The 65,041-nt window shown below is 37.3% G+C and overlaps 3 protein-coding genes and 4 non-coding genes across 12 annotated transcripts; 6 read left to right on the forward strand and 1 right to left on the reverse strand.

The window, feature by feature from the left end:
• Positions 1-11,925: 11,925 nt before the first annotated feature.
• On the forward strand, positions 11,926-21,039 carry LOC126694682 (FHA domain-containing protein DDL-like). Of its 6 annotated transcripts, XR_007645844.1 has the most exons (12): positions 11,926-12,205; positions 12,793-13,689; positions 14,473-14,501; positions 16,310-16,376; positions 16,714-16,771; positions 16,925-17,017; positions 18,068-18,182; positions 18,263-18,310; positions 18,433-18,478; positions 18,621-18,691; positions 19,251-19,399; positions 20,575-20,716. XR_007645844.1 is itself a non-coding variant. In XM_050391073.1 (11 exons), exons 2-11 carry the CDS (start codon positions 12,817-12,819, stop codon positions 20,612-20,614), a joined length of 1,440 nt encoding a protein of 479 aa, XP_050247030.1. In that variant the 5' UTR covers positions 11,926-12,205; positions 12,793-12,816; the 3' UTR covers positions 20,615-20,831. The 6 variants fall into 6 exon arrangements, 3 of the variants coding, with proteins under 3 accessions (XP_050247030.1, XP_050247028.1, XP_050247029.1); XR_007645845.1 differs by lacking the exon at positions 19,251-19,399 and having other exon boundaries at positions 18,263-18,305; XM_050391073.1 differs by lacking the exon at positions 19,251-19,399 and having other exon boundaries at positions 20,575-20,831.
• Positions 21,040-25,018: 3,979 nt separating this feature from the next.
• On the forward strand, positions 25,019-29,759 carry LOC126694683 (tryptophan synthase beta chain 1). Its single transcript, XM_050391074.1, has 5 exons — positions 25,019-25,478; positions 26,514-26,870; positions 27,616-28,058; positions 28,152-28,246; positions 29,385-29,759. Exons 1-5 carry the CDS (start codon positions 25,125-25,127, stop codon positions 29,558-29,560), a joined length of 1,425 nt encoding a protein of 474 aa, XP_050247031.1. The 5' UTR covers positions 25,019-25,124; the 3' UTR covers positions 29,561-29,759.
• An 863-nt stretch (positions 29,760-30,622) lies between these two features.
• Positions 30,623-30,740, forward strand: LOC126697985 (U5 spliceosomal RNA). Its single transcript, XR_007646351.1, has one exon. It is a non-coding gene; the product is annotated as a U5 spliceosomal RNA (small nuclear RNA).
• Positions 30,741-36,845: 6,105 nt separating this feature from the next.
• On the forward strand, positions 36,846-36,961 carry LOC126697991 (U5 spliceosomal RNA). Its single transcript, XR_007646357.1, has one exon. It is a non-coding gene; the product is annotated as a U5 spliceosomal RNA (small nuclear RNA).
• A 1,628-nt stretch (positions 36,962-38,589) lies between these two features.
• LOC126697988 (U5 spliceosomal RNA) lies at positions 38,590-38,707 on the forward strand. The gene has a single exon (XR_007646354.1). It is a non-coding gene; the product is annotated as a U5 spliceosomal RNA (small nuclear RNA).
• A 12,214-nt stretch (positions 38,708-50,921) lies between these two features.
• Positions 50,922-51,039, forward strand: LOC126697983 (U5 spliceosomal RNA). Its single transcript, XR_007646349.1, has one exon. It is a non-coding gene; the product is annotated as a U5 spliceosomal RNA (small nuclear RNA).
• Positions 51,040-53,165: 2,126 nt separating this feature from the next.
• Positions 53,166-59,390, reverse strand: LOC126694684 (glucose-6-phosphate/phosphate translocator 1, chloroplastic-like). Its single transcript, XM_050391075.1, has 5 exons — positions 58,294-59,390; positions 57,330-57,555; positions 56,522-56,744; positions 55,003-55,216; positions 53,166-53,523 (listed from the first exon to the last, which is right to left on the reverse strand). Exons 1-5 carry the CDS (start codon positions 58,795-58,797, stop codon positions 53,512-53,514), a joined length of 1,179 nt encoding a protein of 392 aa, XP_050247032.1. The 5' UTR covers positions 58,798-59,390; the 3' UTR covers positions 53,166-53,511.
• Between the last annotated feature and the right edge of the window lie 5,651 nt (positions 59,391-65,041).

Below are 65,041 nucleotides of genomic sequence, written 5' to 3' on the forward strand. Positions count from 1 at the left end.
AAGGAAATTGAAAAGTTGAATTAAACTTTTCAAACTCTTTTTTTATGTGTGAATGATGTAAATAAATGGGAAGGAAACTTATTCAACTTAAAAAAAAAATAAATAAATAGTATGAGTATCTCCACCCATCATTATATTGATATATCAAGTCACACAGCCTTTTTTATTATTTTTATTATTATCATTGTTGTTGTTGTTGTTGTTGTTGTTGTTGTTTAGGCCTTGGTGCCATTTTAAATACTCTTAAATTTTAACAAATTATATAAATTTTGACTAATATATATATATATATATGGAGAGAGAGAGAGAGAGAGAGAGAGAGAGAGAGAGAATGCTAGTATTAACCAATAGCAAAATATTCTATTCTCCTTGGTACTATATTGACTCTCTTGCTTTGTATATGTTAAATATATTAGCAACCGATGTGTTATACCATGTTATATATACTAGAGTGGATGCGGAAGGGGAAGCATAGAATAGGAACACCAAGAACACAAGGGTTAAGTAGTTCAGCCTTGTCGGCCTACATCCACAGAGGAATCCCTTAAGGGCTACATCTTTATTATGTAAGAGGTCATACAATAACCTGTGTTACAATGAACCCTAACATGAGTATATATAGCGCGACTCTAAACTACTAATACAAGTAGGAGTGGGCTTGGGCTTATTACATTGGGCTAATATGTCTAATATATCTCTAACACCCTCCCTCAAACTCAAGGCGGAAGCTCAATGAAGGTTTGAGGTTGGATAAGCATGAAAAGATCCCTTGGAGATGCCTTTAAAGAAACCATGATGAAGAATGTGTCAATTGACTGATTTTAGAGTTTCAAATGAAGAAGTGGAGTCCAAAACCAGAATCTATGCAAAAAAACTGAGTAAGATAAACTCTTTCGAGAATTTTGAATTTTAGTCAAAGGTCAACGCAAAAGTCAAAGTCAACTGAATATTAAAGTCAACGATCAGTGCTTACGGGTCGGATCCGGGTGGTCCGAGTTAGGTCGGTCTGGTTCAACGGTTAGCTAGGTGACGTTGTGCTGACGAGGCAACACTGCTGACGTGGCGAGCTGTGTGGCTATTGACGTAGCTAAGGCTAACATGGTACTTAATGACGTCCATAAACGACGTCATTGATGACATCAGCATGGTTCATCAGCGTGTGTGGGAGCGTGCATTATCCACTGGTGCGTAGAGGCGAGACCAAAATTTCGGGAGGGACGTGAGGGCATGTGTACTATCGTATAAGGGTCAGATTCTCAAGCTACGCAGATCAATAGACGACAAGGCCTTCATGGTGATGCTTGTGTATCTAGGAGTGAAGAATCTATGGTGGCACATGGAGTAAGTGCTGGATCTTGGTCGACGCATGCAGATTCCTGTGGAGACTAGCTTCCTGGGTTTTGGTCACGAGAGGCCATGGAGCACGTCTATATGGTTGGTTTCATCAAGTGAAGCCTCGATTTGCGCAGATCTGATAGGGAGAGGCATGGATTGCTTAGGCCTGAGAATCTTGACATAGTAGTGAGCCATGGCGGCTGCATGATGCCGTGGAGTCTAGATCTGAAATTAAGCAGGGGCACTGTGAATCTATGCTATGAATGTATGAATCTTCTTTGCTATGTAGAGATGTTTGTTTGATGCCAAGAACGAAGTTTGGCTCTGATACCATGTTAAATATATTAGCAACCAATGTGTTATACTATGTTGTATATACTAGAGTGGTAGCGAAAGGAGAAACATAGAATAGGAACACTAAGAACACAAGGGTTACATGGTTCAGCCTTGTTAGCCTACATCAATGGAGAAATCCCTTAAGGGTTACATCTTTATTATGTAAGTGTAGTACAATAACCTGTGTTACAATGAACCCTAACATAAGTATATATAAGCGACTAAACCCTAAACTACTAGTACAAACAAGAGTGGGCTTGAGCCTATTATATTGGGCTAATATGTCTAATATATCTCTAATAGTATACACAACTTAATTGACAGCCTTATTGAAGTGATCACATATTACCCCCTGAACTTTTATTTCAGCCAATTTACTCCATAAACTTTGCATATCAGCCAAATCAAGACCTCTATTAAGTAGTTGTTAACAAACTAACGGTCAAGCCCATTTGAGAGTCACGTGAACTTTAAAAAACAAAAAATCTAATTCCATGAATCTATGTCTGACCAAGAAAGAGAGAAGATAGGAGGAGGAAGACGGTGTAACCAGACCCACCGTGACATCTTCTTTCCGACAACCAACCACCATTGTGGTTTTTTTTTTTTTCTTTCTTTCTTTTTTTTTTTTCTTCTTTCTTTCTCCTACTCTTTGTTTTTCAAATCATTGTGCCAATCTCATTCTTTGGTTTGGTATATGTGGATCCCTGAGTATTTTTTATGAAACAAATTAAACAAGCTCACAAACCCACTTAAATATTATATGAAAGACCTTAACCGACCTATCTGTGAAGGCTTTATATTCCTTGGACCCTCACAGTCATAGACTCCCCAAACTTACAGAATCTCAAAGTGGACACCATGTGAAGTGCAAGCAATGATTTTCGTAGGCAAATTTTGCTCTCTCAAGAAGAAGAAGACAAAGGTTGGCTAAGGCTTCACAATCATTAGTGTTCTTTTGTGCAATTTCTATTATTAATTAATTGTATTGGTTTGTGGTTAATATCTCATTCAAAGCTGAAGAAGATCAAGGAACTGCGGTGGGTCTGCTTCCACCGTCTCTCTATTCTCTCCCGGGCAAACTTAGATTTCTCTTCAATTTCAATCAGTTTTCAAATTCATAGGATAAGATTTGTTTTTTAAAGTTCACATGACTCTCACATGGGTTTGACCGTTAGTTTGTTAACAACTAATTAACAGAGGTCTTGATTTGGCTGATATGCAAAGTTTATGGAGTAAATTGGCTGAAATAAAAGTTTAAGGGGTCTTTTGGCCACTGCCTTAAAGTTCAGGAGGTGTCAGAGCATTTTTCCTTGATTTTTATTATCAACTTTTGTTCATGTCTAAAAATTATTTTAAATTGAATTTTTTTCCATTTTATCACTAGCGTGTCTCTCACGTAAATTACTTGTGCGGTTGTATATGGATGATTAGTTAATGCAGTATTGTAGTTAATGTAATGGGTCCCACTGCACTTTTTGGTACTATTCATGAGTCTCGCTGTATTATTTTAGCTAACTTTTACCTTTATCTATAGTACTTTCAAATTCATAGGATAAGATTTGTTTTTTAAAGTTCACATGACTCTCACATGGGTTTGACTGTTAGTTTGTTAACAGCTAATTAACAGAGGTCTTGATTTGGCTGATATGCAAAATTTATGGAGTAAATTGGCTGAAATAAAAGTTTAAGGGGTCTTTTGGACACTACTTTAAAGTTCTGGGGGTGTAAGAGTATTTTTCTCTAATTTTTATCATCAACTTTTGTTCATGTCTAAAAATTATATTAAATTGAATTTTTTTTCCATTTTATCACTAGCGCATCTCTCACGTAAATTACTTGTGCGATTGTATATGGATGATTAGTTAATGCAGTATTGTAGTTACTGTAATGAGTCTCACTGCACTTTTTGGTACTATTCATGAGTCTCACTGTACTATTTCAGTTAACTTTTACCTTTATCTACAGTACTTTCAGCAAAAAGTTTTCAGTTTCAGCAAAATAAGCGAATCCCAAACGGACCCTTAGAATGACTTTTAGCACAAAGAGATAAGAGCACCTTTTACAACTATGGTCTAGTTTTTATCTCCACAATAAGATTATTAGTGTAGAGAAAGACCCCTTTCATTATTCAATCATATACATTATAACCTATGGTAGTTCCCAATTTCCTATATCTGGCCATTTTGTGGATAACAGCTTTTGGCAGTCACACTTGCAACTAGGACGACTCACAAATCTCAAATCTGGTAGGATTTTTTGTAAAATGGGTCTATCACTCTCTAATCATTTGTTTGCATTCCATCTAAAAAATAAGATTGACAATGATGGGTCAATTTTCAAAGTAAACACATATAAGTCATTGGACATTTAGCTTTTTAAGTATGGTTTTAAAAATCAAAACAGTTAAAGAACTAAAAATAAGTTAGTTCTTGGTTTTTATTAGTTGAACCAACGGTTCTCACATTTCAACCATCAATTTTTCTCATTTTATCAAACTAGTTTTGGCTCTGGTTCTTGATTCAACTGATCGGTCCAGTTCAATTTTTTAAATAGTGCTTTTAGGTCTCTATTCGTGACCAATTTTACTAGACGTTTTAGTGTTACCAATTTCATTAGGAATTTGTCGGCTTGTAAGACTAATACAACAAAATGACATATTTGGACTTTGGCTACTTATTCAGTTTATTTTGAGTAAAATGTGTTAGTAGGAATGAAATTTACATGCTAAATCTGTATTAGGAAAGAAAAACTGGTGAGTTAGGTTAACAACAAACTTAGATTATCTTCATCTATCATGTGATAAGTTTAAAATGCTAAGAAGCTCAAGGCTCCAACATTATAAGCTTATGTTCATTTTTCTAATAACAAGTTTAAAGAGGATGATGGTTATTTATTTATTTTATTTTTTATTTTTTATATAGGAAACCTTTCAAATATTATTCAAACACCAGAAACAGATACAAAATCATGGATGAGTGTTTATTCAATACAATAAGGAGTCTCCTCAATCCATACAACAGACGCACTTAAGCTTAAAGCATGCTTAGCTAAAATATGGGCAGGTTTGTTCCCTTGCCTCCTTACATGTGAAACATAAACTGTACGAAACTCAGAGCACATGTGTTGCATCCCCACAACCAATGAATCTACTGTAGAGGGAGGCGAAGAAAGACCACAGAGAGCACGGACAAGAATCAATGAGTCACCTTCCAAAATTACATCATGATAACCAATGTCCCTAGCCAACTAAAGACCAACTTCAAAAGCTTTTGCCTCCACTTCTAAGGGACCCAATGGCACTGCAATGCTTTTGCAAATGGCTGCGACTAATCGACCAGTATCATCACGGATAACAAACCCCACATCGACGAGGTTTGGATGCTTTGAAATGGCACCGTCCACATTAATTTTTAACATGGCAGGTGGAGAAGGATTCCACATGACAGTCACGTCCTCTGTTGCAGGTGCAGCCATCTCCGTCGCAGCTGTATACTCTATGAGGTAGTGGGTGACCCACTGTACCACCGCTTCTAGGTTTTTCCTTACTCCCCCATGTCTAATATCGTTCCAATTACTCCATAACGCCCAAGCAACAGTGACTACTAAGGCAATCTTCTCCTCATCGAAAGACTCTATCATCAACAAAAACCATAGCAGATCGAAGGAGTGAAACTAACCCGATCTAGGAGAGCTTGGAAGCTTTATGCAACTCCAAATCTGTTGAGCTCTTGAACAAGACCAAAACAAGTGCCCTAAAGTCTCTGTGGCTGAACCACGTTCTTCACAGGTGCTATCCAACAGTATTCGACGAACCCGTAAGTTCTCCTTAATGGGAAGAATCTCACGACAGGCACGCCAAGCAAAATGGCGTACCTTATAAGGGACCGATAAGTGCCATATTTTATTCCAAAAGGACCGTTATTGGCTATTAGATGAGGTTGGAGCTACATCGCCTGACTGGTAAAGGAGCATAGCCACCTTGTACGCACTTCGAACAGTGAAGCCACCATTGTTGGTTTCAGCCCAAATCAAACAATCCCCATATGGTTTAAAACTAATGGGAATACTCAAAATTGCCTCCATGTCCACAGGTAGGAAAATCTATCTAATAATTTCCTCCTTCCAACAGCAGCTATCTTGGCAAATAAACTCACTAACCTTAGTATCCGGGTGGAGAAAAAGCCGAGGAGAAATAACTTCATAGATGGAAGCCCTTGGAAGTCATCTATCTCCCCAAACCCGAATATCTGAACCATTCCCAACTCACCATCGAATACCCTTCTCTACAATGGACTTTACTGCAAAGATGCTATGTTAGGTGTATGATGGATTATTACCAAAGAAAGTTCAAATATGTGTATAAACACCCTTGAACGTTTAGACCCCCAATTTATAAACTAACCAATTCAAGCTTTATGTCAAACAACTAGTGTGCGGAAAATGAACATAAGCTATAATATAGAATTGGATAATCAATCTAAACCAAATTAAAATCACAACCCACAGCAGATAATAAAAGACAAAGATAAAAGGGAAGGAAGATGCAAACACAAAGACAACACGCGATGTGTTATCGAAGAGGAAACCGAAGCCCTCGGCGTAAAACCTCTCCGCTGCCCTCCAAGCGGTAAACAATCCACTAGAAAATGTAGTTGGGATACATGGACAATAATAGACCCTCCAAGCCTAATCTACCCAGTGCACCTAAGCCCTCCAAGCTTCTTGCTCCAACGAGGTTGCGCCGAACCTTTTTCTTTTCTAGCTTCCCGGATTCCGTTACTAAACCGTAGCATCAACCAATGTAGATTGGTTCCTTCCTAACTGCTTCCCAGAAATCCAAACAGCCCTCTCACAGTGATGAATATGGTGAGAACAAGGTTTGGTAAAATGTCTCTTAAGGATTTGACAATGGAGAGGAAGAGAGTTGAGGAATTTGAAGAGACTCTAATGTATAGATTGTGGGTGAACCAATCTTGTTTTTCTTTAGGGTTTCTCTCTCAAAATTCTCTCTGGAAGCTCTCTTTCATTTGTGGGTATAAGGGGTATTTATACTGGAGTGAGAGAGGAATGTGAAACGTCAGGATTTACAAAATAGGGGTGGCTCGCGGCTTGACCATGACTTGACTGAGTCGTGAGTTCCAGTCGCGAGATAACCGTATGGCCAGTTGTCCTGTTTTGTCCTGTAGTGCTCCAGCTAGCATGACTGCTCACCTTCTGGCATGCTTGGCACGTGTGCTGCGTCTGGCGGCTTGAAGCCGCGAGCCACCCGCGAGAACAAGCCGCGAGTCTCTGTTTTCTTGCACACTCTTGAGCAATCAACACTCTATCTCACTCACTACCCTTACAACAAACCCACCTAAATACAGAGTTACTAAATACTGAAATACAAGCAAATTTGGCACGGAATAAAGCCAATAAAATGGTTGATTAAATTCAACCTTACAACCAATATTAGTACGGAGGAAATCGCATGATGGAAAGCACTTGGCTTTAAGAACACGGTAGAGAAGGGAGTTCTAGCAAGTTTGAAGCCGCCATCCTTGCTTAGCTAATAAAGCTAAGTTAAATTGTTGGAGATGTTTGAACCCCATCCCACCCCTCTCCTTGGGTTCCCAAAGTTTATCCCAACTCAACCACGCCATCTTCTTTTCTTGCCCTCTTTGGCCCCACCAAAAATTTCAGATCAAGCTAGTAAGTTCATCACACAGAGAATCCGGAATTTTGAAACAACTCATGGTATAGGTGGGTATAGCTTGCACCACCGTTTTTATCAAGACCTCCTTACCAGCTTTTGAGAGCAACTTTCCTTTCCAACCCGCCAACTTCTTGGAAAGTTTATCCTTAATAGCACTGAAACTTGCTTTTTTATTTCTCCCCACTAATGATGGCAAACCCAAATACTTTTCATGTTGTTTAATCACGTGTGCTCCAAACCTTTCCCGAATTTCCTCTTGTACCTCCCTGGATGTGTTTGTACTAAAAAATAGAGAAGTTTTAGCATGGTTTAACTGTTGTCTAGAAGCATTCTCATACACCTGAAAAATCCGTTGCAAAGACTCACATTTAGCAATGGTAGCTTCACAAAAAATAAGACTATCATCTGCAAAGAACAGATGTGAGAGTTTTGGACCACCACAACACATAGCTACACCCTCCAAAATACCATCCTCCACTGATTTTTTGATCAAGGACGAGAGACCTTCAGCCATAATAAGGAAGAGATAGGGAGATAAAGGATCCTCTTGACGTATCCCTCTTGTTGGCTGAACTGAACCATAAACCTTCCCATTAATTCTGAAAAAATAGGAGACTGTAGTCACACACCGCATGATCAACCTTCTCCAACTCAAATTAAACCCTAGCTTCTCCATGATTTTTTCAAGACAGACCCACTCCACACGGTCATATGCTTGCTCATATCTAGCTTCAAAACCATTGTCCCTTTTTTACTTGCTTTCTTCTGACTAATGTGATGCATCACCTCAAACGCCACCAAAATATTATTAGTAATCAACCTTCCATGCACAAAAGTAGCACTTTGGGTGTCACTAATAATAGAGGGCAGAATTTTCTTAAGCCTGTTAGCAATCACTTTAGAAGCAAGTTTAAAAATCACATTACATAAACTTATAGGACGGTAATCAAAAATACTTTTAGGATCATTATTTTTTGGAATCAAAACTACATGAGTATCTTTGAACTTGGGGGGGGGGGGGGGGAACCCAAAATTAAGGAAATCTAATATTGTGTTGGTGACAGTATTACCAATGGTGGGCTAAAAGTGCTGGAAGAAGAGCGGTGGCATCCCATCCGAACCAGGGGACTTCAAAGGATACATTTGTTTTAAAGCTGAAAACACTTCCATTGCTTGAAAAGGCAAATTAAGCATCCTGTTCATGTCTTCCGAAACTTTTAGTTGCACTACATTAAAAAGCTCAGTGAACTCAGTAGGCCGATTTGAGCTAAAGAGACCAGCATAATAACCGACCACTACCTCCCTTATCTTGTGTTCTTCCTCCTGCCATACACCATGCGAATCCAACAAACCTGTGATAACATTCTTCTTGTACCAAGTGGATGCTCTAGCGTGGAAGAACCATTTATTCCGATCACCTGACTGAAACCAATTCAAACGGGACCGCTGATACCACATATCTATTTCTTTGTCCAGCCAACAATTTAGTTCAATTCTTGTTTCTCGGGTTGCACTAATAATGGTGGGTGAAGCTGATTGGTGCTCTAACCATTCCAACTTACCTTGAAACTCCGAAATTTTTCTACCAACATGACCGAAATCACTCTTATTCCAAGCTTCCAATCTGTTACGGCACAACTCTAAGCACCGAGATATCAGAAAACCAGCACTATCGATACACCCTTCAGCCCATGCCGTTTTAACAACTTCTTCACACTTCGGGTTCTTCAACCACATGGATTCGAATCTGAAAATTTTGCTTCCTCTCCTTCTTTGCTGATTCCTAAAAAAATGCAATGCCAACGAAGAATTATTTGACGCTGAGCTAGTAATGTGATACACCTTTGCATCCTGAAACCTCCCCACCCAATCCATTGAAGCCAATGCATGGTCCAGTCTCTCTCTTATCTGAGCTCCATCAACTCTTTGATAGAGCCACGTAAATCTCGGTCCAACAAATCCCAGATCCCTTAAACCGCACCAGTTAATGGAATCCAGAAAATTCTTCATCTGTCACCTCGGTCTCAAACTGCCTCCTTCTTTCTCAGACTCATTAACAATCTCGTTAAAGTCACCAATGGTTAGCCACGGTAGACTCGACCTGTCCCGAATCCTCCTTAATAAAGCCTAAGATTCATCCCTCCTTGCAGTATCTGGTGCTCTGTAAAACCCAGTAAAATGCCACCATTCTGACGAAACACCTCCCCTAACTACCATATCAATGTGTGTCTGATCAGAATCAAGAACTTCAACTGACATACCTTCCTTCCAAAAAAGGGCTAAACCTCCACTCTTCCCCACACTAGAAACCACCCAACTAAAATGAAAATTACACTGATCATGTACCTTCTCTACCTTTTCTTTATTGAGTTTAGTTTCCATAAGGAAGACTAAAATGGGCTCTTCTCTTTGGATAACCTTTTGCAAGGCTTTAACTGTCCGAGGGTTCCCAAGCCCTCGGTAGTTCCAACTGATCAGACTCATTGAACCCGGCGAGGCTACCCAGCAACCTCCACCGATCCCATGTGTAGTGATCTATCAGACACAACTATCTCTCGCTTCACCCTTTTTTCCTTCTCCCCACATTCCATACTGTCCACATCTAAAGCCTTTCCCTTACGTTTTGGACCATTCTTCACAAGAATGTCCACTTTTAAAGCCTGTTTTGGACCATTACGCATAAGAATGTCCTGGTCCAGCCCAGGAGTAGCATGAATAAAACAAGGCCCACTGAGTTTATTTTTTTCCTTCCCACGTATTTTAGGTGGGCCTCCCTTCTTAATATTAGTTTTGCCAACCCAGCCCAATTCAAAATTCAGCTCCACGGAATTTGATGCTGAAACCTTTCCATCCAACAGCATATCTTCCACATTCATCGAATCTTTAATGGCCTGATTCGAGATTTCCGATGCACATTCCACTCCCTTTATTTCTGCCACACTCTTCTCTGAGCCCTTAATGGTTATGGCAGTAGACGAGTTTGAATTTGAAAACCTCTGTAACTCATTATCAATGTCCTGAAGTTTTGCCTCAAAATCCGCTGATGATTTTGTACAGCCATTAAATTTCGGAATATCCAGGGTTCCCTTATCCAACATGTTGCCCACCAAGCACGCTGTCGAGCTGGTCGCTGGAGCTACAACCACCAAATCGGACTTACTCACCACGACCCGACTTGAGTTTTCTACCTTTTCGAAACCTTTGACCTCCATATACGACCGGCGAGTTAGATTGAACTGAGGAGCCCGAAGCCAAGCACCAAACTGTTGATCCTCCACTGCAATAGAACCTTTGCTTTGTAGCCAAACTGAACACTCCTTATCATCATGGGTGAACCTACCGCACCAATAACAAATGTTTGGTAGGCGTTCGTAGGAGAAAGAAATCCATCCCTCTGAGTTTTTTCCAAAAGTAACACGGCGGCCACGACAGATAGGTTCCAAGATGTTCAAAGACACCCTTACTCTCATGAAAGTCCCTCCACGCATGTCTGATGAATCCCCATTTCTTATGACATTACCAAGCGTGTCTCCCAACTTGAAAGCACCTCCTCCGTTAGCAGAGAAAATGGTAAGTGATGGATCTGCACCCAAAAGGAGACCCAATCAAAACTGATCTCCTGAACAGGGGTTGCTCCATCATACCTTCGAAAAACCACTAGATGTTTATCAAACGACCATGGTTCTCCCATGAGCACTTTTTCAACATCCTCTTCCAGATCAAAAGTGAACACCATGAAATTCTGTTTTGCATCACTAGCTTGAAAGCTCCCCTTTGTGCGCCACAAGGGTCTAAAAGTCCGAACCACTGCATCAATATTCAACGACCTTCGAGTGAAGAATTTAGCAGCAAGAGCAAAACCATGAACTTTCCTACTCTCAGTAAGATCCACATTCACCCCTTCTTTATTGGTAAGGGACAACTTTTGCCAACTCCGTGTTAAGTCCTCCATTCCTGCAGCCAAAGAAAACACAACACAACAAACAAAAATAATGATGAAACTCACTTACCCCTACTAGCTAATAGTGTACTAGAGGGGATAGCTCTTCCAAATTTCAAAACTCACTCTCTAAGTTTCCCTGTTTTTCTTTTCAATCCTCTAAGTTTGTCTTCTTTCATTTTAGTCCTTTAAATTTTGTTTTTTTGTTTTTTTTTTTTTTTTTTTTTTGTTCTAAGGTAAAATTCTACTATAGTCTTATCTAAATGTATATATGTGAAACTCTCTTCTAAAGACTTGAATCCCGGCTCTTACCCCACTCACACCTCACAAGTATTTATATTTGTAGAATAACCATTGTGCTAAGGGTGCACGATATTATGTTGCTGTTAAATTTTAAAACACTTAAATTCAAACTTTCGTTATGTTGTAGTTAAATTACCAAAACTACCGTTGTTTTGCTTTAATTTAAATATAAAATTAATTTTATTACTTTATTTTCCAAAAAAAAAGTTAATTAAAAAAATCCAGAAATTATTAAAAAAAAAAAAAAATCCCCTTGTCCGGTAACAAACACCCTCCCCGTAAAATAAATAAAAATAAATAAAAAAGAAGAGAATCCCACCTCAACCCGTCTGAGAGGGAGGGGGAGTTTTGCTACGAGCAGGTAGAACACGATCCAAGCCGATTCCCACGTGGCCAATGCCCATTGGTCGCCAAAACCAACTGGACTGAAACCCAATAAAACTGAGAATACACTCTAGCCTTCCCCCAAAACCCCTCTTCTCAATCACTGTGACAACACACACATACAAAATACAAACAACAACGAAGCCCAAACCCTATCAGTATCACCACCGAGTCGGAGAGTTCACTCCGATTCTCCTCTCACTCACTCGGTAAATTTTTCTCTTTCGCTCCTTTGTTTTCCTCACAACATTTCATTTTCCCTAAATACTTTCCTTCTTCTTTGGAATTTTCTGTCCAAACTAACGGTGCCTTAGCCCTTAGGGTTTAAATTCGTAATTTATGTGTGTGTGTGTGTGTGTGTATTTTTTTTTTTTTTTCCGACATTGGGGATGAGAGAATGTAGGGTAATATTCCAAATTGAATATTGAGATTATTTGTTTTATAATTTCATTTTACAGTGATTTTAGAAATGTAGTGATGGATTATTTAGGTCTTAGTTCAACTTTATGGCTTAGGTGATGTAAGCCCAACATTAGGATTTTTGTTTTCGAAAGTGAAATGATTGATAGCTTTAGCTAACATCCAATGTGCAATGGAAAATATCGTGTTCAAATTTTTGGAAATATATACTTTTGGGGTTGTTTTTGTATTGTGGGTTGGAAACTTATAGTGGTTGTACCCAATGCACAAAGCTTCAACTTTTGCGTTGGAAACTTATGTTAAGTATAATGTCTAGATGCTTGTTTTGATGGGTAATGGCCGAATTTTTGTGACTTTATGTTGAACTTATTTTCAGTAGGTAGTACATTGTGGATCAAGTATGGGGCGTGATGTTTCCAATCATTCAGAATCTCCGGTTAGGGGGCGGAGGTCTCCTCATAGGAGGAGTCCATCTCGAAGAGAAAGATCACCCGCCCGACATAGGAGTTCCCACAGAAATGGTTCGGAGGCAAGAGAGAAACATTCTAGTCGTGCCAAGTCTCCAAAGCAGGCACCTTCGAGCTCTCCTGTTGCTCGGTCACCTTCTCCCAGGACAAAACGGTTGAGGAGAGCTCAGGCTGAAAGGGAGGTTGATAGAGAAACTGAGAGAGCTCGCTCGCCTTCTCCCCGAACGAAGCGGTCAAGGAGAGCTCAAGATGAAAGGGAGGTTGAGAGAGAAACCGAGAGAGAGCATGAAAAGAATCATGGCAGGGGGAGTGATAGGGGGAGACAAAGGGAAACTGGGGATGAGAGAAAAGAGAGAAGGCCAGCTAAGCATGATAATGAGGTTGAGAGAGAAACTGAGAGAGAGCATGAAAAAAATCATGGAAAGGGGATTGATAGGGGGGCACATAGGGAAAGGGGTTCTGAGAGAGAAAGTGGGGTTGAGAGAAAAGAGAGGAGGTCGAGGAGGGATGATAATGAGGTTGAGAGAGAGCGTGAAAGTAATCATAGTAGGGGGAGGAGGGATGATAATGAGGTTGAGAGAGAGCATGAAAGTCATCATAGCAGGGGAAGCGATAGGGGGACACTTAGGGAAAAGGGTTCTGATAGGGAAACTAGGGGTGATAGAAAAGAGAGGTCAGGTAGAGATGATAGCAAGTCTTCAAGATCAAGACACGAGCGGTCTACTTCTCCATTAGATCGTCATCACAAGAGCAGGCACAGATCTCAATCACCTCAACCAGCTGCTGATTCCAGAGATCGTGACGAGGTGTCTGGTGATATCCACCCCTTCAAATGTCTTTCCTCATTTAGTTGTTTTCTTATGATATTTTTCACTTCAGGAAAACCAATGCAAGAAAATTGTTTTGCTTTTCATTGTAAGATGGCAAAAGTTATTTTGCAGATGACCCTTAATTCCTGAACATTTGTTTTCATGGGTCATCACAAAACTCATTATATTACTATTTATATGTTGATTTTTTTAGGGGTACTACGACTTCAATTCATAGTAAGTAGCAATTACTGTGTAACTAGTAGACTATATAGGACCTTCTAGTCAGTTGGATGATGTCACCTGATTTTATGAATGGATAGTTTTTGTTCCCTAATCTGACTACCCACAAGAAGGTAGGCAATTGGGAGAGATTGTAAAGAAAATAGGATTAAAGTAGAAGCATGCATGTTATACTGAAAGGTTTAATGGTGCCTTTAATTTTTTGTTGTTGTGAAACTAGGAAATAATATTTTATCAAATGTAATTCATATTAGAACAATTTTAATGAGTTCAAATTGGAAACATTAAATTAGAGTTTCCAGATTAATTTCAGCTTGACCTCTGAGCTGTAAATTTATTTATTCTTTTAATTTTGGCATGTATTTCTCTGATGCTCATAGTCATAGCTCAAAACTAAATTTAACAATCAAAGTATTTCGGAATCTATGATTCTTGATTTCTGAGCGTATGATTAGTGATGCATATTTGTGGATAGTGTTTTTCATTGCATTTTTTATAAAGTGACTGACTGTGATATCATTGGTCAAACCTTTTCAGGTGACAGACTTAAGAGGATCTGAAGAGCGGTAAGCTGCTGATGAACTGCAAACTCTTCACTTAGCTTCAATAAGAAACTTGTTATATCTAGTTTAGAGTTTACTTTTATGGAGGTGAGGAATTTAAAAAATAATAATAACAATAAAAGTAGAAAACAAAGAAGTCACTTATGATGTCCAAAGTAATCTTGTAACTTGGTATTTTAGCCATATTATATACTTTAGGTGTATGTTGATTGGTGCAGTCCATTGGAATCATTATATTGTTACCAAGGTGTAGGGCCAGCTTTTTTAGAAAGGATAAAGTTTAGCTACAAAATTGGTTATAGTCTTAGGCAACAATCTTACTCAATATCTTTTTATTGGAGGTGAATTTTGACAAATCTACCATTGGATGACATATTCTTCTTATATTCTCCATGCTTACAAAATTTCTAAAAAATTGAAGATTAATAGTTATGTCATTAATAAATTATTTAAATTGCAAGTTTTTGTAATTTAAAATTGTGCATAAAATATTAACTTATAGATCATATAGTAAATAATATCCAATTGACACAAAATTTGATATGTGTATTAAGAGTGTAAAAAATATGCAATTCAACGGTTAGATTTTCAAAATATGTACTAATATTACCTATCAAAAAAAAAAAATGTACTAATATTTATTTTATTAAGTAAGGTTGTAGCTTAATGCTACAATCAATTTTGTAGCTAAACTTTATTATTTTAGTATTGCTTTTGCTTCCAAAAAGCAGAAGCTACCCTGCAGCCTTGGTATTTAGTTACTTTCATAGTGGGTCTAGGAAGATTTTAAAGAAGCAGCTCAATGGTAGTTCTTTAACACTGCTGAGATTCTCTCATTCCTAAATCTTGAAAAGCTGCAGCCTGACCAACCTGCCCCATTTGATTGACTAAGCTTTCATCAGTTTATGATGTGATGGAAGTGGAGAATTTTGCATTGGAGTAATGCCATCTTTTCCTTGTATTTGTGACGTATTGATTCTTTTTAAATTGATGGAGAAAGAAAAGGAATTTATGCATAGTGTTCCCTGTTATGTGAAATTTTCAGTTTCATCATCATAGTTATGTCTTATACCCTTGGTTCTGGATTTCAGCTCTCTCTTTCCCCTGCCAACAAGGGACAAGCATCATGTATAGTTGATGAACAATAAAATTAATATAAAAATCACAGCAGCTGCAAAGAACAGAAAGAATAAATTTATGAAATGAGATTTTACAAGAATTTTGAAGGATTTGGCTTCAAAAGAAAAAGAAATTTCTGAAGCAAATCTTGAGAATCACTTTACTGATGTCATTAAAAATAAAAATGTAATGTAAAAGATGTAATTTGCTGCTCTGTAGTTAAAGGATCTGAGTTTGCTCCAGTTGCACCAAAAATGCCTTTTGAATTTGCACCTTTTAGCATAAGTAAATTAAATCTGAGTTAATAGACTTAACTTTGTCTTTGTTTACTTTTCTTTTTCTTTTTTTTCTTTCATCTTTCTCAAGATTAAGAGTGCACTACTATTATTGAAATCAGTCTTTGATGCAGTGAGTGCAAGGAATTATTTATTTATTTATTCTTATATAATTTTGGTGTCAATTGTATTTTTATTGATCAATTATATTTTAGTTATTAGTAGTTAATTAGGTTATTCGTATTGTATTAAATTCTTAGAGTCCTCTTTCTTGCTTAGTGCTGACTGCTGACACCAAGCAGGCTTTGGTGTTGACGGTTGCCTATCTTTTATTCGTTGTCTTGGTTTTGGTTTTGGTCTTGTCCTGTGTCAGCCTTGACATAGCTTTTGACCGGTGGTTGCTTGCTGCTTGTGCAGGAATAATGAGAATGATTCAGTAGCTAAGATGAAGGCTGCCCAGGAGGCCTTGGAAGCAAAGGAAAAGGTATCATTTAGCTTGGCTATTGCTTTTTGTCATAATGCCAAGATTATGGTTTGTTTTTTGGTTATCTGTGCCAACTTACCCCTATTGACCTGAATACAAGTTGTGGCAAAAGCAGGTCTTTGTTATCCTTAAATTCTGAGCAGTCTTATCACGGTGCAAAGTTTGTTGTTTTAAATGGGTAAAGGCCAATGGCCTATAGGCCAACCAGCATGTCCACCCCCTTGGGTGGGGGCACATCTGGGGGTTGAATCCTCCCAACCCCTTTACCTAGCCAAAAAAAAAAGGGGTAAATGATATGCATCATAATCCCATTTAATCACTGTTATGTTTATTGCAGCAAAAACCTTCATTCGAGTTATCAGGAAAGCTTGCTGCAGAAACCAATAGAGTCAAAGGTGATTTTTTATTTCCTAGAATTTGATACACCATTCACATTGTGTTGTCTGCTTGGTAGCGAAGGACTTTCTGATTCAATTGTTCAATTGGATGTAAAAGTGGTTTTTACCTTAAATTTTTTATCCTTTTCTAAGAGGGCGTTACTTTGTCAGGTGTGACACTTCTGTTCAATGAACCCCCAGAGGCTCGAAAACCTGATGTAAGATGGCGGCTTTATGTTTTCAAGGGTGGCGAAGTGCTAAATGGTAAGTCTTATAGAGCTTATATATGCAAGTTTCCAAGTGCTCTCTCCTCGTTCTTGCTTCCCTTCTTGCACCATACTCTAAGATACTTATTTTGTTCCGAACAGAAATGTGTCATTTTCTTGGTTGGGCAGGTTTTCAGTTTTATTCACTTATAGTCGAGTAATTCTTAGGTACTCCCGGAGCACAGAAAATAGTGCTCTCTTAATGTGAGGGTCCACTCATTAAATTCATGATAGGGTCCATCATAAATGTGAGAGGAGGGAGCACCATTTCTCCGTGCTCTAGGAGTATCTAAGAATTTTCCCTTAAAGTTATCAAGGTTTGAAGATTCTCTTGACATGTTTTAAAATGTCCTTCCTGCCCCCACTCGGGGTGATTCAGCAGTAAGAGAGGGTTCCTGGACTACCTGTAAACCCAGAAGTCTCTAATTCAACTCCTAGCTGAGGTATTTTGCAATTTACCCAATGCCTGCTCAGTGGGGGTGTGTAGGCATCTGGGGTTTGCCCCTCAGGGGTGCTCCCACTGGCCCATACCTTGAGGGGGTTCCTTGTCATAAAAAAATAAAAATGTCCTTCCTGTGGATGAGACATAATTAGCAATCACTATTCTTATAATTAAGGGAATATCTATATTGAACATTACCTTTTTTTTATTATTTTTTTTTATAAATGTAAAGCACATGTATGTATCTTATACAACTAACATCTGTGAAATGGGGTTAAACTTCATTATTTATAATTGTAACTAAAAAAAAAAAGCTTTTCCCCAAGAAGATAGTTATATGACTGGTCAATTTTAGTTTCTACTAGCCTTAAAGGATTAATCCTTTGTTCCGTTTTCTTTTCTATGACAACTTTGTGTTTGATGATGTTCCATATGATGCAAGCACATTTTTTCATTAAGATATTTCCTTGTTTTGCATGTAATAAGTCCTTTCATTCTTCTTGCATTATTAATTTATGTTTGTGATAAATATTCTTAATGATCAAAAAAAGTTTTTATAGTTCCTTGTAATATTTATGCGCTCTAAGAAGTACATATCTTCAACAGAACCCCTTTATATACATCGTCAAAGTTGTTACCTTTTTGGGAGGGAACGAAGGGTGGCAGACATTCCAACAGACCACCCATCCTGCAGCAAGCAACATGCTGTTATTCAATTCAGGTATATTCATATTCAGCAGTTTCATATTTTTAATCAGCATTTTTGAACACTGTTTTAACTTTTGGCCCCTAAATTTTCAGACAAGTGGAAAAGGAGCAACCTGATGGTACAGTATCAAAGCAAGTAAGGTAAGACTAAAACTGAAAACTGATTTGTGATTACTTTAACTCATTGGATAGAGATTTTTTTTTGGTAATCAGAATATCTTCGATCTAATATCTAAGGGCCTTTTTTTTTTTAACCATGGCAGGCCTTACTTAATGGACCTTGGAAGCACAAATAAAACTTATATTAATGTAAGTTGCTCATATTGGTATCTTGTTTCCATTTCTTTATATATATTGTTTCTTGGTTTTTGGGGTGTAAATAGTGTTAACTAATTGAAATTTGCTCGTTTGTTATAGCAATTTTGTGTAACATGTTCTCTTGTGTTTGCAGGATAATGCCGTTGAACCTCAACGCTATTATGAACTTATAGAAAAAGACACTGTTAGATTTGGTAATAGTAGGTAGGCCACTAATTAACATTTAATATATGCTTTTGATCACATTTAGTATTATTTTATTCAATTTGATGATGAAATTTGCAATTGAATGTGAATGTATGTTTTAATGTGTTGGTAGTAGTTTGTGACTTGATTTTTTTCAACATGATTTGATATTTTCATAAAAACACGTAATACTTTTTTGCCCCCCTTCTAAGATGGTCCAAATAAAGAGTTCATCCATTTTCATGTAACATTTCCCCCCCTCCCCCTCCTTTCTTCCCTATTTAGTACTAGGAACATAGTCTGCTGAATAGATTAAGGTGGAAAAGGTAACTCCTGTGTCTAGATGTGGTGATGTTCTTTGAAATATTTAGGTAATTCTTAATATGGGTTGTTGTGACTTGTGACTCTTATACTGTCAGCTCTTTTGAGTCTCTTCAACAATATCAAGTCATCTATTCATATATGTACCCAGGGAAGTATGAAATTTCAGCTGTAGGTTTGTGGTTTTACTATGGACTATCCAATAACTGTAAGCTAACAAATCTTGTTTTGGTTTGCATTTGGATTTTTATGACAGAAGCTGGGTGGGTGTTGATGGAAAATACAAACCGTAAAAAAGAGAGGAGGGATATTGAAATTGAGATATCTGTGATCACAGCTAATTAATTGAGTGGAATCTAAAAGCATGTAAAGTTCAAGTGATGAATTATGATGCTCCCTTTAAATGTAATGCAGCCCATCTTTCTCACATTCACACAACAAAGTAGGGGTTTGTTCTTGAAAGTAAAGAAAAGGGCAGTAAAACTTAGTTCATTGCTTGTCAAATCCTAGATATATAATATTGTGCAGCATGAGGGTACCTGAGTTGAGTGTTATTTTATCATTGGAGTTTATCCGTGCAGAAAAAAATTATTTGCAATGGTTCTAAGAAATAGTACTGTTTGTTTGCAAACGGTTGTTTTCTTATGGGATTGATGAGTTTCATTTTTCATTTAGTAGTTATATTAGGTAGTTTCGGACTTGTAAAGGAACTCCTGATTTCCTTCACCTTAAATTTTAGGGGTTTGATTATCTTAGAAGATGAATTTGGTCATATTGTTACGTAAAACCTGAGGAATAAGGATATTTGGAAAATGTTGAATACATTTCATTTTTGTTGCTTAAGCAAGGTTGAATCTTTCTTGGCCATGGGATAACATAAAGATTTATGGTGTTAATTATAAGCAATAATTTGTTTCCTAGAAAAAAGGTTCCTATTGCCTTTATAAGAGATAAAGATAGCAATTCTTGTGGCTTTTCAGCCAAAGGAATTCTTTTCGTGATGAACCCAAAAGCATGTTTTTCTTGTAAACAGTGAGCACTTGTTTCCAGAAACCTCTGTAGGCTCAATCTACCCCTCCCTTCTCTTCCTCCTCTTCCAGAACTGGTTTTTCCTGTGACCTTAATTGTGTGTGCGGTCATGAGTTATGACAGTTTTAATCATTTTCTTGTTCAGAAAATTTATTTTTTTATAGAAAGAAGTAAATAGAATGAGCAGCTTCGGAATATGTAAAGACTGGATAAAAGAGTGTTGAGCTCTTTATATTGGATTCCGATGTGTGAATAAGTTTGAGCATTTCTGCCTGATAGGCCTGCTTGTGAGTAATCTTACTGTGTACTAAACTCATTTAAAGAAAATTCTTCCGTACACATGGGAGCTTATTAGTTATGTGTGGTTAGGGAAATTGATGTATTCATTGGTTGTCAAGTGGGTATGTGTTGAACTGAGAATTTTTTTAGAATCACTACGCTTAAGAATTTCTTGTGTTCTGCTGCTGTTATGATTTCTTGACCTTACTGTATTAATCTGAACAGTTCATGTTGCATCATTTTAATTTGTTTATATATATTGGTTTTTGTAGCCGAGAGTATGTACTACTGCACGAGGAATCAGCCGAGTGATGGGCAAATTTTGGCTACTCCAATGTGCCTCCTTTCAACATGAGGAACATATTGATTCGTTGATGTGTGGGAACTATTTAAAGTGTATTTGTGCTGCGTTTTCTATGGGTGCAATTCAGTTTGATTGTCTTTTTGCCAATGGTGCTGGAAGGAACGGTTTAAATGGCTTAAGACATGTATCTTCATACAAATTATGGAAGACAGTATTTTTGTGGCAGTCTCACTTGAGTCAATCTCTCTTCATTTTACATTTCTTTGTGTCAGATCTTATTACTCTGTTGATTAGGACTTATGCTGCTAGTCTTGTAGCTCGCATGATCACTTGCTCTAGGATTTTTGGAAGTAGGGATGACAATAGAGCGAGGTTGGATCAGAGTTTTCCTCGGATTTCCTAATCCAATGTGCTATACTGATGTTGAGTTTCACTTTCAGCCTTAACCCCCCAAATTTTCCCCTTTAATTATTGATAAGTTGCATATGCACTTACTGAATTTTGAAATTATGGTTAGGATCTCATCCTTCTCATTCTTTTAGGGAGAAAATAAGTGTCACTTGGGAGAAGTGCCAATTGAGTCTCAATCAATGTTCAGCGGTTCACCACAAAAGAAAAGCCATTCGATGAATTTGATACTACAGACTAGTAAGGAACTCCCTTCAAAGATTGATTTGACAAATTTGAGGCTATTAGCAATCACAATAGAGGATCTCCTAGGTACCCAGAGACAGCCTCAAATTTTTCACTGCGATGGCCCGAGCTGAGAAAGCAAAAATTGGAATCCCAGAAATTTTGTACTTGCTGAGTAGATTTAAAATGGAAAACGTGTACTATGCACAACTTTTTAAATTTTAGCATTCACGTGATAAGTGGTTATTTTACTCCCATTGAATTATAACAAAATATTGAATCTCAATCCATTTATTATAATTACTTGTTTGATGAATATGGTGAACAAAAAGACTGTAATTGTTATTTATGTTTTAAAAAATTATTATAATTACTTGTCAAGGTCATGGTTGATGGTTCAATATTTAAGCTCTTAATTTGTGGTATATCCCCGTTTACAATATATATGAAATGGCCAGGAGTCTTGTATTTACAAGAGAGTTCAAATTATTGGTAAAAAAATAAAAATAAAAAAATGAACTTTTTTTTTTTTTTTTTGAGAATCAAATTAGTGGTAAAACTATTTGTTTCATCGTAAGGGGTTTGTTCGTGGTAAGACAAAACGGTGGGTTTGACAACTTGGCACATGTGGTGTACAATACGTAAAATGTGGAATGTGCGTAGGTAGCTGGTACATGCAAAATGCATACATCACTTGCATGTCTTGATTTTGACATTTGGTGTATAGTCACTAGCATTTGGACCAAAGTGAGATCAGCTCAGAATTTTTTTTTTTTGAGAATCAGATCAGCTCAGATTTGAATCCAAAAAAGAACGTTTCATTCATTTACGGTTTACCTAAAAGAAGTAAGTAAATTCTATCAAAAAAAAAAAAAAAATAAGTAAAAGAACCCCAAAACTTAAATGAATAAAACAACTTCTTCCTAGAACACCACCAGCCGACACCCGAACTTTTAAATATATATATACATATATTTATGGGAACCAGCACTACACCAATTAAGCTTTAACTATTTAAAAAATCAAATTAGCGTATACACAGATATTTATTTTTCTTTTGTAACTAATACCTAAAAAAAAAAAAAATTAATATAATTAGTACTTGTCGAGGTCATGAGTCATGACCCTATAATTAAGTTCTTGATTAGTGGTATATTTCCGTCCAAAAACCACTAAATCGAAATGGTACTTAAATATGTGTTTAAAGAGGATATAAGAAAAATTCTAGGATCACCACCAATTCCACACCTATTTTCCCAACTATTCAATGTGACTAATTGTGAGTAGTGAAATAAATGTTGTAGATCTTAGTCACATTATACCATAAGATTGTTGTGAAAAATAGGTGTGGAATTAGTTGTGGTCTTAGAATAACTCATAATGTAATCCATATGGTGGAATGTTTACAATCAGGGCCAGCCCAATCACTAGGCCAATTAGTCCGTCACCTTATGCTTCCAAGTGGAACATGACCCCCAAATTTTAACCAATTGAAATATTTCTCTATCTATAAAAGTAATTATTATGCCCAATAGATTAAAAACAAGAGAGTATGTTATGAGCACAACAAAATATCACAATAGTTTCACAACATTTCTAAATTAAAGTGCCAACTCACACATTGGGTCCACCACAATCTCTGATTTAAATCTTTTGCTATGTTAATTTAGGAATTTTGTATAATTATTGTGACTTTTTTTTTTTGTGTCCCTAGCATTATTTAAAAGAAATTGTTTATCAAAGTCACACATAAAAAAATAAAAAATAAAAAAAATTAGTAAAGTGTAAGTGGACCACCATCCACTCATTTCTTTTTAATAAAAATTTATCTTTGTAGATTTATTTATATACTAGTTAACGAAAAAAATTAATTAGATTTTCTGAAAAAATAATAGTGGGGGCCAATTAATCAGGAGGTAGTGTTAAGTCTGTATTAATTGGGTCTACGGTCCAATCCGAGGACATTAAACCATCCGAGGATGTCCAGATGAGATTATAAGGGGAACGGAGTAAAGAGAAAAGTAGAGATAATAAAAGATAAGTCCAACGAATATCCAAGGAGAAAAGCCATCTCGGTAATGGGTCCGAGGTCAGTAAGAGTGTCATATCATCATGGACCTTCTTCGAAGTTACATCGCAACTAAGGGTTAGACGATGGACAAAGGGTAAGAAAGGAGAAGGGCAACAAATATCTTTAAAAAGTTGTTACCTCCGCATTAAATGCCTCCCAACCAATTCCCTGGCTGCATTAATGTGGAAGTGATGCCTGAATAGTGATTAAGTAGCCTTACAACTATTAGTTGATGGTTCTGGGAGGTGTTGGATGGGACAGGAAGAAGTTCTCCGAATCTAACCTACACGTGTATGGTAGGGATGACACTAAGATTGTAGTATATAGCATGGGAAGATGCACTAAAAAGGGGATCGAAAAAGAAATCAAGCAATTTTTACGATAAGACTATAAACTCTTGTAAAACTTTGTTGATAAACAAGACATTATAATATAAGCTCCTCAGGCTATTTCGAGGACAGACTTTCTTATGTTACTTGTGTTTAGTAGCCTTAAATTAGCAAATTTTATCGTTTTTCTTATGAAGTAGATCTAGTTCTTCCATCCACGTTCTATAAATTTATTGTTTGAGCTTCTTGACCTAAAACCCAATCCTATATTGGATTCGATCCAATTTCAGTCCTTACAATAATGTCTCAAAACGGTTTTCTAGATAATTTGTTACTATATATGATAATAAAAAAAATTAGGTGAAAGTCTCCGCATTTAAAAAAAAAATTATAAAAAAAAAGATAACTCACAAATGAACAAGAAATTCATTATATAAAAAAAAAATTGCTTCTAAACAAATTAGAAGAATGGATTTTAAGTAAAAAATTATTTCATAAAATTTAAATATATAAAAGCCTTAATTTAAATGTCGCCTTAGGCCCAAAATCTCTTGAACCAGCCTTGTTTATAATAATCAACTTAAGTGCTTATACAAATGAATTCAAATAGGGCCTTAATGATAAAGAGGTTTGTGGTTTTTCTTATAAAGAATTGAAATATATATATATATACATTAAGACCTAAGAATTATATCATTTTTGGCATCAAGCTTAGGTGTTTAATATTGCCAATAAATGAATAAAAATTCAAAACTATATTCAATTTAAGGCCAAAACGAGCTATAAGATCCTGAGTTTTTGTTAAATTTGATATTCTATACACATAAAAATAGAGAAATATTTACACATTTTACATTTTTTAGTCGAAAAGGAAAGTTTTATTTATTTAAGTAAACTATTTATACATAGTGAGCACTCTCGTGGAATACCCAGATACATTAAGTTTCATACATAATAGTGGTACACACAATAGAGACAACAATCATATTCTTCTACAATGGTCTCTTGTTTGCAAGTCATTTTCATCGGTCCATCTAGGCAACTAGTTGCTATTGGTTACACACTAAAACGAGTCACGTCCTACAATTAGAAATCAAAATAGCAAAATTCGATGCAATTACACCATTGAATGTTAGCCAATCAAAGTAGTACTATTTTGCGAATCAAAATTTCAAAATTAGTACATATTACCTTTGGTGGTGGTTAGACAGTAGGTAAAAGTAAAAACTAAAACGTATACACATCAATTCGTGATGAAAACTACATGCACGTGTACTTTGCAAGTCCTGATTTGGACACACATAATGGTTATGGTCCAACGCAATTCCAAAGGTGTGTGATATGATATCATCAGAAAAAATCCAAAAACGTTACATTTTTTTGGTTCAAAAAGTGGTCATTATTACATAACCAAAAAAAAAAACTTGCCATCAAAAACCCAAATAAGCCAAAAAAAGAAGTAAACAACGCTTGTTCATTCCTATAATGGCATCAGCTGCTGCCGCCACCGCCACCACCACCACACCAACCCATTCTTCTTCTTCTTCTTCTATTAGAACTCACCGTTTCAAGCCCTCTATACATTTGCCCTTTAGGTTCCGCAGATTTACGCCCACCTACCCCTCTGCTTCTTCGCTCGCTATTTCTTGCACTATCTCCACCCGTGACCCACCGGAGCTCCGAATGGACGACAACGGGTCTTCCACCCTACTCCAGCGACCCGATTCGTTCGGCCGTTTCGGCAAGTTTGGCGGGAAGTACGTCCCCGAAACCCTAATGCACGCCCTCTCCGAGCTCGAGTCTGCTTTCCATGCTCTCGCCGGTGACCACGAGTTTCAGGTTCTCTCCTCCATTTCAATTGTGTTTGGTTCCGTGGAAAGTTTGGGAAAAAGAAAAAGAGTGAATTTTTCTTGGGGGTGAATTGGATTTTTAGTGTGGGGATTGATAAGACTGTGAAATTGAACCTTAATTGCTTAATGTGATATCTACTTTGAGGATTGGATAATTTGTTTGAAAAGAAGGAACTAATTTTGTGGGACTTGTTGTTGGGGTTCTTCATTTGAATATTTGTTTTCAATTTTGGTTTGTTTTTTGTGCTTTGGCTGTGTTTGGTTCTGTTGGAAGTTTGGGAAAAGAAATTAGTTTTGAGGAGCAAATTGGTATGGTATTGAATGCAGAAAATGATTTTGGTGTTGCTAGAGTAGAAGCTCTATATTGCAATTTGAAAAGCTTTTTTCATTTTGTTTGGATTTGTAAAAATGTGGGCTAATGAGCTATATAGGCATATAGCTCAAATGGTACTTCCTTGTCTCATAATAATGGTGAGGTCGTGGGTTTTAGACCCACTCCAGTGTGTGCAGCTTACCAATAATTTTTATTAAAAAAAAAAAAAAAAAAAAAAAAATTCTGTAGAAATGTGGGGTTATTTTGGTTTCCTTAATTTTCTCAATTACCAAATGGAAGGTATTAAGGAAATGGTTGTCTTGGCATAGGCTTTTATTGCCTTGATTTTCATGTTATTTTGATGTGTTATGGTAGTATTAGCTTAGTGTGGGATTGATGAGACTCTGATATGGGACTTTACTGCTTACTATGAATTTTGAGGAATCCATTATTGATTACAAAAAAGAAGTTTGTATCTTACGTCTTGGCATTGCAATGAACCTTAAATTTTTTTTAGAGAAAATTTTACTTGTTTTTGTTTGCCAAAGCTGAATTAGACTATAAAGTTCAATCTTCATTGAAAATGTAATTGACTACTCAAGTATCTTTTCTTGGGGGGGGGGGGGGGGAGAGGAACTCTGATTGCGTGTGTGTTTCTGTGTGAATATATGTCAAAGCTATTGAATTTAGGGGAAATATTTGATTTTGCAGAAAGAACTGAACGGGATCTTGAAAGACTATGTAGGGAGGGAGAGTCCTCTTTATTTTGCAGAGCGGCTGACGGAGCATTATAAGCGTTCCAATGGTGAAGGTCCACTCATTTACCTCAAGAGAGAAGATCTGAATCATACTGGGGCTCACAAGATCAACAATGCCATTGCCCAAGCTTTGCTTGCTAAGCGGTTGGGCAAAAAGCGGATTATTGCTGAAACTGGAGCTGGTCAGCATGGAGTTGCAACAGCGACTGTTTGTGCCCGGTTTGGTTTGCAATGTATCATTTATATGGGCGCACAAGATATGGAGAGGCAGGCACTTAATGTCTTCAGAATGCGGCTTCTTGGAGCTGAGGTTGGTTGTCATAGTTTTCATCCTTCAGTTCTTTGAGCTATGTAGCCTAATTTATACAAATACCATTTCACAATCCCATGGTTCATTTAACTGGTCTGATTAGACATTGCATATTTTCCAGCACTGCTGTTTCATTTTCTCTCGTCATAACAAAGTTAAAGTAATCCTAGAAGTTGAGGAATCCTTTGTGATGTTAGCAGCCTTATTTGAATAATGTTTTTTTAACTGGCTCTTCATTATATATATATATCTGAAGCAGGGCCAAACAGAAACATATTTCTGGCTGTTCTTATAGGCAGACAGTGCTAAATGAGATTGTTGCCTAGGTGTTCCAGTCTGAGCTGGTTTTACATTCTTTCTTTGCTATTAAGCTTTTAGGTCACCCATCTTTTACTTATAGTATGGAATCCATTCTGCTGATAATTAGCAATCTCTTGGTTTTGCAACTGTTTGTAAGGAGTCTTTGGGATTGGGAACACAATTTGTATACGTCATTGATTCCTCTTTTGAATATTTTCTTTCTTTTAATTATTTTTTTCATTAAATGCCACCATCAAATTCTCTTAAAAATCATTTTTAGGTTCTTGGGATGACAAGATTCATTTAGTTCCTGATATATTACTAATTGTAGTATTTAAAGGGCTCAGATGGATTTTTATGTTGCAGTTATCCTCTAATTTTTATATGAAATTGCTCTTGCCAATGTTGCATCATTAAGTTATGAATTTCTCTTTTCCTATTACAGGTTAGACCAGTCCATTCTGGGACAGCCACCCTGAAAGATGCAACATCAGAAGCTATTAGGGACTGGGTAACAAATGTAGAGACGACTCATTATATTTTGGGCTCGGTTGCTGGACCACATCCATACCCCATGATGGTTCGAGAATTCCACGCGGTAATTGGTAAAGAAACCAGAAAACAAGCACTGGAAAAATGGGGAGGGGGACCAGACGTTCTGGTAGCATGTGTTGGTGGAGGTTCGAATGCCATTGGACTCTTCCATGAGTTTGTAGATGACAAAGATGTAAGGTTAATTGGTGTGGAAGCTGCAGGGTTTGGATTGGATAGTGGTAAGCATGCTGCTACTTTGACAAAAGGGGAAGTTGGGGTTTTGCATGGAGCTATGAGCTATTTATTACAGGATGATGATGGGCAAATCATTGAACCGCATTCCATAAGTGCGGGGTAAGACAGTTGATTGATTTTTTCCATTATCACATTTGGTGTGTTTTATGTTGTATTCTTTCTAAATGTACATATTGTCTTTATGGCTTATAGCTTGGATTATCCTGGAGTTGGGCCAGAGCACAGTTACTTGAAAGATATAGGACGTGCTGAATATTATAGTGTCACAGATGATGAAGCATTAGAAGGTATGGCGTCTACAAACTTCTTTACGTTTTCTGTTGTATTCTTGGGGTTTTCTCCACCCGCCCGGGGGGGGGGGGAGTGCAGGTAATTTTTTATTTTTTATTTTTTTCGGAAGGGGGGTCAATTATGTCGTACATGATGATGAGTATTGCATTGCATTGATTGTTGCTAATAATATGTTTATATCTGCGACATTTGACATTATTATGGGGATGCATGTTGTCTCTTTGCCAATGAGTTTTTTCCTTTGTCTAATAGGATAAATTTTGAAACTTAACATACAAGTCCTAAATAACACTGTTATCAAAGTAGAGTCCTCTAATGTACTATGATAGTATGATGTATTTGTCATTCAACCATCAATTTCTTGTCCCTTTGTAGAAGTCATTTTCTTTTCAGTTACTTTTCTTGCCAAAAAAAAGGTAAAAAGGCCTCTAGTAGCACATGGTTGATCATCTTCTTCCTTTTTCTTTTTTTTGGGGGGGGGGGGGGAGAGAGAGAGAGAGAGAACAGCTTCTATTTATTTGAAGTTTAGACAAACTAGAAAAGAATTGAAAAGAATCACATTTTCTGAAAAAAAAAAATTTCCATGTTTTTACAACACAGATGGTTGTTGATCAAAGATCGTTATGATGGAAACTTTTTCTGCTGTTGAAAACGTCAACCTTGATTCCATGTTTACAAACGTATTTTGTCTCACATTCACCTTGTTTTGGATTTGCAATCTTGTCATGAATGACTTGATATGATGAACTAACCGATACAGTTTACTAGAACATTATTTTACCTCTAGCTCTACATGAACGGTTTATTTTCAGAAGAAGACATGTTTTGATGGTTTAGGTGTTGGATTACAGTATATTGATAGAACATAATCTTAATAGTCTTGTTGGAATTATATAAACTTGGGAAACCACCATGTATTGGCTTGGAGGAAAACTGTCCCCCCAGAAAAATGCCTGTTTGCTGTTTCCAACTGATAATGAGGCCCTGAATGCTTTTTTTGAGGTTATGTATGAGCAATCTACCATCACTGACAAAATCTGTTATTTCACTGTTGCCCTAGGTCGAAGTTGCTTTTAAAATTGTCTTTTTATCCACTTAAATCTGTTCCTTTATTGGTTATTTTTGTATATGTAGCTTTCAAGAGATTATCTCGACTAGAGGGCATAATCCCAGCTTTGGAGACGTCTCATGCACTGGCTTATTTGGAGCAGCTCTGCCCTACTCTCCCCAATGGAACTAGGGTTGTGCTTAATTTAAGTGGCAGAGGGGATAAGGATGTTCAAACAGCTATCAAGCGTTTGCAGCTTTGATGGTGGTGTTCATGTATGCGGTATGCCATTACAAATAAACTAAAGAACACCCCCTTTGTTTTTTTTTTTTTTCTTTTTTTTTGGGTTGAGATGTTTCAGTTTTGTTTATCACTTGTAAGACTATTTTCAACCCTTTGACACTCAAGTTTAAAACAAATTTGGAATGTATAAATGCAGTTATCACTGCAGATCATCTTTATATTGTAGTTTTCAGTGAATGGCTGCAGATTGCTTGAGAGTTTCATCTGGGCATCTAGGAGCACTCTGATGCTTCTTTTTGAAAGAGATGCTTTATCGAAGTTCATATTTGAAAGATAAGAAAACATGTTTGCATAATGTGGTGGTAGAAAGTTCTCAAACACTATATTAATAGCTTGACTAGTTAAAATTCTGGTTTACAGATAATGGCGTTTGATAACATTTTATCAGTGTGCAACATAATCATTAGTGTCCAGTTCCTAGATTTTCAACACACAGTGGACCACCTCTTGAAAAGATACCACTTGATCAACCTTGAACCGAAATCCACTCCACACCAACACTGCAAAATCACAACTCCAAAGTACATGAGAAACAGTTTCAGCCTCCTCCAAGCAGTGGACAGAAGCAAACGTAGAATTAAATTTGTTGTTGTAGGAAGTATACCTACCCTAACTTGGCACACGCCATATAAATGATTTGATTCATTTATGAGGAACCGAGACAGCCCAATGGCCATTCCAAAAATAATGCACACCCTTTTGATTGGATGAAGAGCCCTCTGATTTTATTTTATATCCTAGGATTCGCCTCCTTCACTAATAATTCCTGAATTTTTCTCAACAAATTTTCCATTTGAGGCACCCATCCACAATGACAAATCCAGCTGACATCTAATCGTCTATGAGACAAAGGTATACTTGATTTGGGAAGCTTCAAAGGGGGGAGAAAAATAGAATCAGTCAACTGAGAATTCCACAGTGGTTGCAAATTCGCGTAGGTGTCCCATATCGAACAGGTACGATAAAGTTTTTTAAGATAGCTGCTATAGAAAGGAAGCTCATTTGACTGTCCAAAACACGCAGCCACGCGGTGAGCACAGAGCGAACTATTCTTTCGCCTTTTACTAAAGAATACCGTGTGCACGCCGCAAATAGTGGCATACGCCTATTTTTGGAGGGGTTTCTCCTAAAGGGAAGCTCCTAAAAATACTAGTCTAATATTTTCAAACCCTGTTTCAGCTTCTATTAAGAAATATTGTAAAAGAACACGCAATTCCAGAAACTAAAATCTCTGGCTGTGATTTATGGAAGTTCTAGATATTTAACTACACAGGAGGTGGTGTATATAACATTTCATATGATGAGACACTAGGTTTTCAGGTCATAACCTCATAAACATTGAGGCTCCACGGGTCACACATAAGTATGGCATTTCCAGAAACATGCTTTAGGAGGTTTTGATGTATATATATTTATCGTATTTGATATATTTTTTAATTAAAAAAACCACTTTCTTTTTTTGATTAAAAAAAAAAAACTACTTTTAAAAGAACATATTTGATGATCTTTATAAAAATATTTTTTTCAAGAATAACTTTTTAAAAAAATGGAAAATACGACAATAAGGGGTTTTTACATGGTCTACGTCAAAACTATTATTGACACCTATTTTTGCTAATCCATGCCCCCAAAGGCCCAATGAGGAGAAATGCCCAAGTCAGCCCCAGGAATGAGTTGAGGTGTGGGCAAAGAAAAGGTAACTGGGCCGTACTCCAAGAGCTCGAAAAGTAAGAAAGAACACAGATGTGGCCCAAGCAATGGCCAAAAAAGAAAGAATATTTATTGTAAAAAAAAAAAAAAAGCCCAAAGTGGGCTCATAGGCCCTCTTTAAGAAAGGGGTAATGCAGAGGAGTAGGGATGACAATTTTTGCCCGACCCATGGGTACCCGGCCCGGCCTGACCCTAATGGGCCGGGTTTTACCCGGTCTGATTAGGAATAAAGTCGGGTATGGGTTTTAAAAAAAAAAACCCGAAGTGGGTCCGGGTTTTATAAAAAAAATCCGAGACCCAACCCGAAACCCGGTACCCTAAATTACAAAAATACCCTATATATATATATACACACCTATAATCTAACCCTAATCCCTCATTTCTTCAGCCTCCCTCAGTCTAACACTCCCTCTCCCTCAGCTCAGTCCCTCATTTCAGCTCACTCCGACACTCCCTCATTTCAGCTCAGTCACACCTCCCTCGCCTCCTCAACCTCACCCCGACACTCCCTCAGCGCACGGCCTCACAGCCCTCACTCATTCTCAGTCACTGCCTCACGCACATGCCCTCACTCATGCAGTCACGCCACGCCTCGCCTTCTCACTCTCACGGCCTCGCTCTTCCTCAGGACCTTAGGTACACCTCGCTCTTCCTCTGTTGTCCAATTTGTAAAGCTTTTTTATATGATCTCACTCATTCCAATTATTTTGAGTATCTGCTATTGCTCCATTGACCTTCGTCATAGTAGCCACATTTTGTGTATATATTACTCATGCTGATAAGGAAGGTGTAGCAATTGTAAGTACTCTTAATTTAATCATTTTGATTTTGTGTTTAGCTTGCCACAAAAAGGATTTGACAAGCTCACATTGTGGTTTCTTTTACTGTGTACACCTCGCTCTTCCTCTGTTGTTCGATTTGATGATAAAGAGGCAAAATGTATGATCTATCATTGCGATTTTTGGATTTGATAAAGAGGCAAAATGTCCGGTTTTTGTTTTAAAATTTTGGATTTTTTTTTTTCAGTGTTTCATTAAAATTTGTTTGGAGGTTTTGATTGTGTGGTGGTTCATTGAATTTGTTGTGATGATAATAATGTTTATTTGGGTTTTGGGTGGGTGAGGGTTTGGTTTATGGGTTAAGGTTTTTGTGGTGTTATTGGGTTTGTTTTGGTAATTAGGATTGGATTTGATGATAAGTAATACATTGGGGATGTTGAAATCAGTGAAACTAAGTGTGAAATATGGTAGTGAATTTTTGTACACATATCTTTTACCGAATTCAAGTCTCAAAGCATTTTGTTCCCCTATTCTTTCCCTTCATATTTGCATAGTTTGTTTAATGGAAGAAATTGTTTGTTTTTTGTGTTTGTTGGGAATGCAGAGCCTAAAACGGAGATGGAAGACACAAACACAGACACAAACAAATCTGGTTCTTCCTCGCCAAGTGGCTCTCCCTTGAGAACCGGATGTTGTCCCTTGCCAACTATGCGGTCTCCTTCGCCATTTTCATGATCACCCTGACCATTGTCGCCTGACAGCTCACTCTCAGGATCACCATTAAACAACGAGTAAGTGTTTGAATTCGTAGTTAATCATATTTAATTATGATTGCGTTGATAGAATTTGTGAATCTGTGTAATTATGAATTTGTGCCTATTAATCAATGAGTATGTGTAATAATAAATTTGTGATAATTTGTTTTGATTCTAACTCCCAAACTTCTGAACCAATTAGGAATCCGAAATCCCCGATGGTGGACTTAGTGGGAGAAGACTTAGAGTAAAGGAACAAGAAGGGACAGAGGAAAAGGGAGAGCAAGAGCCTACAAATGAGGATTTGGATACAAGTAAAAAAAGAAAAACTACCTTAGATGTTTGGGCTCATTTTACAAGGAAGAAAGTTAATGGGAAATTTAAAGCCCAATGCCATCATTGTAACAAACTTTACTTGGGTGAGTCTAGCCAAGGTACAACTCATTTGCGTAATCATTTAGCAAGATGTCTACGAATGAAGTTTAAAGATATAAGGGATATGCAACAACAAGTCTTAATTAAACAACAAAATAAGGTGGATGGAACTATGAGTTTGAATACTTACCAATTTGATCAAGTTAGAGTGAGGAATAAGCTTGCACGTATGGTCATTCTACATGAATATCCCTTTTCAATAGTTGACCACATTGGGTTTAGAGAATTTGTGGCTGATCTTCAACCTATGTTTAAGCTTGTCACAAGAAATACTTTGAAGAGTGACATTCTTAAAATCTATGATAATGAGAGGGAGAAAGCTTTGCAGATGATAGACAAGAATGGAAATAGGATGGCAATTACAACTGATATGTGGACTTCAAGTAACAAAAAGAGAGGGTTTATGGTCATTACCACTCATTTTATTGATCATACTTGGACGTTGCAAAGCTGGGTTTTAAGTTAATTTTTTTATCTATAAATTGAATGTTAAAAACTTTACATTTAGAATGTTTATTGAGTTATGTTAAATTGAATGTTTATTGAGTTATATTATAATTATTCATATTATTTTTCTAGGTTTGTTTATGTTCCTTCTCCACACACGAAAGATGTCCTTGCTGAAGTCCTTGTTGATTGTTTTTTAGAGTGGAACATTGATAGGAAGTTGTCCACAATAACTGTTGATAATTGCAGTACTAATGATGCCATGATAAGACTTCTCTTGAATAAGCTTGATACTAGTTCTCTTATATTGGGTGGGTCTATGCTGTATATGAGGTGTGCTACACATATTTTGAATTTGATTGTTCAAGATGGGTTGTCTCTTATTGGTGATGGTAGATAGTGTGATTTATTGGATTGGGTCACCAAAAAGGAGACTGAAATTTGAAGAAAATGCACGTCAATTGTGTGTTTAATGCACCAAAAAGTTAGTCTTAGATTGTAAAACTCGTTGAAATTCAACTTAATGCTTTCTACTGCATTGATTTATAAAAATGTTTTCTCGCGTTTGGTTAAATGTGAAACATCTTATACTTGTCTACCACATGATTATGATTGGGAGGTAGCCAAAAATATTTATGGGATGTTGGAGTTGTTTCATAGTGTGACTAAGTTTTTCTCTGGTCGTAAGTACCCACAACTAATATGTATTTTACTTTGGTGTGTGAGTTGAAAATTGCATTGAATGAATGGAGTTTGTCTTCAAGTGAGATGATAAGTACGATGGCAGAAAGCATGCTTGCTAAATTTAATTCTTATTGGGCTAATGTTAGTGTTGTTATGGCTGTTGCTGCTATCTTAGATCCAAGATATAAGATGAAGTTATTGGAGTTTTATTATCCTAACATTTATGGTGATAATTCTGATTTGGAGATTGAAAAAATTAAGAATCTTTGTTATGATTTGCTTGATGAGTATGGAAATTTATATGAATCTCCTGTAGATAATGAAGGAAGTTCTCATATGCCTGCAAGTACTTCAAATCAAGTGGCACAAATGAAATTTAGGTTGAGTGGGGCAATGTCATGTTTTGATTTGTTTGTGAACAATAGTTCAAGTAGTTCAAAGAAACATGGGAGTGCTAGAATGAAATTTGATCATTTCATTGATGAGGGAGTGTTGAAGAGGAGTGAAGACTTTGATATTTTGGCATGGTGGAAAAGTAATGGTCTCAAGTATCCTACTTTACAAAGGATTGCAAGAGATATTTTAGCCATTCCCGTTACAACTGTTGCTTTAGAATATACCTTTAGCAATAGTGGGAGACTTTTAAGTCCACACTGTAGTAGGTTACATCCCAAGACTATAGAGGCAATGATGTGTGCTCAGAATTGGTTATGGAGTAAAATCAACGGTTAACAATTGTCTAATTTCTATTTATAAAATCAAAATTGTGTTTTTATATTTGCTAGTTACAGTTTGATGAAGTTTATTCCATTTTTTAATTCATTGTTGTTGTAGGTTCTTTAACTATATCTAGAGATTGTACATTTCAATCAATTCTTGATGATGGGGAGCCAAATGAAGAAGATGGGAGTTGTGTCACAATTGTGGAAGATTAAACATTTTGTATACATTAGTAGCTTTTTTAATTTCTTAGCCTTGTTGGATTAATTTGTTGGTTTGTAATTATTCTAAACTTGTGGGATTTATTTTGTAGCTTTTTAATTTCTTGGACTTGTTGGATTTATTTTATTTTTATGTTTAGTTGGTGATTTTAGTTATGATTTTGTTGATTAATGATTAAATGGTTATCTTAGCTTGGTGATTTATTGATTTAAAATCTTAGTTATGATTTATTGAATTATGATTATGATATTAGTTATGGTTTATTGATTTATAGATTTATAAGTAACATATGATTTATTGATTTATGATTTGGATTGATTTGGCATTTGGGGTTTGGGCCACATTATCTAAGGCTTGAATGTAGGCAAAAATAAATTTGGACTTCAATTCTTTTTTTTTTTTTTTGGTTGGGCCACGAATTGGGCCCAATCCCTTAATGAGGCTCACGGGGCCCGACAGGGGTGAGTTTGAGCCCCGGGAAAAAAACCCGCTTAGTAAACGGGTCGGGTATAGAAAAACCCGGTCCGAACCCGACCCGTTGCCATTCCTACATAGGAGTAGAATGACCCTTCTTGAAGAGTAAAATGGGTCTTGAAAAGCCCAAAAGTGAAAGAGTAAGATAAGACCCGACAAATGTTGCCCAGCAAAATCCAATGAAAAAGAAAGGGGAGGAGCCAAAAAGCCAGTAAGTCCAGCCCAGCAGGATGTAATATGGCAAGCTTAAGAAGCCCATGCTGCTCTTACCCAGGGGATGAGGGAAAACCTTAATTCTGCGAGGGTAAAAACAGTGAAACAACACCAGGTAATAGTGGCAGAAAATGCACGGGAAAGAAAAAGACAAAGCATAAGAAAGAAACAGAGTAGAACGACCAAAGTCCCACCAATTTGTAACCTAGCCAATGCAAGGGAGGTGGGACCCATGGCTGAAGAGATTACAGAGAGGATGGTTTGGAAGAGCTCTTTTGGGAAATTCTCTACTAAAAAAGCGTCTTTGCCAAAATGGGTAATAAACTGGTGGGAACCGTTTGATGCATGCTAGAGAGTGAAGACAAAGGGAATTAAGACTCAAGAGATACATAATACATTGCATAATGATACTAACCTAACAAAAATGAAAGTCCATCTTAGCATTATTGCTTGAAAATATCTCCATTCCACTTGTTATCATATGCCTTACTCATCAAGCTTAAGAGCCATGTGTGGACTTCTACCCCTTGTCTTGGTTTTCATATGATGCAACATTTCAAAAGCCACCAAGCTGATGTTTGTTAGTAATCTCCTAGGAACAAATGCTCTTTGATTTTCAGAGATGATGCAGAGCAGCACCTTTTTCATCCTGTTAGGTAGAACTCTCCACGGCCATAGTTTTAACTCTTAACGCACGGATGAAGTGCTTTCAAATTCGCGTAGATGTCCCATATAGAACAGATACAATAAAGTTGTATAAGATAGCTGTAATAAAATGGAAACTCATTTCATTTCCAAACCACGCAGCCACGCGGTGAGCACAGAGCGAACTATTCTTTCGCCTTTTACTAAAGAATACCGTGTGCACGCCGCAAATAGTGGCATACGCCTATTTTTGGAGGGGTTTCTCCTAAGGGGAAGCCCCCAAAAATACTAGTTTAACATTTTCAATACCTTGTTTCAGTCTCTTTTAAGAAATATAGTTAAAGAACCCGCAATTCCAGAAACTAGATCTTTAGCTGGGACATAGGGAAATTTTAGATATTTAAATACACTGGAGGTCATGTACGTAACATTTCATATGATGAGTGACTTATTGGATGGACTCTGTTCATACCACAATGTCATGACAGTAAGCCATCATAACAATGAGTCTCAACAGCATGAGCTATTGTGGATTTTAAGAGAATAGACTCCAAATCTTTTTCCTTCTCGAACACAGCTAAAAATGGGTTTTCCTTTTTTGTGTTGAAAGCCTCATTAAACTGCTTGAACAATAAACTAAATTAATATTTGAGCTTGCTTTTCTTCATCAAAATTTCACCCCCTTCCCCTACTTCAGCCACAGAATTTCAAATTCTTCCATAACTTAACAGAACCATCATCCATTTTTCTACAAGAGAAGAAGAGTAGAAGCAAAGAGAACAGAACGAAATCAAAACAATGAACGAGGAGATGAGAGGTTTGAAAGCTTGGGGCATTGACTATTACACATTCATTAGTGTACATGGCCCTATACATCATCTATTTCATCTGTTAAATGTGAATATGCTTATGTGATGATATGTGAAATTGAGATAATTTAGCCCAACCCTACTCATTAAAGAATTTAATTCAGAGCAAAATCCGTCCAGTTCACTAAAGCAACTCATGGCATAAATTGAGATAGCCTGAACTACTGTTATGATCAAGATCTTCCTACCAGCTTGAAATAAAATCTTCTCCTTCCACCCTTCAATTTTTTTTATGAACTGGACTCTTTATCTTTTGAAAAGCCAAACTCTTGCCTCTACCAATTAAAGGAGGTAACCGAAGGTACTTCTCAAAAGGAACCAGAGAAGTTGCACGTAAAGCTGTCCTAGTATCATTCTTCACACAGGCATAGTGTTTAAACTGAAAAACGAGAGCGTCTTACCAAAATTCGAATTTTGTCCCGATGCCCGTCCATACAACTCAAGGGTTCCGATATATAGCCAGACATTTCTCCATTGTGGCTTTACAAAACAAAAGGCTACCATTCACAAAAAATAAGTGAAAAATCTTTGGACCTCTCGAGATTGACACACCTCTAATATTGACTTCTCTCTCATCACGTCTCAATAACGCAGTTGGACGTTCAGCACAAATGAAAAATGGGTAGGGAGACGGGATTTCCTTGCCTAATTCCTTGTCCCGGTCTAATGTAGCCCATCTTTAGCATTATTGCTTGTAAACTCCACATTCCACTCTATCATGCGCCTTACTCAAATTCTGCTTTAGAACTGTGCTTGGACTTATCTTGGTTTTCATCCCGTTAGTTACAACCTTCCATTCCATTTTATACAGCACATTACATGAGCTAAAGGAAGAAATTATTATTCTCCGTTCCCATTAGCCTGGCACTTTTGTCTCAAGAAGACCAAAGTCTCTCCACGGCCATAGTCTTATTTTACGCGTGTATGAAGAATTGCTTTCAAATTCGCGTAGATGTCCCATATTGAACACATAAATTAAGGTTGTGTAAGATAGCTGTTATTAAAACGGTAAGTCATTTCATTTCCAATCCACGCAGCCACGCGGTGAGCACAGAGCGAACTATTCTTTCGCCTTTTACTAAAGAATACCGTGTGCACGCCGCAAATAGTGGCATACGCCTATTTTTGGAGGGGTTTCTCCCAAAGGGAAGCTCCTAAAAATACCAGTGTAACATTTCCAAAACCTTGTTTCAGCCTCTTTTAAGAATTATTGTTAAAGAACACGCAAACGCAATTTCAGGAGGTGATGTATACAACACTTCATATGATGAGTGACTTGTTGGATGGCCATCATATAACCTCAACACTCCACAGCTTGAGCTATTGTGGATTTTAAGAGAATAGACTCCAAATCCTTTTTCTTCTCAAACACAGCTAAGAATAGGCTTTCCTTTTTTGTGTTGAAAGCCTCATGGCCCACAACATCTATTTCATGTGTTAAATGTGAACATACTTATGTGAGCATATGTAAAATTATGAATATTGTGTGTATAAAGTAACAAGTGTGAAACTATTTTTCGTATTTGATTTTTTTTATTAAAAAAACCACTTTGTCTTTTTGATAAAAAATAAAACTACTTTTAAAAGAGCATATTTGCTTATCTTTCTAAAGAAATTGTTTTCAAGAATAATTTATTTAAAAAATTGAAAATACAATGATAGGGAAATTTACATGGTCTACGTCAAAAAAATTTCTAAGAACCTGGCAACCTAGTGACCCCATGGTTACTTCTTAGGCCACTAGTTTGACTCGAAAAGTTGTCTACAAAAAAAATGTTAATGATGATGATTTGATCGTTAGTTGATTATGATCGTCCAGATGAAGCTGTTCCTCGCCAAATCAACCTTCTGCAACCCGTGGACGAACGAAAGGAAGTAGTTCGCTGGCGTTGTGCCTGCAAAAAGGTCTCCGATGCCAAAGTCAGAAAGATTGACAAAGGAGAACAATGGGAGTAATTTGCTAGAGTGTTTTCTTACCCTACCCCTTTCAGGGTTTTGTCTTTATATATGTGTGTTTGCAGGTTTTTTTCTTCTAGCCGTTGGTGGAGTCTTGATGGAGGCTTTAATCTAGCCTGGTAACGTCTTTGCTGGGTGTTAATGATGAGCTACCATTCCCAACGGTCTAAAGGTTTGATTAATGTTTCGTAACCGTTCCGCGAAGAGTGGGAACGAGTGTTCGGATCTTTGAGCAACGACCTTCTCTCTCTGGACGATTTTAGTAAGATCGTCCCTATCTTGCATTGTATGGACGATTACCATTTTGGTCGGGCTTATCAGCTGCCCCCCTATTCCATGGTCGTCCATTATTTGGACGATTATAGGAATATGAAAAGATTGTTATTACCATTATTTTTGATTTATTTATTTTTCAGTAATGGCGCTTGGAGTTCTGCTCCGCATTGATTGCGTAGTGGCAGCTGTGGCTCCTCTCAGTGCCACGTGTTTGATTTCTACTGGTGGGAGTGCCTCGTTTCCGGTGAGTGCCTTTTCAGTTTTCCCGACTTTCCAAGGCAGAAACCTTTGATTTCTTTTGGCTTTTCCTTTTTCCACTTCCCCATTCTTTGTGCAGTTGATCTCTCCTACGCGTATTTTGCTCCTCGCCTCCTCAGTTTCCTCCCTAACTTCCAGGTACGCCCACCCATTTACGCTTTTTTTCCTTTTTGGTTTTTCCTTGTATTTGTGTCACTTAAGTTTCCTTCTCTTTCTGCACTGGTTTCTCTTCTTACTGAGTAGTGGTGTTAGTTTTCCTTTTCTTTTTCTTTAATGGTGGATACTTTCGAAGTTAGGCGTAACTTCCCTTCCGTAGCTTTTCTCCTTGCCCGTCTAGGTTCCTTGGTAGAGCTTTCTGGTGACCTATTAGGTGCGCCTTCCCCCGCCAGTTCGTACCCAGTAGTTAAGGAATTTGTTAATAGGGGTACCGGGTTAGGTTCGGCGTTGGGTGTTTTATACCCTCTTCTGTTGGAGTCTCAAGCTTGGTTTCGGTCTATTAGAGGGCACCTAAGAGAGGAAAATATGGGTTTAGAAGAAGGGTTAGGTGATTTAGAAAGGGGTTCGTCCTCAAACGTGGTCGAGGAAGAGGCCGGGATCGGTGCTACAACCACCACTCCTTCCCGTGCTCCCTCGTCCTCCCATTCCCCTGCTCCAGCGACGGCCCGTCGATTTCATGCCCTGAAGGAAAATTGTTCCTTGAAAGTTGAGGTTTTTAGTAAATTTAAGGACAGATTCCAATTTCCAGAGGGAACTAAGGCTCGTTTACCCAGGAAGGGCGAAAAGGCTTGTGCCTTTGCCCACAGAGAAGTTTGCTTTTACGAGGCTGCTTTTTCGTGTGGCCTCCGATTTCCCGTCCATCCATTCATTATGGAGCTTCTTTACCATTTTAACCTTGCACCGGGGCAACTTATGCCTAACTCCTAGAGAATAGTGATTAGTTGTATGGTGATCTGGACGACCGTTGCTGACGGGGATATGATCTCAGTTAATGAGTTCGTCCACTTGTATCGTCTGAAGGAGTCCAGAGAATTTGGGTACTATGAGTTCGTACCCTGGAGTAGGAAGGCTCGTCTGGTAGCTGACCTTCCATCGTCCTTTCGCTATTGGAAATCAAGATACTTCTTTGTATCTGGGGACGGTTGGGAAACGTTGCCTGATGATCTGTGGGGGAACGTACCTAGGTTGCTGCGACGATGGGAGACCCATTTGATTGGTGCATGTACCCCAATGTTGTTGGGCCCTCCTTTTTTTTTTTTTTTTTTTTTTTTTTTTAACGTCGTCCTTTGCAGTGAAAGACCGTCCAGAGCTAGAGGCCAAGTTTGCCGAGCGAGTGCAGGCTGCCATCAGGTACGCAAGGACGATAGAAGACTTTGGTGAGCTGATTGATCCGCGTACCTTAGCTCGTCACTGTCTGGGCCCAGAACCTTCCCTCTACGTACTCAGTACCCTCGACCGTGAAGAAAGGAAACGTAAGTTGCACTTCACGCCTTTTCTTCGTGCTCATCTGCATTCTTTTTATTCGTCCTTGGTCTCTTTTGTGTAGAAATGACGTCGAAATTCAACAAAGAGATGTATGACAAAATTAAGGGCAAAAAGAATGAGCCCCTGTCTAGCATAGGCCAGAAGAGGCTAAGAATCACAGATAAGGAGAAGGAGAAAGAGGTGGAGGCGAGAGGGTTGTCCACACCAACCCTTGGTCTGGACGAAGGTCTGGTTGCATCTCCTGGTATTTCAATCGAGGAGGTCCCTCGTCCTTCGAAGAAGCAGAAGGCTGCTAATAAGGGGAAAGGGAAGGCTGATGCCAGCGTTTGGTCAGACGCAGGGACGGCCATGGACCGTGCCATCGAGCTTTTTACCCCTGGTGAGATGAGGAAAGTCACGAGCATTCCTTCACACGAGATGGTGAGCCGCCACGTTCATAAACTCGTGCAGGTGAATCATCATATACCTTGTCCCTTTCTTCATTTTTATCTGCCTGACCATCTTTGTTGTTTTTCATTGAGCTAATTTTTATTAACTCTGTATTCGTCCATAGGTGTTGGGGGAGACCATGCACATCACCACTCAGTACCTAGCGAATGAGGAGAAGGCCGTCGTGGCCAACTCGAAGGTAGACACTTTGGAGGCTGAGGCTTCTGGTTTGCGGAAAGATTTGATTACGACTATGGACTCTCTCAACGTTTCCAAGGAGCAAGTCCGTGTGCTAACGGAGGAGCTGGACGTCGAGAGACAAACCGTGAAGCAGAAGGACGAACTGCTAGCGGTGGCCGCTCAGAAGATGAAGGTTGCAGTGGCCAAGGCCGTTACTGCTTTCCAATCCACTGAAGAATACAACATCATTCTCTTCCAGTGGTACTTTAAAGGGTTCGAGCTGCTGCGAAGGTATCTCGTCAAGCATGGTCCTGCCGTGAGCCTTGATGATTTAGACTTTGAAGCCGTTGATAAGGAGATTGAGGAGGACGAGGCGACTCAAGCAGGGGCGTCCACCGGTGTTGAACCACCTCAGGCCACCCAGGACGATGATATTGCCCCTTCAGCTTAATTTGCCTTAAGAAAATTTCCCTTTCTTTTTTTTTTTTTTTTTTTTTTTTTTTTTTTTTTTTTTTTTTTTTTTTATGCACCAAGTCAAGAACAGCTGTCGTTTGGATGCCCCTCCTGTTTTTTGGGGCCCCCTATTTTTGTTTCTAGAACAATTTAACTTTATGTTTGATTTTATAAATGTCTGTGTTTGCTCTTTTGATTTTGGAAATGTTTCCCATAATCTGACTTTTTGGTCGTCCTGTATGGACGAGATTATGTTGATCAACTTGAAGGGTTTGGCCCTCTTGCTCTTCTGTACAGATGAGATCATGTTGTGTGATGCACATGGACATCGAGGGAATTTAGCTTTAGAGGCGACGTGCATCTCTTAAGGAACTTTTGTCGTCGTGATGCTTCGATGTAATTCGTTCAAAGAATTTTGCCGTCATTAATCTTTTTCAGAGACGACGTAATTCCGTTTATGATTTTTATTGTCATTAAGCCTTTTTAGGGACGATGTACATCCATTAAGGAATTTTATCGTCACTAAGCTTTTTAGGGACGATGTACATCCATTTAAGGAATTTTATCGTCATTAAGCCTTTTAGAGACGATGTACATCCATTTAAGGAATTTTATCATCATTAAGCTTTTTAGGGACGATGTACATCCATTTAAGGAATTTTATCGTCATTAAGCTTTCAAGGGACGATGTTCATCCATTTAAGGAATTTTATCGTCATTAAGCTTTTTAGGGACGATGTACATCCATTTAAGGAATTTTATCGTCATTAAGCTTTTTAGGGACGATTACATCCATTTTAGGAATTTTATCGTCATTAAGCTTTTTAGGGACGATCGCCCGTGCTTATCTTTGAAAACAGTGGAGAATGATTTGCTCAATAACACTCAAGGGATGCTGGATAATACTTATAATTCGAACAATTGCTTACATAAGATAGAAGTATCAAATTAGTTTTACAATGAAGTTTATGGTTCTTTTTCGTAATACCTCTTTAGATGTTCAACGTTCCACGGACGAGGTAGTCTTTTTCCTTCTGAATCCTCCAGGTGGTAGCTGCCCTGACGCGAATAATGGACGACTCTGTAGGGTCCTTCCCAGGACGGTCCCAATTTACCATGTGCTGGGTCCTTTGTTGCGGGGGTGACTTTTCTAAGGACGAGGTCACCAATGTTGAATCTTCTTAGCTTCACTCTTTGATTATAGTATTCTGCTATCTTCTGCTGGTACTTTGCCATTCTTTCAGCTGCCTGGTCTCTAATCTCGTCCAGGCTGTCTAAGTTTTCCTTCAATTGGTTCTCATTGGTTTGTTCGTCAAAAAATTCCCTCCTCAAGCTTGTGAGACCAACTTCGACTGGTATGACTGCTTCTGTGCCATATGTCAGACTGAACGGTGTTTCTCCAGTTGGTGTCCGTGCTGTCGTCCTATATGCCCATAGGGCGCTTGGCAGTTCTTCAGGCCACATTCCTTTTGCCCCCACCAACCGGGACTTGATGATCTTTAGCAGGGTTCGGTTGGTTACTTCCGTCTGTCCATTGGCCTGGGGATGCCCTGGTGATGAATACTTATTTTTGATGCCCAAGCTCGAGCAAAATGACCTGAAGCTTTGGCTGTCGAACTGACGACTGTTGTCTGATATGATCGTCCTTGGTATACCGAACCTGCACACAATATTTTTCCAAACAAAATTTTGTACCTTTGCTTCGGTGATTGTTGCCAGAGCTTCTGCCTCCACCCATTTTGTGAAGTAGTCGATGGCGACGAGCAGAAACTTCACCTGTCTCTTCCCCTGAGGTAAGGGACCCATGATGTCGATCCCCCACTGTGCGAATGGCCAGGGAGATAATATTGTGGTCATTTTCTCCCCGGGGATTCTTTGAACATTCCCATATCTTTGGCAACTGTCACACGTTCTCACGAAGTTAGCTGCGTCTCGTTGCATTGTTGGCCAAAAGTAGCCAGCTCTCATGATATTTCTGGCGAGGGACTTTGCCCCCGTGTGATCTCTGCAGATCCCACCATGCACTTCTTCAAGGATGTACCTGGCTTCCTCCTTTTCAACACATCTCAAATACGGTTGGGAGTAGCCTCTTTTGTAAAGTTCGTCATTAAGTATCGTAAATCTGGCTGCTCGTCTCCTTACCTTTTTAGCTTCCTCTGGATCGTCCGGTAGTCGTCCTTCTTGAAGGAATGTGGCTATCGGGCTCGTCCATCCACGGTCTGTGTGGACGGAGGAAATCTGAAGTTCCAGTATGCTGGGATGGTTTTGTTCTTCCATCTTCCAATCGGACCTCTTACCTCCGCTGTCTGTTGAGGCACTTCGGGCCACCTCATCAGTTTCTGTGTTCTGATCTCTGGGGATCTGGACGAACTTTGTGTAATTGAAGGAACTGATCAATTGGTTCGTCAGCTTGAGGTATTTTTGCATCCTTGCCTCCTTTGCTTCGTACTCCCCCCTTACTTGTCCAATGACGAGTTGGGAATCGCTTCTGAGCACAACATTCACAGCTCCTAGTGCTCGAGCTACTCTTAATCCTGCCAGTAGTGCCTCATATTCTGCTTCATTATTGGTCACCGGGAACTTAAGTTGGACTCCATACTTGATAACACTCTTTTCGGGAGAAGTGAGGACGATGCCAGCTCCGCCTCCGTGTTGAGTGGACGATCCGTCAATATTAACCGTCCAGATGTTCTCTACGTTTTCAGGGACGGTGAACTCTGCTATAAAATCTGCCAGTGCTTGCGCTTTTATCGCCACCCTTGGACGGTATTTTATGTCAAACTGGCTGAGCTCGACTGCCCACTGCACCATTCTTCCTACTGCTTCGGGTTTGTTCATTGCCTTTTTAATGGGCTGATCCGTCATCACGACGATGGGATTGGCTTGAAAATATGGACGGAGTTTCCTTGAGGCCATAATCAGGGCGAAGGTGATCTTTTCCATACGTGGGTACCGTGCCTCGGCGCCCTGGAAGGCCTGGCTAACGTAATACACAGGAAGTTGTAAACCACCATCTTCTCTAATCAATGCCGCCTTGACAGCCGTGATTGAGACGGCTAAGTACAGGAATAGCTCTTCACCTTCTTTGGATGGGCTCAGGAAGGGCGGGTTGCTAAGATAACTTTTTAGCTCTTGGAACGCCGCTTCGCATTCCTCCGTCCATGAAAACGCTTTCTTCAAAGTCTTGAAGAATGGAAGGCATTTGTCCGTTGCCTTCGAGACGAACCGGTTGAGGGCCGCAATTCTCCCTGTTAGGGACTGCACTTCTTTGACCGTCCTGGGTGAAGACATTTCCAGGATGGCCCTGACCTTTTCGGGATTTGCTTCAATCCCTCTTTGCGACACTACAAACCCGAGAAACTTTCCCGAGGAAACCCCAAAGGCACATTTGGACGGGTTTAGTTTCATGCTATACCGTCTGAGAGTATTGAACGTCTCTCTGAGGTCGTCCAGATGGTTTTCTTCTTCCTTGCTCTTGACGAGCATATCGTCAACGTAAACCTCCACATTTCTCCCGATTTGCTTCTCGAACATCTGGTTTACCAATCTTTGATAGGTGGCCCCTACATTTTTTAGCCCAAAAGGCATGACCCGATAGCAGTAAAGTCCCTGGCTGGTGATAAAAGCGGTCTTTTCCTGGTCTTCTTCAGCCATTTATATCTGGTTATATCCTGAAAACGCGTCCATAAATGTGAGAAGTTTGTGTCATGCTGTGGAGTCTACTAGCTGGTCGATTCTGGGCAGCGGGAAGCTATCTTTTGGGCAAGCTTGGTTCAGGTCTGTGAAGTCGACACACATCCTCCACTTCCCATTTGACTTTTTGACCATGACTACGTTGGCCAACCACTCTGGGTAGTGAACTTCTCGGATAAATCTTGCTGCAAGCAACTTATTTACCTCGTCCATCACTGCCTTATTTCGCTCGGGAGCAAAGACTCTCCTTTTCTGCTGGACAGGTTTCTTTTCGGGATCAACATTCAGATGATGCTGGATGAGGCTTGCTGGGATTCCTGGCATATCCTTGTGGCTCCAGGCGAAAATGTCGAGGTTGCTCTTCAGAAAGCTGACGATTTCGTCTTTCGTCTTTTGGCTCATGCTCGTCCCTATTTGGGTCGTCCTTGGAGGTATTCAGGTGATCCAAGGGGTCTTTCAGCCCGTCGAAAGGTTCTAGCTGTGGTAGACGAAATTTGGAGGGTACAGAGCACTCCTGGACAGCTATGGTAAAGGGCGAATCCGTCTTTCGGACGATTCTCTCCAAACTTTGGTCGGTCTTTCCTTTTATGGCGTTTCTTAGTTCGTCCATCTCTTTCCTCATTTCTCTCAATAGATCCGAGCTTGCTTCCTCCGGAGTGCTTGTTCGCCTTCTGTTGCTGTCTTCATCATCTCTCCTATCTGCACGATTGCTTTCCTGTAGTAGTCGTTGTTTCATTTCTTGGTTCTGTCTCGTGAGTTCTTCCACGGTTGCTGACAGCGACTGGATTTGTAGGGCCAGCGCAGCAGGATCTGGGTTTGTACTGGATTCCATTTGGACTGGGGACAGATCACGTTTTGAATCGTCTTTTCCACAGACGGCGCCAAACTGATGATGATTTGATCGTCAGTTGATTATGATCGTCCAGATGAAGCTGTTCCTCGCCAAATCAACCTTCTGCAACCCGTGGACGAACGAAAGGAAGTAGTTCACCGGCGTTGTGCCTGCAAAAAGGTCTCCGATGCCAAAGTCAGAAAGATTGACAAAGGAGAACAATGGGAGTAATTTGCTAGAGTGTTTTCTTACCCTACCCCTTTCGGGGTTCTGTCTTTATATATGTGTGTTTGCAGGTTTTTTTCTTCTAGCCGTTGGTGGAGTCTTGATGGAGGCTTTAATCTAGCCTGGTAACGTCTTTGCTGGGTGTTAATGATGAGCTGCCATTCCCAACGGTTTGAAGGTTTGATTTATGTTTCGTAACCGTTCCGCGAAGAGTGGGAACGAGTGTTCGGATCTTTGAGCAACGACCTTCTCTCTCTGGACGATTTTAGTAAGATCGTCCCTATCTTGCATTGTATGGACGATTACCATTTTGGTCGGGCTTATCAGTTAATTTACTATAAAATTTATCACAAAAAAATTTATTAATTGATGTGATAATGAATATGATCAATACTACACATCAATAAGATAATAAATGAGTGTTTGAATTATTTTTTTGTGATTAGCAACATATTAGATTGTAAGACCTATATAGCAAAATTTGTAATATCTATAACACGGCTATTGTAAGTACCACCAACCTTTGATTTGTTAATGGCACACATTCAATTCATTCTTTTTGGAAGACTTGTGAATAAAAATGGTAAAACTCTATGGAAAATTTTAAATTCATTGGCTTATTTTGCTTATTTAAACAAGTTAGACAAGTCATGGGTTGTGCCGATGACTTGAGGTTGCAATGGGTTTCAATAATCTTGGTGTTGCAACAATTGAGTTCAAGATCGGTGTCCAAGCCTTTTTGTGTGAGAGAGAGAAACGTTGGAGGTAATAAAAAAAGATTCATTTGCTAGGCTACAATACCAAAGAGAAGAAATAATTTGCTAGGCTACTAATACAATACCTGACCAAGCCTGACAAAGATACTATAGCTTTTTTTCAATTTAGCTAGCATGTGGCTAGCATGTGGCTAGCACGGTGAGAAGCATATGTTTTGGGCAGGGCTAGCTAGAATTTGACATGGAAAATAATCTATAAGCTAGTAGCTAGCCCAATGTGAATGCTGAAAGCTAAAACAAACATACAACTGAGTATTTTACCAATTTTGCTAGATTGGATGTATGGGTGTTAGTATGGAGCACTCTGGTGCTTCTTTTTGAAAGAGAACTGCTTTATCAAAGTTCATATTTGAATGATAAGAAAACACGTTCACATAATGTGGTGGTAGAAAGTACTCAAGCATTATTTTAATAGTTTGGCTATCTTTACATAGTTGAAAATTTCTGTTTTTCAGATATGCTGTTTGATATCATTTTATCAGTGTGCAAAATCCCTAGAAAGGTTCCTCTACCCCATGTTTTGGACGGAGGGAGATGGAGTTAGGGGAGGGCATATAGTCAGAATATACCAAAATTTAGTACATTCCGACTACCTTCATAATCCTCTCTCCTCTCCCTCTTATCTTTTTATGTCTCAAACATAACCATTAGTGTCCAGTTCCTAGATTTTCAACACAGTGAACCACCTCTTGAATGGACAAAAATCTTGTATACGTCCAGTGTATAGTTGTGGGACTCATATGTTAGTCTCACATAGGTCCTATATGTCGGGTGTATAAGATACTTTCTCTTTGAAAGGATACGACTTGATCAAACCTTGAATCGAAATCCACTCCACACCGACTCTGCAAAATCACAACTCCAAAGCACATGAGAAACAGTTTCAGCCTCCTTCAAGCAGTAGTAGACACAAGCAAATGTAGAAGATATTCCTTTGTTAAGCAAATGACTTGATTCATTTATGAGGAACCAAGACAGCCCAAAGACCATTCCAAATATCATGAGCATTACCCTTGAGTCTCATCCTTCAGACCTGTTGTAAAATAGTGGAAGCTCAAATTATCAAGATTGATTGTGAAAATATTTTAGGATTGTGAAAGATCTTCAAACTAACAATAGGAACGAAGAAAATTAATTCAAAAGAAAATAGACACAAAACACCAAGATTTACGTGGTTCGGCAATAGCTTACATCCACCCCCGACAACAAATAAATTTTACTATAACAAATTTGGGATAATACAAATTGGTATAGAGGTACTCTCACAAACCCAAATCCCAAATACACCCAAATAGCTCTCTCTCACAAAAACAAAACCAAAGAACCAAAGGTTCACAAATACTAAATACCAAATGCGAATTGCACACAAACCAAAGAGAGAACCACAAAGCAAATCCAAAAGGTGCAACACACCAAGAGAGAGCAAATCACCAAACCGCAGAACCAAAACCAAGCGGCAACAAACCTCTCTCACTATTCCAAATTGCAACTCACAAATATCAAAGAACCAAACGAAGAGAGAGCCTTTTTCTCACACACTCTCATCTTTCTCTCTAATTTTCTGTAGTAGCACTACGCTTATATAGGAGACTTGAGTTGGCTAGTATATCCAAAACCAAGAAAGACTAGACTTCTTTTCCACACACAAAAGGAGAATCACTTCTATTCGAAAAGGATTTCCAAATCAAGTAGTAGACAAGACTTCAAATAGAACCTAATAACTTCAACCAACAATTACCCAAAATGAATAAAATTTCTTTCTTATCCAAATCCAACAAGGAGTCGAACTCCTAATTCAAGCCATATTCTACAAGACCTTCACTAATAACTTGACTTTCCACTGTGAATTTTCCATTTGAGGTACCCATCTACACTAACGAGTCCGGCTTGAATTTGAGAAGCTACAAAGGGAAGAAAATAGAATCAATCAAGAATTTCTAAAAGATGGGGACGTGAATGTATTTTCTAGAATAACTGCATATGGTGAAACTATCTTTCGTCCATGTTTTGATGCCAGTCATTTATTACCTCAAACCCGAGCTTTATCACCAATCTTGAGCTGTATCACCCTTGTTTTTAAGTTCAAACACTATGCTTGGCATCAAAACAGAGTAAGTTCATTGCTTGGAAAGCATGGGACAAACTTTATTACCTATTTTGATGCCAATCATTTATCACCAAAATTCAATTCTTGTCTGGATGCCCGTTCTTACAACTTAAGGGTTCTGATATAGCCAGACATTCCTCCGCTATGGCTTTACAAAATAAAATGCTATCATTTGCAAAAACTAAGTGAAAAATCTTTGGTCCTCTCGAGATTGGCCCACCTCTAATATTGACTTCTCTCATTATGTCTCAATAATGCAGATGGATCTCCTGCACAAATGAGAAATGGGTAGGGAGACAGGATTTCCTTGCCTAATTCCTTGTCCCGGTCTAATGTAGCCCATCTTTAGCATTATTGCTTGTAAATTCTGCATTCCACTCTATCATAGGCCTTACTCAAATTCAACTTTTAGAGTCATGCTTGGACTTATCTTGGCTTTCATCCTGTTAGTTACAACCTTCAACTCCATTTTATACATCACATTACATGAGCTAAAGGAAGAAATTACTGTTCTCCGTTCCCATTAGCCTGGCACTTTTGCCTCAAGAAGACCAAAGTCTCTCCACGGCCATAGTCTTATTTTACGCATGTATGAAGAAGTGCTTTCAAATTCGCGTAGATGTCCCATATCGAACAGACAATAAAGTTGTGTAAGATAGCTGTTATTAAAATGGCAAGTCATTTCATTTCCAAACCACGCAGCCACGCGGTGAGCACAGAGCGAACTATTCTTTCGCCTTTTACTAAAGAATACCGTGTGCACGCCGCAAATAGTGGCATACGCCTATTTTTGGAGGAGTTTTTCCTATGGGAAAGCTCCTAAAAATGCTAGTTTAACATTTTCAAATCTTGTAATTCCTACTTACTGACTATGGATGAGTACATTAGAAGCAGAACCGAAAGAAAATGAAAAGAAAGCCCTTAGGAGCGAGGAGATGAGAGGTTTGAAAGCTTTATGCAAACGGAATGAGACACTTCCTGAGCAAAAAAGAGACAGGACAGATGAGGAGTTTATACCACTTTCAAAAGATTATAATTGGTGATCTTTATAAATATATCGTTTCAAGAATAATTTCTTGAATAAAAAAAAGGACAATAGAGTATTTTTTACATTGTCTATCTCAAAAATATTAAAGATGAAAGTTTCATGAGAACCTTGCAACCTAGTGACCCCATGGTCACTTTTTAGGCCACCAGCTCGACTTGAAAAGCCATCTACAAAAAAATGTTACAAGTTATTATAAAATTTATTTTTAAAAACTTATAAATTGATGAGCAAAGTTATTGTAAAATTTATTTTTAAAAAAACTTATAAATTGATATGCAACGAATGTGATTGATGCTACTTCAACAAAATAATAATTGAGACCTCCTCAGCACTAACCGTAGTTGCTAGAGATTTTAGAGGAAACATTATTAAAGTTTGGTCCAAAATCCATACCAAATGCTCCCCCATTTCAGCCGAAGCCTCTGCCATTCTTTGGGCTGTCCAGTGCATCAAGAATTTTGGAATCATATCATTGTAGAAGGTGACTCAAAAAAACTGTTTTGATCCTCTTTCTTCAAAAGAAGTAACCCCCTATTGGTCCATAGCTAATATTATGTGCAATACTTTAAGTCTAGGTTCTCATGATGTCTTTTTCGTTGAATTAAGAGGGACTGTAATGTGGCTGCCCATGCTGTTGCAAAACTATCTCTCAATGCCCCCAAAAAAAAAAAAAAAAAATTTTGTTTCAATAAAGGAAAAACAAAAAAACCATCATTTGATTTATAAATGACCACAAATCCAAAGGTAATACTTGTTGCACATAAACTATTATACACGTTTCATTTTTTAACTGAAACTATAATATGAAATCACAATTTCCAAGTTTAAAATTGACTTCAAGTCATTATTTCAGTTCAAGAGTGAGGTGTTTAAAAATGTGTAACAGTTTGTGTGTAATAAATACCCCTTAATCCAATTTATTCTTTTTGAAAAACTCTGTGAATAAACAATTCATTGTCTTATTGCGCTTATTTAAATAAGTTAAATATGGGTTGCTTACTTAAATAAGTTAAATATGGGTTGTGCTGGCTTGCAATTTGAGGTTTGCTAGGTTTTGAAAATCATGGTATTGCAACAGATTATTTTTTTAATAAAAAAATTAATAATTTGGAATGAAACATCTATGTTGAAAACACAATAAGATACCAGATGAGCTACAAAGCTTTTCACATGGTATTGCAACAATTGAGTTCAAGATCGATGTCCAAGCCCTTTTGTGTGTTTGTGTGTGTAAGAGAGAGGAACCTTGGAGGTAATAAAAACAAGATATTCATTTGCTAGACTGCAAATTGTAAAGAGAAGAAATAATTTGCTAGGCTACAATACCTGAACAAGCCTGACAAGAAACTATAACTTTTTTACAATTTAGCTATAGCTGGTGGCTAGCTTGGTGAGAAGCATACGTTTAGGGCAGAGCTAGCTAGAATTTGAATGGAAAAATCATCTTTAAGCTAGTAGCTAGCCCAATGTGAATGTCCAAAGCTAAAAGAAATATACAGCCGAGTATTTTGTTTAGATTTGACGTATGAGTATGATACTCGAACAAATCCAATCATCTATTTAGCCCAAAAATAGTCCGATCATCTAAAACATAGAAGATTGACCATTTCTGACTATTCGGTACACTCTCATGACACAATATGACCAACCCAAAGAAGTCAAAATCTCCAAATCAACGTATTGAATTTCTCACAAGATATGTCCCAAATGAAAACAGTTGCCACCAAAAAGTCAACTTCGCCGCAAAATGTAATTACGAAGATGCTTTTTTATATCCAGATACCCTACCCCCGGATCCCTATAAATTACTCATACATCTCCATCTCCACCAAACCCATCGGTCCACACTCCCATTAAAATAAAAAATAAAAAAACTTTATAATGAAGAACTGTGAATAAATCAAAGAACATATTTTGCAATTTTATGTTTATCAAAACAGACAAGGTTTAAGACATTATCCTTGTTTATTAAAACATTTTTCCTTCCAACCGCACTAGGGGATAAAAAAATAAATAAAAAGCCACTCAGTAAACCCGTATACCAGTAATGTTGATAACTAGATAATATTTATTATTATCTACAAAAAGATAAAACTGCTGGTTCATCGGAATAAAATCCAGTAGTCCGGACTCTGAAAAGCAAATTCTTAACAACGCCTCTGGTGGAGCTGATCCTGACGCCACACTCTTCCGCCTTCTTATGCTCTAAGCAACGAATCTAAATTGCAGAACCCCAAGCTTTTCATTGCTTAGCCTGTAAAATAGAAAACATTTAAGTTCATGGCAATCTTAGACAAATGAGATACAAGGCTCTAATGTAAAGGGCATAAATTAAGCATATTCCCATAACATATGGCTACAGTCAACTTCACTCAAAGTCATCCTGACTTTTATAAAAAAGATAAGCAAAGGAATATCCTAATTATTTTTCTAATAATAAGTTACACATGCACCCACTTGATCTTAGAAACACAATCTTATGGCCCCTCACCTAGTACTTGAAAGGAGAGACTGCCATTTGAAGTTTTGAACTACAGCTTATCAGCAGGAATAATATAATTATTTACCCAAAAAAATTTACTTTTGGTAGCTAACATAAATTCAACTAACAACAAATCAATCATAATTGGTAACTAAGATCCACACTCATACTCCCCAACCCCACCCCACCTAACCCCAACACCTAAACAAGCTTGTAGTGAGGGCAACTAATCAACCCAACTGGTGTTTTATCAAATTAGCCTACCACGTATATAAGACTCCAGAACCGCCGAGTTTGAGTCGTTGTTCCACCTAAACTTCAACTCAAACCCTTCCATGCTTTCAGAAGTAGGTAAAGATTTTCTAGTGTGGTCCCCCTATGAAGGACAATTTTAAATTTCTCAATTTATCTTTTTGTTTTTAATTTGTCTTTTTATTAGATCATTTTCATTTAGGGTATTTGAGGGGTGGAAAAGTAAAAGGATAGAAAATAGTGAAAAGATGAAAAAGTAAGAGAACAGAAAATATTTTAATTTCCTTCCTTTTTGTTTGGTTGAGAATGAAAAAATGAAGGGATGGAAAAAATGAGTTTATATAAATTTACGCATATACCCTTATTAAAAAATGATGCCCAATTAAAACCAAAAAAGTGATAAACAACAAAAAAAAAAATCAATCACCTAAATTTATTAAAAAATAAAAATCATGTCCATAAAAAAAAATTACATCTAAAAAAAGAAAAACACACAAATGAAAGGAAAAAAAGGAAAAAAAAGGCAAGCATTGCCCATTAAAAAAAAAAAGTAGGCAACATCAAAGAGGAAAAAAAAAAAAAAAGTGTGAAGAAAAGCAACGAGTGCAATTGCACATGGACATTTTCGTCCAAAAATGATGCCCAATTTCTCCCTTCACTTTTCTCTCCATTTTGGGGAGAAAACTTTTTAGTGGATCCGGGGAGAAAACACCTAGACCCCATCATTTATTTTCCTTCCTCTCCACCCAACCAAACACACTCAAAAAAGTTTTTCTTCCCATTTTCTTTCCAAAGTTTTCTATCTACCTTATTTTACCTCCAAACAAACACACCCAGGTGATAAGGTTATTTTTTCAAGTATGGAAAAATCAACACTAAAGAGTTCTATTCCAATTTTATATATATATATATATATATATATATAGAGAGAGAGAGAGAGAGAGAGAGAGAGAGAGAGAGAACAATATTGTTCAACAAATAAAGAGAACAACAAAATACCTGGGAATACAAGAAGGTTCCAAGGATAGCTATGGCAGCTCCAAGAGCATTGATGGGCTGGACTGGCGTTTTGAATATAATGATTGATGAGACTATGACGGATATTCGTTTCATGGTGTTACCAATGCTAAATGTCAAGGGAGAGATCTGGTCCAGGGACATGTATGACACCTGGTTGTAGAGATGATAGAACACACTCTGGGCCGCCACCCACCTATGTGTACAATTAACAGCCACACCATTAGTAAATGGAAAGTGAAAAGGAAAATAACATCAAACTTTTTAAGAAGAACAGAATCCAACATGAAATACAATGTACACATTCTGTCACAAAGCCTAAACATCATCACATTCCCAGAGAAGGAAAAAAAGAATAGAAAAAACCTGACGGCATCATGAGGAAGATCTAACACCTTCAGTCATAAATTTAAGTTTACTATCAGCATCTGATCAATTGGTGGAATGGCATAATATTAACATATTAGAACACCAAAATTATTAGAATCAAGTCTTTGAGCAGAATACTAGATAACCCACATACTATTCTGTAGAGCCATCTGCAATATATGAGTGAAAATCATCAAGAAACAAATTTTCAAATTCACCATGGTCAAACAATGCTGGATGGATCATTAAACAAACCCAAACAAACCCAAATAATATGGCATTGACTGCCACATAACTAAGTTTCCTATTTTTCTTGTCAACATTGAACCTTAATACCTATCACCTATCACCTATCACCTATCCCAATCCCACCCCACCCTCACCACCAGACCTGCAGCCCCAGGGGCCAGGGCTGATGGACTAAGTTTTTATTTTCTAGTCTACATAATAGTTGGGTACATTTGAAATAAGGCATTCAAGTAAATTTTTTGATTGTCTTTCCATGAGCAAAGCTATAAAGCTCTTGAGTTCTATTGGAGGCAGGACAGCACATTCATTCAGATATGAAATTCTAGAACCCTCAAGAACACTGTACATTTCACAGATTTGAGCATGAACAAAAGCAAGAAAATAGATTATTGAAAACTTACATGAGCTCCTAGGTTAAATATCACAAGTTGGTTCTTGATTTTCTAATTTATCTGGGCGGAAAAAAAACAAGAAAAGAAAGACACAAATGGTATACACATTATCATCTGAGAGGATCAACTTAACGTGCACGACATCCTAAGCAATTACGTGCCATGTGCATCCTACCCAGAAGATCCAAAACATCTCTAGAAGAGATTTGACTTGGTAGAAAAAATAGATGGTATGAAAAATGTCAAACTTGAATTATTAGTGAGATAGTCATACAATATGAAAAGCATATACAGGTTCTCAAAAATTGAAGGCAATAAATATGGGCATAAAATGTTTTCATCTGAATCAGGAATAATTATTACTTTCAAGAATTGATTTAACATACATCTCTATGATCTACCATGGAAAAACAAATGCGTAGAAACAAAGAGTGCAACTATGCAACCAAACAAGGACATTAGGCTAGAATTGACAGTTGCTACATAATTACCATATGAAATGGGGTCCAATTTGAGAGATGGCTGTTTGCCAACCAGCTGCCCACATTTGTGGTCCCTCTACAGCAATAGCAAACGGTGTGAGAATCAAAAGGGACATCATAGACAGACATGCATAATAGTTCATCCCACTAACAGACTTCCCCTTCATGCCCTTCTTTGAGAAGATGTTCCTGAAGACAAATGCCAAGTTTGATATCATGGCACCCATAAAACCTGAATAGTGAAATTCAAGAAACCAAATTCAGGGCTCTGAAAACAAGACACAAAACAATAAAAATTGAAGTCCAACCATATAACCTCCTCCAATGACGATATACTCTACAACACAAAACTGTCATCAACAGATTACAGACTCCTGGGTTGAAAAGTAAACAAACAAACCAATTTTGACACCTTAAATTTAAGTCACCAAAAAAGGCAAAAAGATCAATATGAAAAACATAAACTAAAAGATTCACCTTCAAATTGGTTGCTGAGAACATTTGAATAAAGAGAGAAAATATTTATGATTTATGTGTCACAATTTTAGGCAAAACACAAAACTTGCCCATACTTCGCTTTATTAAACAAAAGTAGTTTTGATCCGAAGTCCCAATATTAAAAAAATAAACAAATAAAAATTCATTTTTACCAATATAAATAAACAAATACAAATTCATTTCCTGCCTCTTCTGAGCAGTCAACACAGTTAAAAATATACATTTGGAAAATGGAACACCAATATAAAGAGATGATAAGATGATAGATCAAGCAATTAAGTAATCGTAAGTGTATCACATAATAAAGTTTCATTTTTACCAGTCATGTTGAAGTTGAGCTCAGTTGCAGCAGAAAGTGCGCAACCACCAATAATTGGGATAAGGGACAGGTATACTGGCACAGGGAAGCTCTCACCCAACAGGAACCTTGAAACCAATACACTGAAAGCAGGCTCACCACTCTTGATGATGTGGGTGAATGAAACTGCAACCTTTGACATACTCACAGTTGCCGCAACATGCCCAATCGTATGTGCCACAGCAACCTATTGAAACACAGGCAAACGCTAAGATCACAATCCATTCCAGAAAGTCAAAGAATTCAATCATTGAGATAAAATCCAAGCCATATAATAAACCCAAGAGACACCAGAACCCTGATTGTTTCCTTGGTTGCCAATAAAATGTAGGTAAAATCATGGAATCATAATTTATATACCACCAAATTTTTATCACTAAAACCCCCAAGCACAAAAAAATTCCAGTGAACTGGACAAAATTCAACTACTTGGCCTACTTGAGGCTATTAATTTTCTTGAATATTTGAAATCAAATAACAAAAACAAACAATTCAAAACATCACTTTCTTTCTCTCTCCTGAACTTTCTCAGCAACCAAACAAAAGGGTAACTTTCTACATTTTCTTATATTCAAATATATTCACAATTTCCAAAATCAACTAACGGATCACAAATCCTAAAATCAACTATCAGATCAAACCAAAAATAACATCAAAAGGCCTAAAATAGAATCATACTCTTTCCATCTTCCTCCTTCTCACCAACCAAACAAAACCCAAATTTTCACTCACCTCAAACAAACTCTTCCATCAAACATCAAAACAAAATCAACAGACACAACCATAAACTTCATAATATACTCTCAACTTGCTCCACTTTTCCCACCAAATCAAATCAAAATCACAAGAATCAAAAAGTCTTCCATCCCAAAACAACATGCAACCATAAAAACAAGACCCAATTTTAAACTTTTTTCAAACTCACCGGGAACAAAGTCTTCCAAAACTCAAAGTCAGTCTTGGGAGTCTCAGCGATCCTTGTGACCCAAGAGATTAACATCATGAGAGACCCACATGCAAGCGAGAGAGTTGAGGTCAGCCATGGGTAAGGGAAAGCATTCAACACCTTCTTGTTGTAGATATTGAACACCACATTCAGAGCCCACCAAGTAGCGAAGTAAATTCCGATCTTCAACTTCCGCGCCGCCTCCGATTTCGTCTCGGCCGGTTCGACCGGTTTAGACTGATCCGCAGCCTCATACGCCTCGCATTTGATCCGATCCTCCCGATATCTCACCGACCCAAAACTCAGTTTCTCAACTGAATTCACATGCAAAGGCCTCGACAACGTTACCAAGCCGAGTCGCTCCGGTTTTCTCAACGCCGGTACGAGTTGCAGAACCGGCCGTGCCGGATACGGCTTTTTTCGGAGAAACAAATCGGACCCATTAATCGTTGGGGACACGGATTGCTTCACAGCACAAATCATGGCGTAAAAGATTCGAACTTTGAGAGAAAAATTCCAAGTGGGTTTTATGGGTCTTTCACAAAAACACGATCACAGAAATATATATATAGTTTTAGTTGTTCACGGAGATCAAACTTCAAAGAAGCAGTAAAAGCCAAAACCTTCACGGCTTTGCTTTGCTTTGCTTTTGAAAAACCTTTTTCCAAAAAGCCTTTGACCTAAAAAAGAAAAGAAAAAAAGCAACGATCTTATAGGTATTTATATATATATATATATATTTTTTTTTTTTCCAACTTATGAATATGATCAAGGCTTAAAACAGGAAAAAAAAAATGATATTTGGGTTATGATGATCTATAAAATATTATAGGCAGACAGTAGGAGTGAATTACGGGTGTGATCTATAAATAACTTTGACACAGTAATGAGTATAAAAGAAAGAGAGAGAGAGAGGATTTGTTTGGTTTTGGATGAGGAGGGTAGGTGAATTTTGATGAGGAGGTCAAAAAAGGGTTTGAACTTTGAGAGTTGGGATGCTTGGTAGTGAAATCTACAATGGGTTGCTTCTCTGAAATCTCAGTCCAGTCTGTGTGTTTTTGTTACCAAATATTCATGTGTCTTGTTTCCTTTTTTTTTATGTTTTTGCATTTAAAAAGGTTATTTGGACCGACAATTCCCTTTCCCTCTGTTGTTTTTTTTTTTTTTTTTTGGTTTCCCAACCGGTATCCGAACCCACTGGGCCGACTAATCCGGTTTCGGAGCGGGTCCCGGGGTTAAGGTTTTAAACTCCTCCCAACGGGCTTGCGGGGGATCGAACCGTAGTTCTCCCTACCAAGTCTAGCCCCTGGCACCACTAGACCAAGACACCGTTGGTCTTTCCCTCTGTTGTAAATGGTAGGAAAGTTGGTTTTGTTTGGGTTTTGCTATGCTGTGGTCATGTGTTATATTTTTTTATGGTTGCAGCCAATAATCCACTCTCTCAGTGTAAACCCACTGTTCCTCTTGTGTGAGTTGTGCTGTACTTGTAAGCAAAGCTAATTACAAAATCTTTTTTTGGAGGAACATTTGGATCCAGTCCTTTCAAAAATTTATGTTTATTTTAGTATAGGGATTTTTTTTTTTTTACACAATTTTTTAAAAAAACACTTATATTAGATTATTTATTTTATTTAAATAAGAATTTTTCATTCTTTGTTTATTATTATTTTCATAGAGAGAGAAAGAAATTTGATAAGACAAGAGATGAGAGAAAAAAAAATTAAAATAATGATATATAAAACTACAACAAGAGTATTTGCATCAAACAATGCAAAATAGAAAAAGTTATCAATTTTACATATTCAACCTCAAAAAAAGTCAACTATATCAGTCAAGTTAAAAATATGTAAATTTGCAAAGTTTATATAGTAACTGTGTATATTTATATTGATACTATTCGGTTTGCATGGTAGTTTTATTATTTCTTTACATATCCTGAGGTCGAAGAAAGAATGTAGATCGTGATTATTACGTGCGAAAAAAGAGAAATAATTTTTTTTAAATTGATATTTTAATATAATGTAGAATAAAATAGATAATCTAATGTAGAGTGTTTTGAAAAATGAGTATATAAAATAGAAAAATATGTTCTTATGTTAAAATAGACGAAATTTTTTGTATAAGCTAATGTGAATACTCTAATAATGTATATTTACACATTTTTCTTTAGCTTGATTGATGTGAGTGATTTTGGAGCTTGAATGTATAAATTTGATATATTTTTATATTAAGCATATACTGATGCAAATGCCCTTACTGTTTGAAACTATGTTTCACAATGCTCTGAGCTAGTGTAGTCATTGAAGAGATCATTTATGTATAGCTTTAATCATGTCATTTTTTTTTAATAAATCATACAACTTGTTTAAATAATAAAATAAAGTTTAGCTCCAAACTAGTTTGAAGCAACCTTACTCTAACCCATGATTAAAAAAAAAAAAATTATTTGTAGTTTTAGTCATGTAACTTTTTTAATGTGTTATATGACATGTTTAAATAATGCACTGAATAATCTTATAAATCATTACGTAATTGATTGGAAAAAATAGTTACAAGCTAATTTGCAACAAAACTTTATTCTAAATAACATACATTAATAGTCTTACAAATCATCATGTTGTGAGTTGAAGAATAACATTCCAAATCAATTTGGAGCTAAATTTTACCCTAATATTTTTAAAAAACCGTATGAAAAATATCACTTTTACTTGGTTTAGGTGCAAGTATAAATATACACTTTACATTACATTTGAAAAAAAAAATGTACTTACACTTTCTCTTTATTATTATTATTGTGGGGATCAAGGCCCAAAATGACATGTTGTGGCTTGGGCCTTGGGCCTTTGTCCGGGAACACTGAATTGTCCGAGGAGAAGCAAGTAGTTATCAGAAGCCTCTAGTGAAAGTCTTATAAGTGAGGAACGAACGGAAGGTGATCCAAGGAGGAACTCCTCCTCGGATATGATCAATGCAGCTCAAACGTGCATTCCAGCAACTAAAGTAATCCTCCAAAAAGCTCCAGCAATAGGAACGTGTCTCATGAATGTGCGAGAAGGAAGGAAACTCAAAATATCTAAGGGAAAGCTGCTACCACCGCATTAAATGCACTACAACTACTTTTCTAGCCGCATTTATGTGGAGAAGACCTTTGAACAATGCTGCCTTGGCAAACGCAACTCACAGAAAGCCAAAGAGAGTGTCTGATGGGACAAGTACTCAAGTAAGGGCTTAGATGATCAACAAGTGTAGGATTAAGATTGTCTGGGGAGGGCTATATAACGTGAAAGACCCTCCATGAAAAAGAGGAGGAAAAAACTGTAAACAAATCTGTAATAAAGTTTTAAGAGTAAATATTTAAGAATCAGTGTCCTCGGACCAGTCCAAGAGAGTTATTCCTTAATAAACTTCTGTTATCTTTCTCTTTTTAGCATCAAAATCTGTTTCTTTGTTATCTGATTCACGAGAGCCTAGTTTTCCAAATCATTCTCTACAAATTTATTGTTTTGGGCTTAAATCCATATACACATTGGGCTAGTAGTCTAAAATCAAGCCCTTACAATTATTATTATACACCAATAACAACAAATCATATAAATATTTATATATGTATATGTGTGAGAAGAATATCGTGCCACTAAACTTATTGATTGTGAATACTCAATTATTGGTGAATTTTCTTAGATGGGAGTGGTCAAGCGTAATAAGCAACATATAACAATGTTTTCTTGAATTTGTTTAAGAAACTTTAAGGGATAAAGGCTGATTTTTTTTTCTTTTTTTCCTTTTGAATAACTGAAATAAGTAGGAACGGGAATTTGAATTTAAATTTTCTTTCATGGAAAAAACTAAACAGTACCATTAAAGGATAAGATTCTTGAAGGTAAAGTTTGAATCCTAATTATTTAGAAACTATTGTACATTTGTACTTGTGATTCTTTTGTTTTGAACTAGTTATAAATCTATCATAATCTATCCTAAAGTGCTACCGTGGAGTTAGAACCCAAGACCCACCCACAACCCCCATGCCCTAAGGCTAAGGAAGGTACTATTCGGCTTGAAATGGGGGTGTTAAAGGCATGGTTTTAAAAATCGAATTGGGGAAAAACCAAATTTGCCTTTAGCTCCCAGTTTTATCCAGTCTTGGCCAGTTTTTAGTGTTTTTTCTAGATCGGATTAGTGGCCGGTTTCTGGTTCAACTGGTCAGACAGACCAGTTCGGTTTTTAAAACTATGGTAAAAGTTTGTATTTTTTTTTTTTTTTGAGATAAACGATAGAAAATTTTGTATGTTTGATTGCATGGTTCATGGGTTTTTTTATTTTTTATTTATTTTTATTATATACATATTAAGTAGGGTGGACGCGAACTTTGGATTTTTTTTAATTGAAAATGTAATAAATAAAATTAATGAAAATTAACCTAACGTTTTGAGAAATTGTCTAGTTTAAAGAAAATTTTAATGAAATATTTTTATATTCAAGGTCAAAACTTAAAATTCGAAAATTAAATAAAATGTCACATTATGATGATTTATAAAGAATGTGATTAGAGGCAAGAATAGTTCATTGAATAATGAGTTGGATTGAATCAACTGTTTGAAAGTAAATAATTTACGATACCACAAGCTAAAAACTAATGGCAACAAAATAACATATCTTTAAAAAATTAATATAGTTTTAAAATAATAATAGAAGGATAACCCTTCCAGTATAAGCGTGAATATCTATCAAGAGAAATGAAATTTTTAAAAAGAAAAAGAATTATTAATTTTTTTAAAGAAAATAATAGAGAGAAGGGACTGAATAAAAAATGGGTCTTCAATATGGACTCTTCAAAACATGTCATGTGATAATAAAGATAACATTATGTGTACCAACAAGGCACGAAGGCCTTGATAAGTCTATCTTTTTTTTTTATAAGTCTATCATTGTAGACACAATACATTTGTTGAACCACCACTTTTCGAACCACTCAACTTCGGTCAAATATCACTTAAAACAGTACAATTCTAATATCAAGCCACACCCTGCGTCGGTGAAAAGGGAATATTCTTGTGTTTGTGTGATGAATAGAGGAAAGAGTTAATATTCGAAAGATATTAAAAGAAAGGAGGAAATAGATTAGGGGGAAAGATCATATGAGCTTTGCTTCCTAGAAAATAAATAAACAAAGAAAAAGAAGAACTGAAACATACTACAGGAGAATATGCCAAGCAAGTTGAGTCACCCTAACTCAAGAATTGAATAGACATATACTACGGGCTGATTTAGCACACCTCAGTTCTTTTTTTCTTTTTCTTTTTTTATATTCAACAACAAATACTAAGTTATACAAATCTGACCTAAGTTATACAAATCTAATACTAAGTGTGAGGGTTTCGAGGACCGAATAAGAGGACTAAAACGTGAATTAAATGTCCTAGAACAATGATGGTGGGAGGAAGCTTCATGGAGAAGTTTACCTTCTCCTTCCGCATTAAATGTCCTAGAACAACCTTATCAACTACATTTAATGATAAATGACCCCTAAACAATATCTTCACAGCTAACAGCCCTTTCCACCACCTTCAGCAGAGTGTTGATGGGACAAATGTCCTTGGAAACTCTTGGAGGCATACAGATGGAGGGCTAGGATATGAAGAAGATGAGTATAAAAGGAAAGGAGTCCCCCAAAAAGGAGGGATCTTTTAGGGGGAAGAAGAAAACTAGGAAAAAGAGAGGGTGTTCAATAAATTATTAAGTGTAATACTTAGACCTTGTATGCAAAAGACCAGTCCTCAGATCAACCCGAGGAGAGCTATTGTTCTTTCCATATACTTGTATCAATCATTTCTGTTATTCAAGACTCTTCGGTTTTCAACTTGAGTTCAAATTAGAATTGCACTTGAATTATTTGCCCACTCTCTAAAGAAATTCTATTGTTGGGCTTGAATTTGAAGGACCAAGAAACACTATCCTAAGTGGGCTTGGGCTTTTACTTTTAGAGTACCTACACTAAGTTATATTAGATTATTTATTTTACATTTTATTTATTTTATTTAAATAAGAATTCTTCATTCTTTGTTTATTATTATCTTCATAGAGAGAGAAAGGAATCTGATGAGACAAGAGGTGAGAGAAAAAAAATTAAAATAATGATATACAAAGCTACAACAAGAGTATTTGCATCAAACAATGTAAAATAGAAAAAGTTGTCAATTTTACATATTCAACCCAAAAAAAAGTCAACTATATCAGTCAAGTTAAAAATGTGTAAATTTGCAAAGTTTCTATAGTAACTGTGTAAATTTACACTGAAAATATTTAGTTTGCATCTTTACATATCCAGAGGTTGAAGAAAGAAGGTGGATAGTAATTATTGTGTATGAAGAAAGAGAAATAATTTTAAAAAATCAAGAAAATTTGATATTTTAATGTAATGTAGAGTAAAATAGATAATCTGATGTGAATTATTTTGAAAAGTGAGTATATAAAATAGAAAAAGTAGGTTTTTATGCTAAAATAGACGAAATTTTTTGTATAAGCTTATGTGAATGCTCTAATAATGTATATTTACATGGTTAGTATAATAACTTTGCAAATTTACACATCTTTAGCTTGACTAATGTGAGTGATTTTGGGGCTTGAATGTGTAAATTTGACACATTTTTCTATTACGCATATACTGATGCAAATGCTCTTTAGACTGTTTGAAACAATTTTCCACAATGCTGTGGGCTAGTGTAGCCAT

This window comes from Quercus robur, chromosome 8 (assembly GCF_932294415.1).
Source record: "Quercus robur chromosome 8, dhQueRobu3.1, whole genome shotgun sequence".
Classification (NCBI taxonomy): domain Eukaryota; kingdom Viridiplantae; phylum Streptophyta; class Magnoliopsida; order Fagales; family Fagaceae; genus Quercus; species Quercus robur.

Bases quoted from the DNA above. Each gene is read 5' to 3' on its own strand.
- LOC126694684 (XM_050391075.1), bottom strand. From the start codon at position 58,797: ATGATTTGTGCTGTGAAGCAATCCGTGTCCCCAACGATTAATGGGTCC. The intron at 56,745-57,329 runs GTAAAAATGAAA...TTCACTATTCAG, and splicing joins GCTCAACTTCAACATGACTG to GTTTTATGGGTGCCATGATA. The intron at 55,217-56,521 runs GTAATTATGTAG...TTGTACACATAG, and splicing joins ATTGGACCCCATTTCATATG to GTGGGTGGCGGCCCAGAGTG.
- LOC126694683 (XM_050391074.1), top strand. From the start codon at position 25,125: ATGGCATCAGCTGCTGCCGCCACCGCCACCACCACCACACCAACCCAT. The intron at 26,871-27,615 runs GTTGGTTGTCAT...TTCCTATTACAG, and splicing joins TGCGGCTTCTTGGAGCTGAG to GTTAGACCAGTCCATTCTGG. The intron at 28,247-29,384 runs GTATGGCGTCTA...TTGTATATGTAG, and splicing joins AGATGATGAAGCATTAGAAG to CTTTCAAGAGATTATCTCGA.
- LOC126694682 (XM_050391071.1), top strand. From the start codon at position 12,817: ATGGGGCGTGATGTTTCCAATCATTCAGAATCTCCGGTTAGGGGGCGG. The intron at 18,183-18,262 runs GTATATTCATAT...CTAAATTTTCAG, and splicing joins CATGCTGTTATTCAATTCAG to ACAAGTGGAAAAGGAGCAAC. The intron at 18,306-20,574 runs GTAAGGTAAGAC...TGGTTTTTGTAG, and splicing joins ATGGTACAGTATCAAAGCAA to CCGAGAGTATGTACTACTGC.